Source organism: Sphaerodactylus townsendi, linkage group LG15 (assembly GCF_021028975.2).
Source record: "Sphaerodactylus townsendi isolate TG3544 linkage group LG15, MPM_Stown_v2.3, whole genome shotgun sequence".
In the NCBI taxonomy this organism is placed as follows: Eukaryota; Metazoa; Chordata; class Lepidosauria; order Squamata; family Sphaerodactylidae; genus Sphaerodactylus; species Sphaerodactylus townsendi.
In genome coordinates, this window is record NC_059439.1 from 23011754 (window position 1) to 23083686 (window position 71933).

A 71933-nucleotide genomic window follows, 5' to 3' on the forward strand; every position below is an offset into this window, starting at 1 on the left:
TGGATTTAACTAAAATACATGGACATGGTTGCATCCCCTTGCCACTCACATACTCTGCAAGCTTTTGTGTGCAGCTACATGGTGCATGGGCTGGGAGGGTGGTTCAGGGGGTGGGACTTGTGTGTCATTTCAGGGGGGTCACTGGGATGAAAGGGGAGTGATGGTAGCAAAGAGCTCTAGTGTATGGTGCAGGTGATTTGGAAAAGGGCATGCCTACCAAAATTCAATCCTGGTATGTCTGCAGCCCATCCTTTCCAGGTGGAAATAAACCCAGGAGCCGTGGTTCCAGCACCTTTCTATGGGATTCCTTACAATGGTGATATCAGAGCTTCAATGGAATGACAAATGCCCAAAGGCATTCCTCCTTTGCAAGTATCTGGTTGATCCACTGGTTAGGGCTCTTTTTTTTTTTAGGATGAGGTGGGAGTGAGATCAAACCAAGCCTCTTACTTGTGTTTTATTAGCAATGGCACTATGATATGAATATTTCTCTGTGCAGTCTGAAGGGAGGGGTATGGCATTTAGAAACTGTGGCCACGTTGCCAGACACTGATTGACTGGACCTGTCTTTGTAGCTTGTAGACTCTTTATTAATTGCAACCACATACAACTGTAGGGGTTGACTGCTGGAATTAAGGGACGTTTCCCCACTCAGCATGATCCCCCCTATGCCACGCGCTGCTCACAGCGCGCGGCATCCCTAGCACACTCCTGGGCGTCCCCATGACCTCATGCTGTGTGTGGGGTCATCAAAAGGCACCCATTGCAAGAGCGCCAGGGATGACATGCACTGAGGGGGCGCAACAGCGGAAACGTCGGGACGGCAGCGCTGTCACTGCCCCTCTCATGGTGAGTGCCAGGGGACCCCACGCTACTCTTCTCAAGTACCGTAGGGCTTAAGGTAAGTGGGGAAAGGCCCATAGTTGAAACCTTCAAATTTTGGGTCTGCTTTGTTTTCATACAGACTCATATAGTTTATCTCAGCTTGCAATAGGGGGCTTCAGCGCTCAAATTGGTGTCTTCATACTGAAGCCAAAGTCCTTTCTCTGGGTTTTAACTGGGAGTCTTTACTAATGCTTACTGCTCCTGGTTATTTCACCAACTTAAAGCTAGACTATTTGAACCGGAATACCAATTTCTTTAAGTAAAGCACAAAGCTTTCCATTATTTTTTGGAATTACTTCCCAGAAATTCGACCCCGCTACTTACCTGGACCAACTGGTAAATTATAAACTTAGATGGCTAACAACCTAAGCAAGATGTAACTCCTTTTCCCTCAGTTTTACTCCAAGGTTGTTTTTCTAATATCGCTCATCTTGAGCGACGCTGCCAGTTATGTCTCCATATACCAGATTCACTTGCTCATGTCTTTCTTCCCTGCCATAAACATAACAATCTTAGATCTGACCTGGTTGCATTCTTTCCTACAGGATTGGCATCTCTTCCAGACAAAATAAAAATAATTAAGTTACTGGATAATCCTGAGGTAAAAATATCGGAAGCTTTAGCAACATTCTTAATACGTGTTTTGCATGCTTTGTAATAACGCTCTTTTACTGTAACTTTATTTAGTTTTTACTGTTTTTGCGTTTTTTTCTAATGCCTATTAAAGGTTTTTGAAATCTAATTGCAACCCCATAAAACTGTAGCGGTGGACGGTATATTCAAAAGAAAATAATAGAAGAGCCTTTTACATCAAACACTCAGAACAATATAACTCAACAAAGAAATTTTTCTGGAACAGATTTATCATAATTCATATAGATACAGCCATCAATAGCTATCGTTAATATAGATATATAAATTCTGTTACAATTATATTACATGTGGTAGAAATATCATGCCAATGAGAATACATCAGTAGCCATAACAGCACTATGCACCTATTTACACTCGTATCAACTGGGTTCAGTTCAGTGGGAAGTTTAGCAAATCTTCAGGCAAAATCCAGACCGTTTCTTTAACATTTTCTGCATGGCTACCTGGATTTCTTTGTTTTTCAGACTATAAATAATGGGATTCAGGAGTGGTGGCAAAATGGTGTACAGTACAGCAGCCGTCAGGTCTACTGGTGCAGAAGACATGGATTTTGGTCTCATATACGAAAACATAGAAGTAGAGAGAAACAAGGAAAGCACAGTCAAGTGTGGGATGCAGGTGGAAAAGGCTTTAGACCTGGCCTTGGCTGATTTAATTTTTAGCACGTTTTGCAAAATGAACCCATAAGAAGTTAATATACCGGAAAAGCAAAATGAGCAAATAACAGCTCCTTCAACAACAAGAACCACCGCATTGGCAGTTGTATCAGTGCAAGAAATCATTAATAATTGGGGGATATCACAAAAATATTGTTCAATCTTAGAGATGCAAAAATGTAACCTGAATGTGTTTGCAGTATTCATAGCAGCGTAGATTATGCTGCTGATCCAAGGTGCTGCGGCCATTTGGATGCAAGTATTCCAGTTCATCAACACTGTGTATTGTAGAGGATGACAAATTGCTACATAGCGGTCGTAAGCCATCACAGTGAGAAAGGTCAGCTCAACACCTGCACCAGTCACCACTAAGAACACTTGCGCGACACATCCAGGGAGAGAAATCAGTTTGTTGTTCGTCCAGGAAATCGCCATGGATTTGGGGACAGTGGCAGAGATATAGCAAGCATCTGATAAAGAAAGGTTGGCTAGGAAGAAATACATGGGATTGTGAAGGGACTGATTCTGGACTACAGTCAGTATCAAAAGGAAGTTCCCCACCAAGGCTGCTGAATAAATGGAAAGGAATGTCACAAAGTGTAAAATCTGGAGCTCTGGGAGATCAGAAAATCCCAAGAGGGAGAAGGCTGTGACAGTTTGATTCCCCCTTCCTTCAGTGAGACGAACCCTTGTAGAAAGAAAAGGAAACAGGTTAATGAGAAATAAAACTAATGGAAGAAATAAGTCTGGGCTTTGGAGCAAAAGCCTAGGGACTGAGGCCCCTTCCACTCACACAAAATAATGTATTTCAAACCACCTTCACAACTGTTTGCAAGTGGATTTTGCTATTCCGCACAGCTTCAAAGAGCACTGAAAGCAGTTTGAAAGTGCGTTATTCTGCATGTGCGGAATGAGCCATAGATATAAAGCAGGGTCTCTCACAATTGAAGCACATGTTTCCATCAGTACCATTGAGACCAGAGTCTAAAATTAACTGGTGGTGGTGGTGGTGGTGGTGGTGGTGGTGGTGGTGGTGGAAAGATTTATCAACATATAGCTGTTTTAAGGGTTTTCAGGACAAGAGACTAGCAGAGGTGGTTTGCCATTACCTGCCACTGCATAGCCACTTTGAACTTCCTTGTTGGTCTCCCATCTCAAAGACTTGTTGGCATTTCTCTCCCTGTTAAGAGATACCTCTGCATTACAGCAGAGTGCACAGAGGCAAAACATGGCAGAGCTTAACCAGGAATGTGTGTGTGTGTGTGTGTGTGTGTGTGTGTGTGTGTGTGTGTGTGTGTAAAACAAAAGAAGCTCAGAGACTATTCATAGCTTCTATCTAATAAGAGGAACCTTTATTAGTGAACACCATTTTCGATAGAAAAATGGAGTGATAGGTCCTCCATTCTAATCTAACTAGCTGGATGGTGAGGGATGGGAGATCCAACCCCTACATGGGAGATCCATATACGATGAGACAGTGTAACTATTACTTTTACATACAATTGTGCTCCCATTTGAATTTCAACTTATTTAGGCTTTCTTGCCACCAACATGCTCTGTTCCCTTGATAAGTTTGGTGACTTTTTGATTCCCTTCCCAGCAGCAATCCAAGTATTTAAAATAAAGGTACTTTTTCAAAGTTTATGTTGCACCCCAGTCTGGAGTACTGCTTTAAACAAGGCTGTTGAATGTGCGCAAGCGTCTTTCTTTAGACCTACCTTAGAAGTCAAAAATGTGTCCCTTACTTGGCCATGCGTGCTGAACTAGGTCAAAGTCATGTTGAAGTCATGGCTTGGATTGCCACTTTTAAATACTGGATCAAAACACATTTTAGAAATGATATCACAAGCCTACTGGATTTCCTAAAGAGCGATTCTTACTGTTCCAAATATTCTCATGCAGTTATGCTAAAATTAACACAGATTGGAATTGCTTTTGATTCATAATTACTTTTTGATGGAAGAAATATATTTACATCTATTAAACAGAGAATATTGGACCAGGAGCATCAACAATTCTTTCCTGCTCAGCCATTTGTGTGTTCTCCTGCTTTTATTGGCATTCAGAACCAACTGTTTCTTATAAAACAGCTACACACTTGCACTAGCTGCAGAATAAGAGCCGCAACAAAAGGACCGCTCACAGAAAATATCATCACAACCAGAGGGGTCAAACAAGGCTGTACATTGGCCCCCACTTTGTTCAATATATTCCTTAGTGATCTAGTGCCAACCCTCCAGAAGGCCAATGGGCATGTTCCCAAACTAAGCACTAAACACGTGCCCGCGTTACTGTATGCTGACGACTTACCGTTCTTCTTTCCCACACTAAAGAAGTTGGTCTCTACCTCGTCCTCTTTAAATTGCTGTGCTGAATATTGTAAGAGGAACGAACTGGTAATTAACTATGAAAAAACCAAAATAATGGTCTTCGCTAGAAGACCCCCTAGTCATACATGGACCATCAATAACAGACCCATAGAACAAGTTAACCAGTTCAAATATTTGGGCATAACTCTTACTAGCAACCTTAATTGGGCAGTACATAGGAAATTAGCACTTTCGCTGCAGCTAACAACGCCAGTGCCCTAGCAATTCGAAAGCGTTTCTTTTTTCACTGTGGGCCACCAGGTATATACCATCCGCATTGAAGGTGTTCAATGCTAAATGCCGCTCTCAGCTCCTCTATGGAGCACCTATTTGGATCGGAGCTATAAACAAAATATAAACACAGCCCAGCCCGTTTCTTCCACAAAATTATGGGCTTACCAAATTGTGCTTCATATGCAGCCCTATGTTTAGAACTCGGGCAAATATCATATGCCACGATGGCCTGGCTGAGAACTGTCAGATACTGGCTACGTATCCACTATTTGCAGGATCACTCCAGTTTGTTACACCTCATGCTTTCCGACTATGCAAATTCTGGGTGGCTGAAACTAGTTGAGGGAAAAATCAACACTCTTGGCTTTTCATTAGAGTCGTTAGTCCCTCTTTCCCTATCAGAAGCATATAGCTGCTTGAAAACTAAGCTATTAGAACAAGACTATCGGGATATGATAACAGCTGCGAGGAAAACGTGTTCCCCCCTGACCCTGCTTATTCCAATTGAACAAGGACACATGGCCAATTATTTACAGTGGATCACCAACCCTAAATTAAGAAGAGCTTTAACACTGGCCAGATTCAATCTAATGCCTTCTATGCTGCTCTATGGCAGATATCAACACATTGATAAACAGAGGAGGCTATGTCCATGCAATATGGGTCAGGTGGAGACACTCGATCATACCCTCTTTCATTGTGTAAGGTTTGCAAAAATCAGAATGTCACAATCTGCACTTATCCCATTTCTGTATAACAATCTAACTGATGCTCTTAAGATACCTATGCTTTTGAACAATATGGATCCCACAGTGTGTGAGAATGTAGCAAAATTTCTGCTAATAATAGGCGTGGGGAGTCTAGATGAATACCAACCAATGTCTATGTATTATGACCACATGTAGCCAGCAGTAGTTTTTCTAGCTTCTGTCAGTATCCGATGACGTTTAAGTGAGTTAACTTAGCTGAAGGAATGTCCTATAGTTACAGAAGGACCATGTATATATTTTAGTATTTAGTATTTTAGTACCAGTGTCTATAATTGTGAGCAATAATGGGCAAATTTTGTATGCTGATTTTGTATGTTTATTTTATGCCAATAAAGGCTTGTGACTGACTACTCCGGAATCTCAAACCGAGGTCGCCAGGAAATGGAGATTATTGGACCAGGAGCATCAACAATTCTTTCCTGCTCAGCCATTTGTGTGTTCTCCTGCTTTTATTGGCATCCAGAACCAACTGGGTCATATGAGCCAATATTTTTATTTCCTTGAAGTTCTCGCCTAAAGAAGGGCTTTTACTTTAGCATGCATGAATGCTTTTCCTTTCAGCGTTCTCTCTGGCAGATATCTACATATCCCCTATCATGAGAGACTATGTCCATGTGGGGCTGGGACGCCTGATTCATTCATTCACATTATTCTAGAATGCCACTTATTTGCTGAGCCTCGTAGAATATTTCTTTCACCTACATTACGGAGAAAAATTCAGTAATGCTCAGAACTTTCTGTTCCTATTGTCAGGCTCTAATAAGGCGATATCCATTTTAGTAACTAATTTTTTTTATTAACAATGTTAACCTTAGATAAATAAGGGTTTTATTTGCATTTCAGTCAAATGGATGAGCTGATTATGTGCTATTTTAATTGACTTAGTAATTTTATCTGTGTTGGATTTTAATATTTGAATTAGCATTTTCTTTTACAATATGGAATACCTTAACTAGATGTTACTTATAGGGATCATTTAGTTGTTCACTGCAAATGTTAAACTCATTTTATGTACTTGAATTATGCCTATTAAAGGTATTAAGAATAAAAATTATTAAAGGTATTAAGAATAAAAATAAAGGATTCCCTTCCCACCATTTTGAGATGATCATACTATAAAATTTCAGTAGCAATTATTTAAGTACTTTGAATATCTTATTTAAGTACCTTGCATCACTGTTGGATTCTGAGTCAACCATTGCTCTGTGTTCCATACCAGAAGGATGATTCCTCTGTCCTTCTGCTTGAAATGCTGTTGTGCAATTACAAACAAAACACTCAAACAATTGCAAGCCTTCAGGAAATAACAATGTAAAGTTCCTTGCTGCTTTTCCCTTTGAGATGCTGAGCTGTTCCGGGAAGGAGGAAGAATGGGAGACCTCAAGGAGCTTGATCCATGGTTGTCCTAATGTATCTAGCAGGTGCTCCCTGGAGTCTTTTGTAACCCAGCAGCATAAATTAAAAGTAACGAAGTAAAACTATTTCCTGGCATACAGACTTCTTTGGTTTTACGAAATTATGGAAAAGACCATTAAGCAGACTTTCTCTGTTGCTTAGTGAAGAACTGATGCATTCTGGGGGCTGGATCCAGCCTGCTGCCAATGTAATATTGCGGAAAATTTCTTCAGTCAGGAAAAAGACAGGACTGTCAGTGTACATCTTACCAGACTCCACTTCTCTTAAAGACTTGAAGAATGCTTTTTCTGTCTTTTACACCATCCTAACATTTCTGGTCAACACTCATATATATATATGTGAAACAAAGATATTAAAGACTCTCTTCAGAGATTTGAAATTATACTATTTGGCAGAGTTCAGGCATTGAAATAAAAAAGTAAGATGGCATTGTGCTTAAAACAGGAACCCAGAGAATTCTTGAAATAGTCAAAAACCAAGATCACAATTCAGAACACATTCACTAAGGATTAAACCTCATTTTGTTTTGTGGAACTAATATCAGAGCAAACATACTTAACAATGTCCTGTGTGTTTGCCTTTACTACTTTTTGGTTTCTATAAGGAATGAATCAGATCCTAACAACTTTTCTGCTCAATATGTTATTATTGATTCTTACCATTTAATCATAGAATCATAAAGTTGGAAGAGACTCCAAGGGCCATCAAGTCCAACCCCCTGCAATACAGGTACACTTAATCAAAGCCCTCCCGACAGATGGCCATCCAGCCTCTCTTTAAAAACCTCCAAAGAAGGAGACTCCACCATACTCCTAGGTTGTGCATTCCACTGTCGAACAGCCCTTACTGTCAGGAAGTTTTTCCTGCTGTTTAGGTGGTATCTCTTTCCCTTCACCTGGTCCTGGCAGAAAACATGCAGCTCCCTCACCAACATGGCATCCCTTCAAATATCTAAACAGGGCAATCATGTTACCTCTTAAGCTTCTGTACACCAAATTAAACATACCCAGCTCCCTAAATTACTCCTTGTAGGGCATGGATTCCAGACGGTTTGCCATGTTGCCCTCTTCTGGACCCGTTCCAGCTTGTCAATATCCTTCTTGAACTGTGGTGCCCAGAACTGTACACAATATTCCAGTTGAGGTCTATCTAATGCTGAATAGAGAGGTACAATTACATCCCTTGATCCAGACACTATATTCCTACTGATACAGCCCAGAATCACATTAGCTTTCTTGGCTGCCCCATAACACTGCTGACTCATGTTCAGTTTGTGGTCTACTAAGACTCCCAGATCCCTTTCGCATGTAGTGTTGTTACCCAGCTTTCACAGGTTGTGAACTTATTTTTAAGGAATCTCCACCAGATGCTAAGAGTGTAGTCAAGCCAAGTGTCACCCATCCTATATCTGTGCATTTCATTTGTTCTGCCAAAGTATCTTACATATATCTCTGCTGACATTAATTTGTTTATTTTGGTCTCTAATCTCTGTCTCTAACCTCTCTAATAAACCAGGTCATTTTGAATTCTGACTCTGTCTTCTGGGGTATTAGCTGCCCCACCTATTTTGGTGTCATCTGCTAATTTGATTAGTATGCCTTCTATTCCATCATCCCAGTTGTTGATAAAAATATTGAATAGCACTGGGCCCGGGATAGAACCCTGTGGACACTACTAGTCACTTCTCTCCAGGATGAAGATGAGCCATTGATGAGCACCCTTTGAGTTTGGTCCATCAACCAATTACAAATCCATCTAATAGTATCATTGTCTAGTCCACATTTCACTAGGGCCGTTTCCACACGGCGGCGGAACATAGCTTCGGCTTCTTGGCGCCGACCGGAAGCAGGGACCGTCCGCCGTGACGGTCCGGGAAGAGGCGGGCAGCCGGCGCCACGGAGTGCCGGCGCCAGCACGACCCGGCTTGTCCCTGGGCCTCTGGCATGTCGCCGAGGCCTGGGGACACGCCCTGACCCTGTCGGCCTGCTCGGCGAGCAGCAGGGCGAGGCGGTCCCCAGGCCTCAGTGACGCGCCGGAGGCCCAGGGACAAGGTGAGTGCCGGGTCGGGGAGGCGCGGTGAAGCGGCGTATTCAAAAAAGAACGCTTCTTAGCATTCTCAGAATACGCCGGCTGCGCCGCCCGTGCGAATGGCAGCCTGGAGACGGCGTTTTTACCGTCTCCAGGCCGTCATTTTCCGCCCGTGCGGAAACGGCCTAGGTTACTTGCGAGAATATTATGGGGTACGTTGTCAAAAGCTTTACTAAAATGATGGTATGCTATGTCCACAGAATTCCCTTCATCTACCAAGCTTGTCACTCTATCCAAAAAAAAGAGAGATAAGATTAGTCTGGCATGTTGTTTTTTAGAAACCCATGCTGACGTTTTATGATCACGGTATTCTGTCCTAAGTTGGCAAATATTAAAATTAAAATATTCTAATATGTTTTCTCTGGTTCCTGATGAAATGGATGCTTCATGCAGACTCCTTTTTTTAACTGGATAATTCTGATCTCACAACTTGTAAAATGGTAGCAAAATTTTAATTGGAAGTGATGTATAACCAGTAGCCTACACTCATGCCAGATATTTTGTATTTGAATACTGCTCTTATTATAAATTCTGTATTTTTGATATGATCTTATTTTAATTGTTTTATGCCAAATAAAGACTAAAGAAAAAAACCAATGTTAAATAAAATTGCAATAAAACGCAGCCCTGGAATTACCCAGGGCTACTATTGCGGCAGTGAACAGGAGACCAAGAAAAGACTGGCTGCAAAGCAGCAGGACTGCCAGGCCAGTGGTCACATGACTGGGGCCGGTCATGTGCCAGGGGAGCCTGGGCGCACCTATATAACGTTGTGCCCGGCTGGCCACAGCCTCTTTCAAGGCCATCAGAGCCAGCAGACCCACCCTCCCTCCCTGTGTTATGAGTTGGATTGGGGGTATTTATTGTTGAGTGTTAATTTGTTTTTGTCACAGCTTGGATGGTTTTGGGCATAGGAGCACATCCTTTATGGGGAGGCCGAGCTTGTGTGCTGGACCTCCCCCCAGCTGGGGGCCTCAATAAGAGGTCTGGGGTGGGGTGGGCTCATGGTGCAGGCCATGGAGCCTTGCAAATGAGCCTGCTAACCCCAGCAGGAAGGGTTGTCACATAATGGGTATGCGCTAAGGTGGCACCTAGTAACTTTCTGTCTCATCCCCCAGTAAGGATTGGGGATAATGCCGGGTTCAGCAGGCCGTACGCTTGCTGTCCACGGTCTGGGTTCAGCATTGGTGCTGCCCAGCTTTCTACACTGGTTTTAATAAACAGGCTGTGGCCAAAATTTATTCCAATGAAAACAGTGTCTGTCATCTTTGGAAGCGACCCTCTGCACATCAGCATGCAATTCAATAACAAAATGAATCCAAAGACTGCACTTGTAACAGCACCAAAACATCAGTTCGATTGCTTGTAGCTTTTATTATGGATTGATTTGATGTGTTTTGGTCAGATAGGTCTTCTTCAGAGGTTTAAATACATAGACACAAACACAAACAGTAGTTAAGAACGAGCAAAAACAAAGGACACAAAGAATATGGTAGAAAAGTTGACTATGAATCTCTAGTCATGTGTAGGTCATATAATTACTGGCAGATAACAGTCGCTATACATTTAGGAACTCATATTATGAATGGTAACCAACTATTCTTAACTGGGTACAAATTCACAGAATGTGTGCCAGTGGAAATCTAAAAAAAAGAGTGCTAAATTCTGAGCGGGGGGATGGGGGGGGGTACCTGACCTTAATTTCCAATTCCTAGGCTAGCCTAGTCAATTCCTAGGCTAGCCTAGTCAATTAAGCTAAGCAGGGTTGGTCCTGCTCAGTATTTGTATGGTAGACCTCTAAGGAATATCGGGTCACAATACTGGGACCTCTAAGGAATACCGGGTCACAATACTGGGGCAATTGGTTTTCCTCCTGCTAGAAAGTGACCTACATGAAATCTACTTACTTGTCTCTAGTCTTGAAAACCCTGCTGAGTTTCCATAAGTCAGCTGTGAGTTGGCTGGGATAAACAGAAGAAAAAAAGGGGTTTTTGAAGCCACATACCAGGAAGTCAGTCAGAGATAACTCGGATTCAGACTGACCAAAGCTGAAAACTGGGACAACTAAGCAGCTATGCTTAGTGCAACCTCTATCCAAACACCCATGGCACCTATTATCTCACAGCACTGACTAAGCAGCATCTGAGAATGGAGAAGAGCAACTCCAAACAGTGGAAGTCCATGTGATGAGTGCTCTGAAAGGGTATCTCAGCGGATGAAACCATCCCCCCCCATGTCTATGTCTCAGTTTACCAACAATTGCTGTGACAGCCCAAGAGATTGAGCTCCCCCCCCCCAAAAAAAAACTTTGAAAGATACATTAATCAAAACCAAAGAGTCTAAAGGAAGGGAATGCTGAAATATTAATACTGTGATTTCTTTGTGAGTCATTCTACTTCTGCAACAAAATCACAGAATTACTCTTTATAAATTGTAACCACACAAACTGTAGGGGTAGACTGTATATTCAAAAGAAAATAATAGAAGAGCCTTATTCATCCAACACTCAGAACAATATTACCCAACATACAAATTTTTCTGGTACAGGAGATTTATCATGATTCATATAGATATAGCCATTGATAGCCATTGTCTGCATATATAAATTAGGTTAGAATTATATTATATGAGGTAAAAATATCATGCCAATTAGAATACATCAGTATCCAAAACAGCACAATGCAGCTATTTACACTAGTATCAACTGGGCTTAGTTCACTGGGAAGTTTATCAAATGATCACGCAAAATCCAAACCGTTTCTTTAACATTTTCTGCATGGCTACATGGATTTCTTTGTTTTTCAGACTATAAATAATGGGATTCAGGAGTGGTGGCAAAATGGTGTACAATACAGCAGCCGTCAGGTCTACTGGTGCAGAAGACATGGATTTTGGTTTCATATAAGAAAACAAAGCAGTAGAGAGAAACAAGGAAAGCACAGTCAAGTGTGGGATGCAAGTGGAAAAGGCTTTAGACCTGGCCTTGGCTGATTTAATTTTTAGCACGTTTTGCAAGATAAATGCATAAGAAGTTACAATACCGAAAAAGCAAAATGAGCAAATAACCACTGCTTCAATAACAAGAACCACCATATTGGCAGTTGTATCAGTGCAAGAAATCATTAATAATTGGGGGATGTCACAGAAATATTGTTCAATCTTAGAGCTGGAAAAATGTAACCTGAATGTGTTTGCAGTATTCATAGAAGCACTGATTATGCTGCTGATCCAAGACGCTGCTGCCATTTGGATGCAAGTATTCCAGTTCATCAACATTGTGTATTGTAGAGGATGACAAATTGCTACATAGCGGTCATAAGCCATCACAGCCAGAAAGGTCAGCTCGACACCTGCACAAGTCAACACTAAGAACACTTGCGCGACACATCCAGGGAAAGAAATCAGTTTGTTGTTTGTCCAGGAAATCGCCATGGATTTGGGGACAGTGGCAGAGATATAGCAAGCATCTGATAAAGAGAGGTTGGCTAGGAAGAAATACATGGGATTGTGAAGAGACTGATTCTGGACTACAGTCAGCATCAGAAGGAAGTTCCCCACCAAGGCCGCTGAGTAAATGGAAAGGAATGTCACAAAGTGTAAAATCTGGAGCTCTGGGAGATCAGAAAATCCCAGGAGGGAGAAGGCTGGGACAGTTTGATTCCCCCTTCCTTCAGTGAGACGAACCCTTGTAGAAAGAAAAGGAAACATGTCATTGAGGAATAAAACTAAGGAAGGAACCATGTCTGGAGTTTAGAGCAAAGATATATGGACATAGATACAAATTAGGGTCTCTTACATTTGAAGTACATCTTCCTATCTGTACCATAAAGACCACAGTCTAAAATTAACTGATGATGGTGGTGGTGGAAAGTGTCATCAACCTGTAGCTGATTTAAGGGTTTTTAGGACAAGAGATGAGCAGAGGTGTCGTTACTTGCCTCTGTAAAGCAACTTTGGACTTCCTTGTTGGTCTCTCATCTCAAATACTTGCTGGTATTTGTCTCCCTGTTAAGAGATACCTTTGCATTACAGCAGAGTGCACAGAGGCAAAACATGTCAGAGCTTAGCCAGGAATGTGTGTGTATGGAAAACAAAAGAAGCTCGGAGGCAATTCATAGTTTCTATTTAATAAGAGGAGCCTTAATGAACTCCATTCTTGATAGAACAATGGAGAGATAGGTCCACTTTCCTAATCTAACTAGCTGGATGGTGAGGGATGCCATCTGCATCTCCCTGCACATACAGTGCAAGATGGAGGAATGTGTGCAAGAATGGTGATTTGTGTGTGAAAAAGAAGCAGGAAGGAAGGGAGTTCCCTGAGGGTAGCAATCTACACATCAAAGGGATAACGTTAGAGCAGTGGAGAAAGGGTTCTTTCTCAGTGTCTTGACCTCCTCTGGCTATTTGATTTACTAATCAGTTCCCCCACCCCCATCACTGAGGCAGAAGACAGTGCACAGTCCTTCACTTCCAACAATACTGACCAGGGCCAACCCTGCTTTCATTTATGGTTATTATAGGTTTTCCAACAAAACACAGCTTCCTGTGGTTTTCAAAATAATGTGTGCCAAACCATTACAAGACTGACTGTTCAAAGAAGCTTGAAAATTTAAAAAAATGTATGCCAATTGTACTGAGATTTATATCCAACCATGATCCAATTTTTATTGTACAATGGGTCTACTCTGTGTGTTTTGGAAATATGATCAATGGTCTAAGGATATACCGTGATAAGTATCCAAAAATCAGGCGTGGAAAATTTTCTTTCCCTATTATTTGGACTTCTGGAATTTAGATGATACATATTGTAAGTGTCTGCCATAGGTTATTGATGCCAGACATTGATGCCAGACATTGTAAGTGTCTGCCATAGGTTATAACTGTTGATAGAATTAGCCTCTGTGATTGTAACTAATCATGAAGAAATCTACAGCTGGTAGGGAAATCTATATACTATGAGACAGTATAACTATTGCTTAAAAATACAATTGTGCTCCCATTCTAATTTCAAGTTATTTACGCTTTCTTTCCACTTAAGTGCCCTGTTCCCCTGATAAGTCAGGTGACTTTTGATTCCCTTCCCACCGTTTTGAGATGATGATACCATTATTGAAACAATAAAATCTCAGCAGCAATTTTTTAAAATTATCTTGAATATCTTATTTAAGTACCTTGCATCACTGGTGCATTCTGAGTCAACCATTGCTCTGTGTTCAATGTCAGAAGGACGATTTTTCCGCCCTTCTGCTTGAAATGCTGTTGTACAGTTACAAACACAACACTCAGACAATTGCAAGCCTCCAAGAAGCAATGTAAAATGTCTTGCTTCTTTTTTTCCTGTGAGATGCTGCACTGTTCCTGGAAGGAAGAAGAATGGGAGACCTCAAGGAGCTTGATCCATGGTTGTCTTAATGAATTGAGCAAATGCTCCCTGGAGTCTTTTGTAACCCAGTAGCATAAATTAAAAGTAACAAAGTAAAACTATTTCCTGGTATGCAGGCTTCTTTGGTTTTATGGAGAACACAATTAAGCAGTCTTTTGCTGTTGCTCAGTGGAGAACTGATGCATTCTGTATGCTGGATCCAGCCTGCTGTTCTTCTGAGGAAAAATAGCAACGGTCCTCTTTAGTCAGGAAAATGACAGGACTGTTACAAGATGGCTCTTTTTGCCCTGGCGGCTAGGAAAATGCGAGCAGAGTATTTAAAGCACTCTTTGAACTGATGATTCAATGAGCTTGTGGTCCACTTAGTTTAGTATGAAGAAGTTGTTAAAACACCTGACATGGAAAGTATTTGATGGGGCAATTTAATTTGGATATAGTGAATATAAATAATTTATATTTTAACCGAAAGATAAATTTAGTATTTTAATCTGAATGTTTTAACTGTATGTATTTTTGGATGTTATAGCCAATGGCTCAAACAATAAATACTACTTGACTTGACAGGACAGTCAAAAACCAAAATCATATAATTCAGAACACATTCACTTAGAATTAAGCCTCATTTTGCTTTGTGGAGCTAATATATCATTGCCAACATTCTTAGGAATGCACTGCGTACATTTTGGTTTCTAAAAGCAATGAATCAAATCCTAACAGCCTTTCTTCTCAATATTTTATTATTGATTCTTACGATTTAATCTAATTTACCTGCCTATAGCACACATAAAAATGGGAATAGGTGGCAGAGATTAATTTTTCATCAAGCTCTTTGGAGAAATAGGGTAATTCTGTAAAAAAAGTGGGCTAATTAATAATTTGAATTAGCCATGTTAATTTGTTGCAGCAAAAAAGAACAATAACTTTAATTAAGCTTTTCTAAGCTAGAATCCCCTTTGTCAGAAAAGTGAAGTGTCCTAAGACTCCTTTCTTCTTGTTATAATATGTTGATCAAATCCTGGCCAGGATTTGTTTTAATCGAGATGAACTGGACTATACATCCCAGGGATGCTCCATCCTCCACACAACCCAGCGGTGGGTTAAAATCGAAGCCAAACTTAATGAGTTAGGCATTTCCTTGGATGACCTGCTAATGCTAACAGAGCAGGAGGTCTATGGGGCTAACAAGAAGAGGTTTTTTGACAGAGAGTTTCAACAGATGCTAGAGAGGAACCTGTACTCTCCTGGTTCGGGCCGGTGGCGTAGAGCAATCACATATGGCTAGGTGTAAATGCCTGCGCTTCTTCCTTTAGCCTTGGACAAGGCCACCTTGCAGAATCCCACATAAAAGAAGAGGAAATGCCCGTGTGGCATGGGTTCTCAATCAAACAAGTATCTCATATGCTGTTGAATTGTCCTTTTGAGATAGGTAGGAAGAAGCGCATAATCCCCTTCCTGCATGGAAGTTGAAGGGCATTACAGATACCAAGCAGAAGGTTCATATCCATCTTTTAAACAGCCACAACTACGAGCTGTTGGAAGCAGTGGCTAAATATTTAAATGGTGTTATTTTAACTCGTCAGAAGTTGTAAAGTTGTAAAGGCTGTTATTATCTTGCTAAGTTAATCTTAAACTATTTATATGCCATTAAAGGTATTCGAAATCGAAATCGAATATGTTGATCAATCATAAAACAAAAACCCCATTCAACTTAGAAATTTTGTTAGAACATGTTGCTTTCATTTTAAAATTCTCAGGAGTTTTACTCAAGCAAACATGCTTCCTAATAGTTCTCGGATGGTTTCTTAAGGATGTGTGAAAAATTGGACTTTTAGTTTGGCCGTAGCTTCAGAAGGACGTAGTTAACTCACAGAGACTTCAATCCCCAAACATCTTCTGATCCTAAATGTTTGCATCACTATTTTGACCCCATACCGGGGGGGGGGGGAGGGAACAGAATAGAAAGCAGAGAAGACAAAACCCCACCCTTATGTCTTGCTTCCCTGCCATAAACATAATAATCTTAAATCTGACCTGGTTGCCTTATTTCTTACAGGACTGGCATCTCTTCCAGACAAAATAAAAACGATTAAGTTACTAGATAATCCTGAGGTAGAAATATCTGAAGCTGTAGCAACATTCTTAATACGTGTTTTGCATGCTTTGTAATAATGTTCTTTCGTGGGCGGATGGGGAGAGCTTGCTCCTGGGCCAAAGATAACACACACACATACAATTGTGGAATAAAATTGGGCTGCAGCCCGTTTTATTGCAAATCAGAAGCTAGGGTGAGCAGAAGGGATCACATCAGAGCTGTGGGCTAGCACCTTTGCTGGCCCACAAAAAACCATCCCCAATCCCTATTGAGGCATGGGACAGGGAGTTAGTGGGTGCCACCTGGGCGCAAGCCCTATTCGAGACACCCCCTTCCTGCTGGGGGTAGCAGGCTCGATTGCATAGCCTTCACGGCTTGTGCCATGAGACCCACCCCACCCCAAGCCTCTTACAGAGGCTCCCAACCGTGGAGAAATCCGGCTCGCAGGCTCGGTTTTCTCCCCAAAGGATGTGATTCCCTGTCCTAAACCTGCCAACGAGCTGACCTATCAGCTCCCACCCCCCTCAAGCCTCCTGCCAGCCCAGTAGTGCATGCCTCACTGCATGGAGCCACAGATCCATTCCCCAATCTGACAGATGAACCCCGTCTGACTGAAAGAGGGCCAGCTGTAGGTGGGAGATGTCCGGATGCGTGATGACGTCCCCGCCAAGTTCCAGCACAACCCGGGAAGCTGCTTTCTCCACTTTGCCCCATGCCTGGTTAACTTTGCCCGGATGTTCAGCACCCCTTCACAACAGCAGCTGCAGCAGGCGACACCAGAAAAGTTTTGTCGTGGGCAGACGATGATGCAACTCACGAAGGTCAGCGGCCATCCCTAAAGACAGCTCCACACTCTTCAGAGCCGGCAAATCATTTTTGCCCAAACCCAACTTACAAATTTTTCTGGTACAGGAGATTCATCATAATTCATATAGATATAGCCATTTATAGCCATCGTTAACGTAGATATATAAATTATGTTACAATTACATTATACATGGTAGATATATGATGCCAATGAGAATACATCAGTAGCCTTAAGAACACAATGAAGCTATTTATTTAACCCTGAGGCAGAAATATCTGAAGCTGTAGAAACATTCTTAATACGTGTTTTGCATGCTTTGTAATAACGTCCTTTTACTGTAACTTTATTTAGTTTTAACTGTTTCTGGTTTTTTTCTAATGCTTATTAAAGGTTTCTGAAATTTAATTGCAACCACATACAACGTTAGGAGTGGACAGTATATTCAAAAGAAAATGTTAGAAGAGCCTTATACATCAAACACTCAGAACAATATTACCCAACATACAAATTTTTCTGGTACAGGAGATTTATCGTAATTCATATAGATATAACCATTTATAGCCATCGTTAACATAGATATATAAATTCTGTTACAATTATATTATACATGGTGGAAATATGATGCCAATGAGAATACATCAGTAGCCATAAGAACACAATGCAGCTATTTACACTAGTATCAACTGGGTTCAGTTCAGTGGGAAGTTTATCAAATCTTCAGGCAAAATCCAGACCATTTCTTTAACATTTTCTGCATGGCTACATGGATTTCTTTGTTTTTCAGGGGCTACTAAAACCAATAGTGGATTCAGGGACATTTGTGGCAAAATGGTTAATAGCCAATACAACGGCCCGTCAGGGTCTACCGATACTAGGCGACATGGAGTTTTGGGTCCCTCATATAACAAAACTATACCAGAAGTACTTAAGAGAGAGAAACAAGAGGAAAGCTACAGTAGTCAGGAGTGTGGGATGCAGGTTGGAAAAAGGGAAACTTTGACCTGGCCTTAGCTGATTTAATTTTTAGCACGTTTTGCAAGATGAACCCGTAAGAAGTTAATATACTGAAAAAGAAAAATGAGCAAACAACAACTGTTTCAATAACAAGACCCACTACTATGGCAGTTGTATCAGTGCAAGAAATCATTAATAATTGGGGGATGTCACAAAAATATTGATCAATCTTAGAGCTGCAAAAATGTAACCTGAATGTGTTTGCAGTGTGCATGGCAGCATGGATCATGCTGCTGATCCAAGACGCTGCTGCCATTTTGATGCAAGTATTCCCGTTCATCAACACCGTGTATTGTAGAGGATGACAAATTGCTACATAGCGGTCATAAGCCATCACAGTCAGAAAGGTCAGTTCAACATCTGCACCTGTCATCACTAGGAACACTTGCGCGACACATCCAGGGAAAGAAATCAGTTTGTTGTTTGTCCAGGAAATCGCCATGGATTTAGGGACAGTGGCAGAGATATAGCAAGCATCTGATAAAGAAAGATTGGCTAGGAAGAAATACATGGGATTGTGAAGGGACTGATTCTGGACTACAGTCAGCATCAGAAGGAAGTTCCCCACCAAGGCCGCTGAGTAAATGGAAAGGAATGTCACGAAGTGTAAAATCTGGAGCTCTGGGAGATCAGAAAATCCCAAGAGGGAGAAGGCTGTGACAGTTTGATTCCCCCTTCCTTCAGTGAGACGAACCCTTGTAGAAAGAGAAGAAAACATATCATTGAGGAATAAAACTAATGGCTGGACTATGTCTGGGCTTTGGAACAAAAGCCTAGGGACATAGATACAAAGCAGGGTCTGTCACAATTGAAGCACATGTTCCCATCAGTACCATTGAGACCAGCATCTAAAAGTAACTGATGTTGTGGGTGGTGGAAAGTATCATCAACCTGTAACTGATTTAAGGGTTTTCAGGACAAGAGACTAGCAGGGGTGGTTTGCCATTACCTGCCATTGCAAAGCAACTTGGGACTTCCCTGTTGGTCTGTCATCTCAATTGGTATTTTTCTCCCTGTTAAGAGGCACCTTTGCATTACAGCAGAGTGCGCAGAGGCAAAACACAGCAGAGCTTACCCAGGAATGTTTGTGTGTGTGTGAAAAACAAAAGAAGCTAAGAGACAATTCATAGCTTCTGTCTAAGAAGAGGAGCCTTTATTAGTGAACTCCTTTCTCGATAGAACAGTGGAGAGACAGGTCCTCTATTCTAATGTAGTTAGCTAGATGATGAGGGACGCTGTCTGCATCTCTCCTCACACATAGTGCAAGATGGAGGAGTGTGTGCAACAATGGTGATGTGTGTGAAGGAAAAGCAGGAAGAAAGGAAGGAAGTTCCCTGACAGTAGCAATCTACACATCAGAGGGATAATGTTAGAGCAGTAGAGAAAGTGTTCTCAGTGTCTTGACCTTCTAGCTACCTGACTGACTGATCAGTCCCACCCCACCCCACCCCACTGAGACAGAAGACTTCCAATAATAGTGACCAGGGCCAACCCTGCTTTGTTTTAAGGTTATTATAGGATTTCCAACAAAACACACTTTCCTACGTCTGCTTTTCAGAATAATGCATGACAAGCCATTATATAACTGTCTATCTGTTCAAAGAAGCTTAAAAATAAAGAATAATGTATGGCAATTGTACTGAGATTTTTATCCAACCATGATTCAATTTTTATTGTACAGTGTGTGTTTTGGGAATGTGATCAATGGTCATTAAGGATATGTATAACCTGATAAAAGTAACCAAAAATTAGGTGTGGAAAATTTTCTTTCCCTATTGTTTTGGCTTCTGGAATTTAGATACATATTGGAAGTGCCTACCATAGGTTACAGCTGTTGATAGAATTAGCCTCTGTGATTGTATAGGGAAATCTGTATACTATGGAGACAAGATTAGTAGCCAACATGTGGCTTAAAAACTTTTCTAATTGTGTTCCCCAGTATCTAATTTCAGGATTATTGGCACAGGAAGCTTTCTTTCCAGCTAACTGCCCTGTTCCTCTAATAAGTTTGGTGACTTTTGATTCCCTTCCCACCATTTTGAGATAATGATACCATTATTGAAACACAATAAAATTTCAGTAGCAATTATTTAAGTATCTTGATTATCTTATTTAAGTACCTTGCATCCCTGGTGGATTCTGATTCAACCATTGCTCTGTGTTAAATACCAGAATGATGATTTTTCTGCCCTTCTGCTTGAAATGCTGTTGTACAGTTACAAACAAAAGACTCAAACAATTGCAAGCCTTCAAGAAGCAATGTAAAATTTCTTGCTGCTTTTTCCTTTGAGATGCTGGGCTGTACCTGGAAGGAAGAAGAATAGGAGACCTCGAGGACTTTGATCTATGGTTCTCCTAATGTATTTAGCAAGTGCTCCCTGGAGTCTTTTGTATCCCAGCAGCCTAAATTAAAAATAACAAAGTAAAACTGTTTCCTGGTATACAGGCTTCTTGGGTCTTATGAAATTATGGAGGAGACAATTAAGCAGGCTTTTGCTGTTGCTTGGTGAAGAACTGATGCATTCTGGGGGTTGAATCCAGCCTGCTGTTCTGCTGGCGAAAAATGGCAGGAGTTTTCTTTAGCTGGCAAAAAGACAGTGCTGTCAGTGGTAGTAAAAGTAACATTAGGCTGAGCAAGTGAATAAAAAAGTATGAATGCCCTTTGTAATGTTAGCTGTGCTCTTATGTCATTTTGGCATTGTGAAGAGCTACTCTATGTCATTTCCAGGTCTTCTCTGTTTTCTTTTTTCCTTTTGTGCCATCAAATCACAGCTGATTCATGGCAACCCTGGATGGCAACCCATCATTCTGGCAGGGGATGATGGGAACTGTAGTCCATAACATCTGGAAGGCCGCAAGTTTGACACCTATGCTGTAGGGTTTTCAAGATGAGATATGTTCAGAGGTGATTTGCTATTGTCTATCTCTGTGTCATGACTTTGGTGTTCCTTGGAGGTTGATCCTCCAAATACTAACTAGAGCTGACCCTGATTAGATTCTGAGATCTTATGAGATTAGACTACCTTGTTATATTTCAGGTATATTCAGGATCTTACATATTCTTACTTGTTTAATCCTTCTAGAAAAGAAGCATATAGGAAGGGTTGCCTTGTTTTTTTAATAGATAAAAAGCACTGCATCGTGGCTGAACCGTTATGAAATTGTATCCTCAGCCCAAGCTGGGAATCTAACTGCCCTGTAGACATGCTGCTGTGTGGCCCTCTTACCAATGATGCTGGGTAGTTTCTTCTCTGGACATAAAATTATATCAGTTTGTGGTTAACTTGCAGCATTATTTCTTTTGTAGCCATTTAATATTATCTCTTATCTGATGTTCCATGATTGCGGTTTGCCAATATATAAAACCATACATGGTCACTGATGATAGGCAATTAATGTTTCTTGATAGTAATTGGGTCTTAGGTCAATATTTTCTTGCTGGATGCTCTTCTGATGTCCAAGTTAGATGGGGGGGCATTTATTTTGTGGCATTTTCAATCAGCCAAACTCAGGTGGTATCATCAGGGCAGTCTCTGGATGATGCCCTGAAATCATGGTGCCGCTAGCTTTAAAAATGCACTCCCTTCAGGCTGAAAAAAACACCAAAAATACGCCCCCCCCAAACCCAAATACTTTGCATTCACATTTGGTAATTTTGGGGCAGGACATAATCAGACAATTTTTGTCTGAATGTGCCCAAATTTGTCCAGATTCCAGCCGAATCTGCTATTTGTTTCATCTGAATCTCCAACCCTCAAAAGTGATGCTGTTTCAGGGTGGGGGAGAATCCACCCCCAAACAGCATCACTTTCAATTTTGTTTTAACCGGGGACCCCAGATTCTCCCTTTAAGGTAGATTTAAAAGAAGAATCTGAGCTCCCTAGTTTAAACACCAATGAAAGTGGATTCCACTGGAGGTGTTTTGTGAGAGATGATGCTGACATTTGTTTGGTAAATGTTTTGCTGGGGGTGATTTGTGAGAGATTTACATGCTTAATACCCACTTGCACTAGCTTGGAATTGTTTCTCAGGCTAACAACCTACCTCACAGGGTCGTTGTGATTAGGAAATTAGGAAAAGAGTTGGTGGGTAGAGAGCCATGTATGTTTTGATGGGAGTGGGAGGTGATTTGTGAGCTGGTACAAAAAATCATTGTTTGGTCATGTTGGGGGAGGGTGGCCGCCCATACACCGGGCCGGGGAGGGGGGGGCGCCAAACTCAGGTTTTGTCCCCGGGCGCCAGTTTGCCTAGGTACGCCCCTGGATTCCCAGGAATAATTTGGAAGGAACTGGATGTTTGAAGTGGGATGGAGGAATTGACAAACTTCTTTCTATGGAAATTATAAACAGGACCTGACCCAATGCATTTAAGCATTTCGATGAAAGGCCAAGTTGTCTCTTCATATCAGCTTTACAAGATACCTTTTTAGAATTATAAGATTTTTTGCATAATCATCCATAGGATCAGACTGAACCTTGTGTCCAATTTCATCCTTTTGGCATGATTTAGCTTAATTTAATCAGCCTACTATTTTCAATCTTAGCTTGGTTCAGACCCATTCAGTTTTGGAATAAATTTCAAAGAGCATGAAGTCCAAAGAGAATATATAGAAAACATGAAGTCCAAAGAGAATATGATGTCCAAAGAGAATATATAGAAATCCAACAGAGTGCTTTGGTGCAGTCTTCTTAACATGTATCCAAAGGGGATTTGGTCCCTTAACTGCAGAAAGACATTAAATAATGTTTTCCTCAAATCATCAGCTATAGTTTATTTGCCACATCCAAGCTCCATTACCCAGGAGTCTGTGATGAACTACAATGAAGCATCCAACATCACAGTCTTAAAGGTAAGATATTTTGTGGAGTTATGTATAGTTTATAAATTTTAGCAATGATAGCGAGTTCTCCTGAACTCGTGACAGCAGAAATATTATGCTGAGTATGTATTAAAAAGATGATATAGTCCTCATTTCTGAAGACAGACCATTTCTTTCATCACTGAAATATTGCTTCTAAAGTAATGAGTAATGGGGAGTATCATAACATTGCCAGTTGTTACAGGAATGATTGTGGAATGAATGTATATTAATACTTAGGGATGCCTCTGTTCTACCGTGTTCAAAAGTAATCTTACCCCTGCCCTCTAAATGAATTTTCAATCTCTTTTTGAATATGAATGGGCTTATTTGGCAGCAGTTCCTTTAATGAGACCATCATCGCAGGTTTACTTTCTGATTTGTGACCACTAAGAAAAGTAAACCTTCCTCGTTTCTCCGCAGATGCAACTGAATGCGAACGGACAATGGAGAAACCAAACGGTTGTCACCATATTCATCCTCCTGGGATTTGGAGACCTCCCGCAGCTTCAAATTCTTTTCTTTCTAGTGTTTCTGGTCATCTACCTGATGACCATGACTGAAAACATCCTCATTGTTTTGCTTATCATTGGCGATCATCGCCTTCACACTCCCATGTACTTCTATCTAGGAAACTTGTCATTCATGGAGATCTGTTATGCATCTACTGTTATTCCTCGGATTTTGGCCAGCCTTCAGACTGGGGACAAAACCATTTCCGTAATTGGATGTCTGGCTCAGTTGTACAGCTTTGGCACCTTGGCGGCCACTGAATGTTATCTATTGGCCGTGATGTCATACGATCGATATATAGCAATATGCAAACCACTTTATTATTCCGTTCTCATGAATGCCAGAATTTCCATCCAGCTAGCTATATATTGCTGGGGAAGTGGCCTCCTCGGCAGCACTGTTGTTATTGCATTGATATCTAACTGGTCTTTTTGCAAAGCCAATGAAATTGACCATTTCTTCTGTGATTTCCCTCCGCTGAGAAAGCTCGCTTGCAGTGATACAAGTCTTGCAGAGATAGCACTAACGGTGGTTACTAGCATTATATCAGTATTCCCCACTACCTTAACTCTAACGTCTTACATTTGTATCATCAACGCTATCCTGAGAATCCCAACTAATACAGGGAAACAAAAGGCCTTTTCTACCTGCTCTTCCCATCTAATAATAGTGACTATATTTTATGGAAGTCTCTTTGCTGTGTACTTGGTTCCTTCTTCAACGAACTTGAACAAAATTGTCTCAGTCTTCTATTCTCTTCTGATACCATTATTCAATCCACTCATTTACACACTAAGAAATAAAGAAGTAAAGCGAGCCTTGGGAAGATATGTCGGTAAATTAGTCTTTTCTACGTGATTACATATGGGTGGAAAGTATTCATATGATGAAGACTATATTGTGCCCATTTCTCTAATTATAAAAGGAGTGGGTACTGACAGTTCCTGAGTCTTCAAAAGCAAGACAGAAAAGTCATCTCCTGTAATTGTATTTAAAATTTCACATGGTAGGTAAAAATTTTGTTGCAAGCATCCTGCTTCCATTATGTGATAATTCTTCATCCTGATATTATGTTTATCTGTTTTGGAATAAGCACTGTACCTATTTTGTAAGATTTGCCCATCTGCATTGGCTAGTATTCTATACCTTCTTGGTCCATAAATGCAAGCTGAGTTTATATATGTACTTTTATATACTTAAAAAGCAGAACAATTCCACCACCACTATCACTCCAGTGCTCACAATTATTTTTTAGTATGTATGGGGTGGGTGGGGTGGTACATGGGATAATTACCTATGTATACCAGGATAGTCCTGGGTAAAATCTCTCAAATGAGCAGACAGTTGTATACATGAAATTAGTTTATTAAAGAATAAAAATAGTAAAACAAGAAATATATTTTATCATACACACAGGAAACATACAAGAGCTGGCATTATACCCCTCTTCCTCCCAAGGACTGTTTTTTTCCTGAAACCTTGTCTTTCCAGGCCAAATCTGCAGGACTTTCTCAACCTAGAGTTAGCAAAGCTAGGGTTTACAACAGCCTTTCTCCATTCTATAAACTACTGGGATAAAAGCTTAGATTTTTATATAGAATTCAGCCAGATAAAATTATCTGAAAGTCTGAAAGTCAAATATCTGTCAACCAGAACAAATCATCCTTGTTCATGATTTATAGAATTACCTCCCCGCCTTCCTGTATCATGTCAGGTTGGGTGGATAATATTTTCTTTGTTGATCATCATTCACAGTGTCTCAATAATCCCCATATTGGAAGATGAGATGGATTATAACTGGTAGCAATTAACAGGAAAAGAGATTCTGAGGTTCTGACAAAAGTTTTCTACAATTCTTAACATTTTTCAACATTAAAAATGGACACTAAAAATGGTGCAACCTATTTTCATGAACCTGAAGACCATAGTCCAAAAAGCCAAAACATTCCTGGCAGCACCACCTGCAGAACCAATTTTTCACCTCCACTATTCTTTTCCTTCCTGGGCCCTGACCTTCAACCGGGAGTAGAGATGAAATGACAACCTGTGCATCCAGATCCTTCAGCTTCCTTCCCAGAGCCTCAAAATCCCTTGTGATGTCTAAGGTTGCCTGTCAATAGACATTAACCAGACTCTGATATTGATAATGATAGTCTTTATTGAAGTTCTATGCAAAGCAATTACCCATACTATTTCTTAACCAGATCTGATGAACATGGGAAAGCCAAGGGAAGATATAGCTTGAACAACACCTGCCCTTCCCCCCTTGCAGCTGGGAAAGGCAGGGAGAGTCAGGATGTTTATGCCTAGCTAGGTGACACAGCATAGCTTCATTATCACTGGTTGCCCAGCACTGCTGTATTTAGGAATGTGAGGGCTGAGCAAGCATGAAGCCTGAGATCTTGGGAAGAAAAGCCAGGCACGGATTAGAGTCAAGCACCTGGGAACCTAAGTAATGTAATTCTGACCTGATCAGACTCTTGGGTCCCAAGCTCCCAACAGGCAGCAGCAATAAGTGGCCAGCAGCTGTAAAAGGAGCTGTAAAAGGAATTAGGTGAGAATGGGACTCTGACAGATCTTTCAAAGCTATGTCTTACAATGTCATTTGTTCTCGCATGGATCAAGAGGAAGGGAAATTTGTCAGTGGGTTTGACAAGTCTTGTTAGCCTCTCTGTGACATCACAGATATTTTCCCCCCCAGGGAGACAGCACAACTCTCAAAACATCTTGTCAGGCCTTCAAATCACTGCTTCAGTTCCACCACACGTCTCCTCTGGGGTTTTGCAAGGGCCATTTCATGGACTGAACCTTCTGTGACTTCCACATTCTCCAAGGGGTGATTCTTTTTCTTGTGTGCCTGTTTCTTACCCTCACTGACAACAGAGAGAACTTTACATCAATTCTGTAGCTCCAAACTCCCAGAATGATAAAATTATATAATTGCGTGCAGATGGTGAGACCCTTCTCCGGCAAATAAAAACACTACAACGACAGGCTTGGAAAATGGATTGGGCCGCAGCCCAATTTATTAATATATAATAATATAACTATTTACAGAGAAGCTGGGCAGCAAACGGGTCGCAACATCAAACGATCCCCAATCTCCATTGCGGCCACCTGCAGGAAGCGGGAGCCCCAGGGGCGAATCCCCGGCTTCAACCCTTCCTGCTGTTGCTGAGGAGGCAGGCACCGGCTAAGCCTACTGGTCGCCTACCGGCCCGCCATCCTCCCCAAGCTTGCTGGGGTGTCAGGCACCGGCTAAGCCTACCGGCTGCCTACCGTCCCGACCCAACACCACTCCATGGGGTGTCGGGCACCGGCTAAGCCTACCAGCTTGCCACCAGCCCGCCACACACCCCGGCCCTTCCACAGGGCACAAGCATGGTAGAACCAGACGGGTGGCTCGGTTTCTCCCCAGATGTTGCGACTCCCGTTGCCAACCTGCCGGGCTGCGACAATTAAGCAAAACAACAATTTCTTATAACATAGGGAGGGTGGGCCACGCCATTCCAAGTCTCGCCGCCAAGAAGGCCGAGCTCTGGGTGTGGCTTCCCTTTATACCCGGGCTCTTCCCGCCTTTTAAGGCTTAGAGCCAATCAATGCAACCCTCCTTGCAGCGTGCTGGCCAGCATTGCTTTGCAAGCAACCCTTTTTTGCCTCCTTTGCTCATCACAGCCACAATGGCTACCCCCGTGATTTGGTTGCTGCTATTTGTTTTTACGATACATGCCATTGAATAAATATAACTCTCTTGTTAACTTTGAAGATTTCTCTTACCCCCACCCTTCAATGAGTGATTTAAAAAACAATAATTCACTTGAGAAGCAGAGGTTTGATTCCCGCCCCCTTCCCCCGAGGCTACAAAACTACACAAAGCATCTTGCGACATATCCAATGTAAGGAATTCCATAGAAGCAGAAATAAAAGGCTTTTATGTGTAAAAGACCGTTTATTCAGACATCCTAGAAAGCTCACGTACACGCCGTGGCAGGAATAACATTTCCCGCCAGAAGCACAGGTTATAACTCTGTCCATCCCATCCCCCTCCCGGCTTCCCATGGGAACGTAGGTCTCATCTCCCTACATGGCGATAAGATCTCCGCCTTGAAACTGTTATCGCCCGGGTTGTGGAATGCGTCAAGGCTGGCAGGCGGCAGGCCAGCTCATCGGCACCACTGAATCGCTACACTCTCTGCCTCCCATAAAAAAGGCTTCTCCCCCCCCAGGTTTGTCGCGGAAAGGTGCGATCTGGAAAGCAGAGAATGAAGGCGGAGAGCGTCAATATTTTCGGAATAAACCCATTGATTGCCTTGGAGGTATACCCCACCCAAGAGACTAAATATTGTAAGCGTTTGCGATTAAAGCGAGAGCCCAGGATGGCGTCAATTTCGTAATGCTTGTGGCCATCAATAATAGTCGGTGGGGGTCTCTCCGGCAGGTCGTGCCAGGCATCGAGGAAATAGGGAGCCTCCTTGAGTAAACTGGAATGGAAGACAGGATGGATATTACTAAGAGAATTAGGCAAGTCCAATAGGACATTGACATCATTAATCACTTTAATGTCTGAAAAGATTACACGAATCTTTTGCCGAGGGCTGAAAATTTATGTACGTCTCTGAGATTTTGGTTGTTGAACAAATACACCCAAAGCCCACGCAGAGAGGAAAATCAGAGCGGTGCCTTATCAACAAAGTTTAGAGTCACAGCCTGCTGTAAGGCTGTCTGGACCATTTTCCACCCCTACGACCCAGAGATGAAATCCACTGCTGAAACTCCGGTGGATCCAATACTTCCGCAGGTATTGGTGCGGCGCGGAGAGAGGAAAGAGCGACGAGACACAATCTCGAAGGGTTCTTTTTTGTACTGCTATGAACACATTATTATAAGCGTATTCTGCGAAAGCGGAATTAGCTTCGCGCTGAAACTGTGCCGGGCGGTAATTGGTGCCAACAACGTAAATACTGCTCCAGAGGTTCTGTTGATTCTCTCGGACTCACCGTCACTTTGAGCGTGGTATGGGGCGGCAACCGCCGGGGCGGCCCCCAACAAACCTAGAAAGAGCTCTCCAGAACTTTGAAATGAGTTGGGGTCATGGTTGGAGACCACCTTAACGGGGGCGGAGTGTAGGCGATAAATATGCTGAATGAACAGGCAGCATACTAACCGGAGCGGAGGGGATGGAAGCACATGGGATGAAATGGGCTTGTTTAGAAAATAAGTCCACCACCACCCACAGAACCGTGTTGCCATGACTTTCGGGCAAATCTGTAATAAAAATCCATGGAGATGACTTTGAGGCGGGAGGCTACCGGGAGAGATTTCAACAGACCATGGGGTTTTCCCGGAGCGATCTTGGCTTCCGCTGAAACAGAGCAACCTTTAATATATGCCTCAATGTCGCTGGCGCATCAGCGCCACCAAAATTGACGGCCGGGCCAAATGCAGAGTTTTTTGGAAGCCGTGCGCTCCAGCTGAGCGAATCATGACAGGCCTCTCCGAGAACACCAACACACGGAGGGGGGGACGCACGTACCAACAATCTTACCGCCGCCAAACCCACCATTCTCCGGCAATTGGTAGAGACCTTGCGCTATCAGTGGCTCGCGCAGCATCGCCTCCTCGAGTTCCCATGGAAAAGGAGAGACCAGCGGCTAAGAATGAAGCGGGAGAAAAGGAAGAGTGGACGTCTGAGAATCGGAGTGACGGCCAGCTGCCCAATTGGGAGGTAGAGAACAGTGCTGGAATAAGATCCCGCAAGGCAGCTCCACCCTACCCGGGGCGAAGGCGGCGAGAAGAGGCGCATCAGCCAGCGTTTATTGGTTTTTCCGGGGGAAAAATGGACCGATATGAAAGAGAAATTCGAGAAAAGAAATCGGCCGCAACGAAGTTGTTTCAGCGGACATCTTGAGGGGGGTGGAGAGAGCTGCCAAGTTCTGCATGATCCTAATCGCTGAAAACTTGAAAGGGGTGTTTAGCCCCTTCCAGCCAGTGGCGCCAAGTGGAGAGTGCTACCTTGATGGCGCGCAGTCTCTTTATCCCCTACCCCCCAGTCCAGTTGGAAGGCCTTGTGCACCGCAGAAGTTTCTTTGATAAATAAGCACCACGGAACCAGCCTATCATCTTTATTTCTCTGCAACAGGGCTGCCCTTAAGCTGCTTTGTCCGAGGCATCCACGTGAACCACAAACGGGAGATCTGGGTCAGGGTGCTTCAGGATAGGTTCGGTAGTAAAAGCAGATTTTAAAAGCTGAAAGGCTGTCTTACATTCTTTAGACCAGGAGAAAGGGGGGCCCCGGGCTTGGCAGTCAGTGGATCTTTACCCTTAGTGCGTAAGAGGTCTGTGAGTGGGAGAGTCAGTTCAGCCGGTAATTCGGGGTATAAAGTCACGATAGAAGTTAGCAAAACCCAGCAAAGATTGGAGCTCCTTTCGGTTGGTAGGGGCAAGGTACCATTGGAGGACTGCATCAATTTTAGCAGGGATCCATTTTTAGAGCCCTCGGGTGAGATCCGGTAACTCCAAATAGTCCAATTTCAGAGGTTTGGTGGAAACAGCATTTTGAAAGTTTGGCAAAGAGGGAGTTGTTGAGCAAACTTTTCAATACTTCCCGAACTAACGCGGCATGGCTCCTCCACTGGTTTGCTTAACAAATTAAAACATCATCTAAGTTACACCACTACTCCCTTGTACAATAAATCATGGAGAACTTCTCAAGGTGATAGAGACCGCATAAAGCTCGGGGCCCCACTTTAACCCGAATGGCATTATTACATTCAAACTGTCCAAAACCTATTGGCTTTCGTGTTAAATGCAGTCAAGTCGTTCATAGCGCTTCCGCACCTCTGACCCTGTAGTAATGGCTTCTCTCAAGTCCAACTAGTAAAGATGCGGCCCCTGCCCAATAGCGCCTAAAGGGTCCTTGATTAATGGCAGCGAGGGTATTTATTGGACAGGGAGACTGCATTGCCCAGATCCTCGGTAATTCTGTGCAGAAGTCGTAGAAGACCCATCTTTCTTTTTACAAACAATACAGGAGCAGCATGTTATTGTGTGTTTCAGTAGCTCACTTTATGAACCCGCTGAAACAAGGGTTCTTTGTCTAAAGCACGGGGTTCCTTCTCCTCGGTATTGGGACTCATGCGGTAGATTCTACCTTTGGGCAGTTGCGCCCCTGGCTGTATTACCAATGGCATTTTACAGTCAGTGTCTCTATGCTGGGTGGCAACTGATCGCGATTCTTGCTCCTGAAATACTCTGGCTAGAAATCTTGGTAAGCCGGTGGAATGTCGGTCTTTAGAATCAGGAGCAATTAGAGCCGAGCATCGCTGATGCGAAAGCCAGGGGGGGTGTGTGTCCCAGGAGAAGCCGAAGATTTCCCCCCAATTCATGTGGTCACACGCGAGGGAGGGTCAGTGAATTCTAAGATCCTTTCTTTTCCAAAATGAATTTTGGTTGTCATGCAACAACAACCATGGCATGCCCCAGAATCTATGGAGTGTTTGGCCACTGGCACCAGAATAAAACTAAACTTTTCTCCCAATGGTCGGGCGCATGGCCGAGGAGAACCAGACTGCGTTTTGAATCTAGGCGGGTCCTTTTCAGTCCTCGAGAGGACTGCACCCAGTCCATTTGGAGTGAATGGTATGATAGCCAGGGGGACCCCAGTCTGAACCTAGTTCCTCACCGGCCACCCAAATAGAGACACATTAAGCAAATGGGAGCACCACAGAATCTACAAGGAACTGAGGCTATAATGCGAGTATGCTTAGCGGGGTTGGCCAGAAACGCTTGGCAGGGTTAGCCAATGGGAGCGCTGCCTTCACTCACCCGCTGTCTGGAGTCGAACCACATGTCTATGGGGGGAGTTGAAGAAAGGCAAACAGCTGCTTCCCCCCCTCTCACTGGGTGTAGCCTTCGGTAACTTTTACCTTGTGGGACCCAGCAGCCTGTTTAGAGGCGGCCCGGATTTGCGAGGTGACTTATGCTTGGCAGATGGGGTGCGCAAGCGGCAGGAGCGATTTGCGGCATTTTGCGGGCAGTTGGCGGCCATAAGGACCTGGTCTCCGCGGTAAAGACACACAATCACCAGTCAGGCGACGGCGCTCGGAGGTGGTCTCGGTAGGGGCGGCTGGAGCTTGGCTTGGTGGTCGCTTGGCGGTGGGTCGTAAGTCGGCGGGTTTGGGAAGTGCCCTCGGCACGCAGCCGTGCTCCAAACGAGATGCCACCTGGGATCCCAATTCGATCCAATCAGGCAATAGATGCGCGGGATCCGAATTAAAAACACCGTTTCACGCAGCTTGCCAGGCGACATTGTGCGCATCCGAGAAGTATTCCATGATTGCTGGCGAAACTCCAGGCTACTCAGGAGGGAGTCGCAGCAGCCGCCGCACGAAAGTTACCGGGCAAATTCAGCAAACGAAATGTTGCGCTTTGCTGAATAGATTTGATGGATGCGGGATAAAGCTTCATTTCCAGCACCAGGATGCTTTGGAAGCGAGCCCCATAGGCTTGGAGGAACGGGCAATCGTCACGAAAGTATCTTCATCTTGCAGGTTCAAAAGAGTCACAAACCAGTCGGCTGCCGCCCCATCCAGGACTGTTTCGATGTCCCGTGATTTTTTCGCGCACAGCTCAGACCGCGTATAAATCAGACTATAGTCCTCCATAGCTGGGCATCGAGAAGCGTAGGATGAAGTAGGGAGAGTTTGGAAGCGGTCCCATCGGAAACGGGCAGGTATTGTGAGGTCTGTAATATCCCTCCATCGCTCCTTTATCAGAGGGCGCCGGCGCGGCGCATTTAGAGGGCTGAGGCAGCGGCGCAAAATGGGCGAGAATTCCAGTGGAGGTGGAGGGTACCAACGGCGGTACAGCTGGCGTTCCGGTGGGAGCCGGTCCTTTGAAGGTGTAGCAGGACCTAAAGCAAAAGCGTCAGCCGCCTCTGGCACCGGGCTGTAGCCTGAAAGTGACAGCGTAGAACTCCAACTTGGGTTGTCCTGTTCTGCTGCTTCTTCAGTTCCTCCAAGGCAGCCAGCTCTTCCTTGCGAACACGCGCCCTGGTGCGCATGCAAAGCTTCGCTTTCTCGCGTTCCGACTTTAGCCAAGCCCGCCTCGCTGAACAGCTGCAGTTAGGATTCACTTTATGTACGCGAAGGCCTGAAACGCTTCAGCGCTGACGCCGTGAAGATCCAGTTTGGATGGCGTTCCGCAGGACTTTATCATGGACTGATAGATTCTGCGCGATATTGCCGCTTGCGTTAGCGCCGATCTTCGGCACGGTCCAATTCGAAGTTGATTTCTTTATGCCGTTGCTATTTCCCGGCCTCTTTGCAGGTTTTCACGCTCTTGCTGCAGCTGCTGCCTCGCTCCCTCTTCCCATAGCTGGCGTTCTCGGACCCATGCTTCTGGGCATCTCGCAGTCGGCCGCACTTCCTCATCCCAGCTCTCTTTCGATGGAGAGAGGGAATAGATCCGGATGGGAGTGCAGGCTTTCTCCGGACTATCTTCATCTGAACGCAGGACGCCGTGGCTCCACCGGTGGCTCCATCGGGGCATCTCCAGGTGCCAGCACGCTGGTCCGGGATCTGGGGGTTCCGATCGGAATGACGGGTACGGATAATTCTCCTCAATCCCCGATATAGTCCCAGTTTCAACGGTGGTCTTCGGACGGGCCCCTGTGTTATGCCACGGTGTAAGATCCTTGCGGAGCATCACCAAAATACGAAGTCCAGGAATACGCTCGAATGGACTCCGCTATAATGGCACGCATTTAAAGGTGCGTCAATTTGCCCGCCTCCTCGCGACAGGTTGCATCTGAGGTTTTGTAATCCATACGTAAACGGTAGATATCCGATCCGTCAGGCGCTCGATCCATAGACAGCGCCCCTTTAAAAGCGACTCATAAGTCCTCATGGTCGCCTTCGCCCCTCATTCCAACGGAGTAAAGGAAGAACTCGTGCTGATACGAGGGCGGGAAAGAATGCTGGCGGGAATTGCGTTCACCCGCCGGTTCCGTCCGTCCAGAAGGGAGAGTTCGGAACCCTCTTTGGGGGCTACCGAACCTTCCACGGGCGTATTCAACCTCTCCATGCGGAATTTTGGTCCACTGCACTAGGAAGATAGATGGCGTTCGATTCCTGCCGATATATAAAGGAATTCCATAGAAGCAGAAAAAAAAGGGCTTTTGGGTGTATAAGGCCGTTTGTTCAGACATCCTAGAAATTTCGCGTACATTTCGCCGTGGCAGGAATAACGCTGGCTACCGCTGGCGGCACCGGTTATAACTCTGTCCATCCCAACCATCATACCGCCAAACCCACGCAGGAACGACCGGTCCTCACCTTCCTCGCTGATCGATAAGGTCTCCGCCGCAGAAGCTGGCCCATCGCCCGGGTTGTGGAATGTAGTCAAGGCCAGGCGGCTGACCCGCTCATCAACACCACTGAATCCTTTACATCCAAAGGGGAGTTGCTGTCTTAACCATGGAAAGGCTTGCCTCAAAACAACCAGCTTAAAAGACTGCAACTTATTTGAGATATACAGGCTTCATTACTAATCAGCTTATGACAATGGGGTTGATCACACACATTGAAGTATCTAGCATCACAGCCTGAACTATAGTGCCTTCAATTGACTTACATATGCATTTACAATCAGAATGAGATTCTTCAAACTGAGAAGCATTCACAGTTAAGGACCTACCAAGACACTGTGGCTGATTCTGCATGGGCCAAAAACAGTGGTGTGAAAACGGTGTGAAAACAGTATAAACCCTTTTACACCATTTTAAACCCCTTTATACCATTTTCACACCGTTTTCAAACTGCTGTTTTTGGCCCATGCGGAAACAGCCTATTTTTAAAAGGTACAGTAACTTGCTTATAGCATAGTGGTTAAGAGCAGTTGACTCTAATTTGGGTTTGATTCCGCACTCCTCCACAGACTCTTATTGGGTGAATTTGGGTTGACGCTTTAACACATGGAAGCCTTCTGGGTGACCATGGACTGATCGCCGTTCGCTGGGAACTATCCCAATATCATCTACGGGTATCTGCTTGTAGGGAGAAAAAGGGAAAGGAGTTTGTATGTTGCCTCGAGTCTCCTTACAAAAAAGAAATGTGGGGTATAAATTCAAACTCTTCTCTTTCTCTTGTGATTACATTACACATTTTTGAATCACCAAGAAATGTCTCCAAAGTGGTAGGTTTATGTTTTGTTCTAATGTTACATTGACTTTTGATAATGAAAGAAATGTGCATTCTATACTCTATTAAACTATGTTCACCTCTCTACATTATGGTTGTATGTCTTCACTCTAAATCGGTTTTTAATCTTCTTATAAATGCATTGATCTTCATTGTGTAATCAGCCTTTCGTATCAGTAAGAATGTCAGACTATGACACTTTTCTGCACAAACACTTTAAAACATTTTTAGGCAGGAAATAAAACATTTCCTCCATGGAGTTGCACACTGTTTCCCCCACTTTGGTTCTGAAAATGTTTTATTTCCACCCTGGAAATGTTTTATCTGAGGCTCATTCCGCACATGCAGAATAATGCACTTTCAAACTGCTTTCAGGCATGGCCAATTGTGGCCATGCTGACAGAAACTGATGGTGTAGTTCCTAACATCTGGAGCCGCAGGCCTACTATCATGTACTCAACTGCTGCAAAAGATCACCCAGACTGAGTTCAAATGAGGCCCTTTCCACACAGCAGCAGGGCTTCTCCATGCGGCATAATTTGTATCCCATCCCCTAGCCAGAGGCGGCTCTGCACAGAGCAGCCTCTCGTCGCCCTCCCCACTCACCTGCCTCTCAGCGTCATTCTGGAGGCTGCGAGGACCTGCTTACGCTGCCCACCCGACCCCTGGAGGTCAGAAGGCAGCATGGGCGGGGCCCTGCAGTCCTCCAGAATGGCGCTGGAGAGGCAGAGTAGTAACGAGTAAAGGCTTCCTGTGGTGCAGTTTGCGCAGCGCCCGGCTGAGCCGCCTCAACAACCTAGATCGTGGGGAGGTGGGAAAATGGCGGCTTCATGCGCTGGGGCTTGAGGGCGGCTGCTGTGATGCAGCAGTGCCTCCTATGCGAACAACTCCTAGGGATGGTGTTTTACTGTCCCTAGGATGCTGTTTTTTTAACCCGATCGCGGAAGGGCCAGAAGAAACAAATGTGTTTTCAGCTCCTTGGTGATTTTTTTCAGATTTGGGCCCCAGAATCTTGGGGATCCAGCCATTACAAAGAAGAACATTGGGCCTGCAAAAGGCAAGCAGAAGTTAATCTCTTGGTACTGATCATAATGCACTGATTCAGCAATCCTGCATCCACTTTGAATATGCAGGATGTAATGACATAGGCTTAAATAAAACCACAAAACGAAAAAAGCAAAAAAACCTGCTGGGATCTGGCTGCGATGGGACCCGGCATAGCTGGATTTTTCTGGAAAATAGTCTTTATAAAGAAGTGCAACTTGGAAACCAATTTCGTTTAGTTGATTTTTTTAGAAAAGAATAATGAGGGCAGGTCAGAGCGTCATATAGCGTGGGCAACTTTCCCATCAATAGTTTTTAACTGAATAAGGGTGACTTTGCTGTAGCGACAGGAGTTGCCTGGGCAACTGAGTTGTTCTTCTGGTGCTTTTGGAGGGTTGCTATTCAGATTTGTGTCCATTTATTTATTTTTTTGTACAGAGACTCACCTATAGAAAGGGCATTCCTAAATAGATGATGTCATACACATCACATTGAAAGATGGGTAGCTTACTGTGCCCTTGATGGCAGGTCCTTTAGGATTGCCTGAGTGAAAATAGGACAAGAGCTCACATTCCTGTCACGGTGCTCAAAATGGATCAAAACTACAAGAGTAATGGCACCAGAAGCTCCACCCCAGGTGTGGCATGGGAGGATGAACCATCCAGAAACAAGACCTGGGAAACTTGGAAGATGCCAAGATTTAAACTCATACACACTAACCAGGATGACCTTGCTTTGCTTCGACTGATGAAATCAGGCTATCAAGTTAAAGACCACACTATAATGACATCTTTGAATTTCAAACAGCTATTATACATTGATGGATATGGACATATAGACCCAGTGTACCTATAGTAGGGCAGCCAGGATGCAAGCCCTGGATTCCCACTTGAGAAGGCCACCAAGCCCTCTCCTCACCAAGAACTCCCACTTCAGGGGTCGCCGGAGGTTGAGTCCAGCAGTAAGCGGTCTAGCCACGCTTTGCAGGTGAGGGAAAAGAGGATTTCAGTGCTTACCACAGGTGCTGTTTTCCATAGATATGCCCCTGTATATAGATATAAATATATATGGATATTAATAGATAGATAGACAGACAGACAGACAGACAGACAGACAGACAGACAGACAGACAGACAGACAGACAGACAGACAGACAGACAGACAGACAGACGAAAGACAGACAGACAACAGACAGATAGAAAGACAGACAGACAGATAGATACATAGATAGATAGATAGATAGATAGATAGATAGATAGATAGATAGATGGAGAAATAGATAGATAGTAAATATAGATAGATAGAGAGGATGGATAGATGGATGGATGAATCAGATGAATGAATGAATGGATGAATGAATGAATGAATAGATGAATGAATAGATAGATGAATAGATAGATAGATAGATAGATGAATGGATGAATATTGATAATGATGATGATATTAATGATGATGATGAATGGTGAACGAATTCTAAGACTTAGTATTACAGTGTGGTCCCTGACCTGAAAAGTGGATCTCATCAAATCTCAGAAAGCAAAAGCAAGTATTTGGATGAGAACCACCATAAGAATACTAAGGGTCCCTATGCAGAGACAGGCTATGACAAACCACCTCTGAATATCTTCTGCCTTGCAAACCCCTTACAAAGAATCAACATAGAGTTGGCACAACTTGATGCTACTTCACACATGCTTTGTAGGAATCTAAAGGGTGCCCCGGAAGAGAGTCAAGTCCTTGTTTCTTCACGTGCAGTTCCAGCTAGCAGCATGACAGCCAATCAGGGCGAAAAGGAAGAGCGCTGACGGGTAAACTTGATTGCGCAGCAGTAGGGATTACTGCACTGTTTGGCAGCGATTGAGATGGATATTACTCATCACACATGCAGCGGTGGGGAGGGTGATATACTCTCGATGAAACTTGGTTGTGTCTGTATTTAATTTTCAGCGGGATTCAGTCAAAGACAGCTGAAGACAGCCAGGGAGCAGCGAGGATTCAGCCGAACACGGCCGCCTCCCAAAAAGAGGCATGCAGTAGGAACGATGCGGCAAAGAAAATAGTGAAATAGCCCTGAAGCTCTCCTATCAGCCCAATAGGCACATGGTGATGTAAGTCTGGCGGCAGCAAGGGGTATTCCCTGGGTGAGAAAGGCCTGAGGCGTTAAAGACGGCTGTGAATCACCCACGACTCACGGTTCCCTCTACAGAAGTGGGATGCGGTGGAGCCAAAGCGACCTTCTGCATGCAGCAGTGAGCGAAGCCGAACCACATGTTGGGCAGAGCGCTGACATCACCAGGAGGAGGCGGATTGACCCTTTAAAGCCGCCCGCTTTGTTCACAACCATGTGCTGGCCAGCCCGGCGTTACCACCTCCCCTGGGTTTTATTCCGGTTGTGCATATTTCTGTAGCTGTTGGCGGTGGCGCATGGGTAATGAGCAGAATTGCCAACGGTGGCAAAGGCAGCTCGTCCTGCCGAACACCAGCAAATCCGGGATCATGTCTTGCTAGGGCGTCTGCCCGGCAGAGCCCTTCAGCGGGAAGCGAAGTCAATACAGGGCATCCGCCCGTTGGAGCTTCGCTATGAAGGCCAGATCCAAGACCCAGCTGCGCCTCACGCTTCTGTTTTGGTTGGCTAATAAAATGGCTATGGCCAAAATGTTTATCCCAGCAAAGAGTCCAGTGTGGTTGTGGAGAGAGGATTCACGGGTGGTTCCCTCCCCTCAGATTCACCCAGGTGGTTCCCTCCCTCAAAGAAACGCTAAGGTGGCTCCACCCCAGGGATGCACCCCATCGAGTGCCAGCATGGGCCAGTTAACTTACCCAGTTGAGTCGGTGCTGCTGAAAGCACCCCTGCAGTGGCATAGGTGCGTTTATGCACGATGGGTGCTTTGCCCTGTGGCACAGGGGTTATACCAGTTTCATAGCTCTTTCATCCCCACCCCAGTGGATTGCACACTGTTCTCACCTGCAGTGTTGTTGTACATAATGACAAATTGACCCGGTGATATGTCTCCAGGGCAAAAAAAAAAAGGCTGATTATAATTCCTTGTTTTTCCAGCTCAATTTAAACAGGTTATCCGTGCAGATTTATAGGGAGGGAATACCTGCAGAAGAGGGGAGTAGCGATTCCACATCAGTTGTTTGGTGTTCCACTCGCTAGCAAGCTGAGATAGCGGACGGTTTCTTTTGCGCTCAGGTGAGAGGTATGGTGCGTGTCAACGGCCCAGTGCAAAAGGTCTTGTGCAAATTTCTGGGGGTGCCTGCAGGGGGTGCATTTGTAGATGTATCGGTACCAATATTTCAGTGTATCATCAGGAGACTGTCCTGATTATACCCTCCAAGTTTGGTGCAGTTTGGTTCAGGGGGGCCAAAGTTATGGACCCTCAAAAGGGTAGCCCTCATCTCCTTAGTTCCCATTGGAAAGAATGGGAGATAGGGACACCCCTTTTGGGGGTCCATAACTTTGGCCCCCCTAAACCAAACCTCACCAAACTTGGAGGGTATCATAAGGACAGTCTCCTGATGATACCCTGAAATTTTGGTGCTGATATGTTTAAAAATGCGCCCCCTGCAGGCCGAAACGTGAAAAAAACCCCAAAAAATAAAAACGCAATTTGGCTGGTGATCCGAATCCCATGGATTCGGATCTGTTAGGATTCGGACAGTTCAGATTCGGCCCCTCCTCGTCCGAATCCGTCCGAATCAGTGCAGATTCGGTAAAAATTCGGATTTGGACTGGCTGAATCTCCAACCCTAGTGATAAGATTGCTCTGGCATGACTTGTTTTTCAGAGAGACATGCTGATTTTGGTGATCACAGTATCTCCTCCTAAGTGCTGGCAGACTGTCTTTCTAATGATCTGTTCCAGAATTTTCCCTAGTATTGATGTCAGGATAAATGGATGGCAATTATTAGGGTCCTCCTTTTTCCCCTTTTTGGAGATGGCAATAACATTAGCCCTCCTTCAGTCCATTGGGATTTCTCCTGTTCTGCAGGAGTTCTCAAAGATTAGAAAGTGGTTCTGAGATTACTTCTGCAAGTTCTTTTAATATCCTGGGATGCAGTTCATCAGGCCCTGAGATCTGAAATCATTTAAAGTAGCCAGGTATAAATGCATCAGATGTTTTTCTTTGACTAAATAATAGCGAATTTGTAATCCCAGTTAGCATCCTATGTTTTTTCTTTATTTTTGGTGCTCTTTTTTATATCAGTACTAACTACTTACCTAGTTAGGTATCAAACACAGTTTTAAAATGTAAATGAAATACTTACAACCTATCCATATTATTATCATATGATGCTGACAGTTAATTTATGGATGAATTAAAAAAAACATTTTGGAAGATGCTGGATTTTTCCTTTGCTCTTACTCCATTCCATTATACTTCTTTTACAAAAGCTCCAAGAAAGTACAGAAATTCTTCCACACTATATATTTTATTCCACCACTTTAATCTTACTTTATATCTCCAACAAATCATTTGCCAGTGTGATATAGTGATTAAGAGCAGCAGACTCTAATCTGAAGAGCCAGGTTTGATTCCCCACTCCTTCCCATGAAACCTACTCAGTGACCTTTGGCCAGTAACAGTTTGCTGAGACCAATTACGCATAAGGCATCTGTTTTGGGATGTGGATGAATGTACATTGCTGCAAGATTTCATGTATGAACATCTATACTCAAGCCCCGCTTTCACTTTCATTCTCCCTGCAGTAAGCAAGAACACTTCCAACACTAATTTAATTTTGCTTTATGGCCAGAGCAGTCAGAGTTGCCAGTGAACACAGTATTACCCCAGACCTCTTCCCACCACCCACAGCCAGCCTGCCTAGTTTCACTTCCCCCACACTCCCTTTCACTGATTTACACACACTTCCCCCTCTGCCTGTCTAAATGCTACTATCAATACATATATAGAAATAACACAAGCAGGGTCTCCTTCTGGCTCCATCCCACCTCCCCTGATCTGCTTCTGCTCTCTCTGATGATCAGGAGGGCTTTTTAAAATTTCTTTCAGACAAACTTCTGTTTTTAAAAAACAAGCCTTTCTTTTTGGCTTTTGCAAAGGAGCAAAACAAGCAGGGTCTGTTTTTGTCTTCACCTCATCTCCCCGACTCCCTGACTCTGCTTCTGCCCTCCCTGCTGATTGGGAGGGCTTTTTACAACTTTATTTCAAACAATACCGTATTTTAAAACAATTTTTCCAGCTGCAGTAGTGGCAGAGAGAGAGAGAGAGAGAGAGAGAGAGAGAGAGAGAGAGAGAGAGAGAGAGAGAGAGAAGGGAGTGGCTTCCTATTTCAGCAGCGTGTGATCCAGGAAATGACCTTGGTTTTTTTTAGGGGGGTGTTGGGAAACAGGCTACAATACCTGCTATCACAGATATGTTGATATAAATGCAATTTAAAGGGTTTTAACAAAGCCCTTTATCTTGTAATATGGATATAATTAAATCTGTGCCTTTAAGAAAAGTTGATAGGCAGAGTTAAGAAAACCAGGAAAATCTGCAGAAGCCCTTTGAGACTAACAAGCTAGCTTTCCAGCAGCTCCTCGTGTTTAAATAGAAAAATGTGAGGAGACTCCACTGCAAGCCCATTGCGCACTAAAGAGCCCATAAAGAGCCCCATTCTATTCGTAATGAGTCTGAGAACTCTCTCACTCCATGTACTTGACAATATGTTTGTTGTGGGGAGGGGAAGAGAAGGTGATTTTAAGTCCCTTAGAGAATCCTTTAGGGCACAGAAAACCAGGTATAAATACCAACTGTTCTTTATCAACATTTCATAGAAATCCCACATTTTTTTACAACTCTTCTTAAAGCTTTTTTAACTTCTTTGTTTTTTAGGCTATAGATAAGGGGATTAATTAGAGGAGTTAATATTGTGTAGAAGACTGAGAATATCTTGTCTACTTCATTCAGAGCTTCTTTTTTTGGTAGCACATATACAAATATCAATGAACCATAAAATATAGAAACTACAATCAGGTGGGAAGAACAGGTGGAAAAGGCTTTTTTCCTCCCATTTGAAGATGGGATTTGTACAATGGCAGCAATTATGCACATGTAAGAAAGCAAAGTCAGAAGACACGGTGGAACCGTATCTATGACAGAGACTGTGAGTCCCACCAATGTCACCAGAGTTGTGTCACTGCATGCAAGGTTAATTACTGGGGCTAGTTCACAAAAGAAATGATTAATTTCATGGGGACCACAAAATTTCAGTTGTGACATCAAACTCACTACTAAAGTCATAACTGCTATCCCCCAAAGCCAAGATGCAGCTGACAACACAAAGCAGAGTCTTCTGCTCATGAGGGTTGCATACTGGAGGGGCTTGCATATTGCCAAACACCGATCATATGCCATTGACGCCAGTAGATATATTTCTGCGATCAGGAGCATACCAAAACAATAAAACTGTATGAAGCAGCCCCCAACAGAAATGCTTCTGTCCCCTGTCAAAAAGCTGGCCAACATCCTGGGCAGAAGTGTTGAACTATAGAAGGTCTCCAAACAGGACAAGTTTCCAAGGAAGAAGTACATGGGGATGTGAAGGTGATGATCCAGTATTACTAACACAATGATGATGATGTTTCCAGCTAGGGTCACAATGAAGATTATTAGGAAAAGCAAGAAGAGAGGAGTCTGAAGCTCAGGGGTGTTCCCAAATCCCAGAAGAATAAATGCGTCTATTGTTGTTTCATTGAAGTTCTCAATATGTTTCATATTTTCATTGACTGAAAGACAGTTTGAAAAACCATAAAGTCTTCAAGTGAAAGATCAAAGCATGGAAGTTATTACATGTTTGCATATAACTGGACAGCTTCCATCCCACAATCAACGTTCAGATTCATAAAATGCTACCACGTGTTTTACATGGGCATTGGGAAAGTACCTCGAGGGCCTTTTTGCCATTATGAAGTTAATTGTGCACCTGTTACCTCATCTAACAGGCAATTCCATTATTACTTGATGACAACATTAAATAAGGATTATGCAATCCATTTTTGGGGCTGAGCAATAAGATGGTTAACTGACACTGTTCATATATTTATTTATTATTCTTCATTGGGCTTACATCCCTTCCTTCTCTTTCATTTTATCCTAATAGCAGCCTTGTGTGGCAGGTTATGACAGCGTGGCTGATTTTGTCCAAGCAGTTTCCTAGTCTGTAAGAATTTCCTAAACCTAGGAATCCCCGTGATCTACAATCCTATTATCCTTTTGAGGAAAACAGCTGTCTTCTGCTTCAATAGAGCATGATGCTCATTCCAATTGGTCGTGGAAAATTTCTGAATAGTAACTGAGTAACTAAATACTCATTTACATATGATGACACAAGCTAAATGGCAGTTGAGAGTACAAGCGCTGGGTTGGATCCAGACTGCATTGGCAATTGCCACCAGATCTACCTTCCCCTTCCATGTCCTTCTTATGCCATTCCTTCGGTCCCTTGGGCTGATTCTGCATGGGCCAAAGACAGCAGTGTGAAAATGGTGTGAAAGGGTTTAAAATGGTATAAAAGGGTTTATGCTGTTTTCACACCGTTTTCACACCACTGTTTTTGGCCCATGCGGAATCAGCCTTATTCTCCAGGAGCAACATTTCATGGAGATTTCTGGCCTAAAGTTGGAGATATGAGGCAGAAGCTTTCAGTCGTGGATCCGACCCATCATTGCTTCACCAGTAGGATGCATCCAACTTTTCATTCCACTTCAGATGGTTGCCTATTTCAGGCCCATGACTCAAAAATGCAACCAATGCAGGTCCGATGATTTCTTTATGTACTCTGTTCAGGTAGCCCCTGCTGCCCCCTTTCTTCTCTGCCCCCCTCATCTCGATCCCCTGGGAACAAGCAGCTGGGCCAGGAGACCAGGCGGCCCCCCGCACCATGCCAGGCAGCAGGGCAGAGGGCATAAAGTATGTATTCTTTTTGATGATCAAAGGGGAGTTTTCTTCCCTTTTCTAGCAGCAAAAAATGGATCTAGCCCCATGTGAAAAATGTCAGGGCCATGTGGAATTTCTAAGTTAGTTTACAAACTAGGGATAGAATGGAAACTCACTCAAATGTTATCTCCTCTCAAAGGTAGCAGATGGTCTTCAAAATAATCCCTTTGTTTTGTTTCTTGCATGTGCTGGTACCAGGCAAGTAATGGTTCTTAAACACACACACACACACACACACACCACACACACACACACACACACACACACACACACACACACACACACACACACTGCAACTATTATAATACATTGCCCTTCCGCACAAACACACACATTTTGAAGCTAAAGGTTTCATAAGAAAGTTCAATTAGGATTATTCAATAATGTCTACTTTTGAGTGAATTTGGGCATGAATTGGAAAGTGGGTCATCACACAGACTTTGGGTCCAGTTTAGGGTACAAGTGATTAGCATGGTAGCAATCACTTTTTATGGATAACTGAAGGTTTTTTTTCTTTGGAGGAAGTCCCATTCTGCCAACTGGAAGACTCAGTTTGGTGGAATACTTTTCACAATATAAGGCCACTGGAGCCAGCTGTATATATTTCCCCAGAAGAACTCTTTGTGAATCACACAATCTTTAAGCGGAAACAATAAGGCATTCAATAAAATGATTGCTGTGTCATCAGAATTATATCTTGTTCTATATATTACATATATCTAGATCTGAGGAGGGTTTATCGGATGCCTTTTCTTGTATTAATTGCTGTTTTTAATGGAATTTTAGTAAGTCTTAATGATTATTTAAATGGATGGAGCCTATGTATTTTGTTGTTGTGGATTTGTATGGTTTGCTCCCCTATTTAATATTGTATTGATTTTATGTTGTACGCCGCCCGGAGCGGGCTGTATAGAAATATAAATAAATGAATGAATGAATGAATGAATGAATGAATGAATGAATGAATGAATGAATGAATGAATGAATGAATGAATGAATGAATAATATAGCTATAGATATATAGATATATTTTAAAAACAAGAAAACAAAAACCTTTTACCATGAATCATCAGGTGACATCACTGAAGAATAGTGGAGAGGTAGATTCATATAACTGCTGCACACTTGCCTAGCTATTACGCAGAACGTCTAAGATTTCCTTATGGAGTCAGTCAAATGTTGCCAATTCACAAGGTTCTCTGCATCACACAAAAGAAGCTTTATAAAGGGGAGCAACAGACTGTCTACAAAGAGCAACCTCTTGATACATTAAAGAGGGAATTTTAGAACAATTAGCAAAATTCCCCATCTGAAACATGTGATGCAATGCTCACAGAGGCTTCAAAACAGCCCTGTTTGTTATTTGGAACCTTTATACAGAAAACCTATGTGCCACCTCCCCAGAGACCTCGTTGAGTGAGCTGTAGCAAGTGAATTGCCTTGATTACAGGGAGATTCATATTTTTTTCAAGTACAATTAAAATGTTCTTTTTCTTCTTCTGATTAAAAAAAGTACCACCAAAGGCAACAGTTCCTAGTGCAAAAAAACCCATGAAGGAAATATAACACAATGGTGGTATCTGCACAGCACACTAATAACATGGGTAACATATTATCAATGAACTCAGTTTCCCAAGTTTGCCTTCAGTGGAAGGCCCATTCCGCACACACAGAATAATGCATTTTCAAACCACTTTCACAACTGATTTTGCTATTCCACACAGCTTCAAAGGGCATTGAAAGCAGTTTGAAAGTGCATTATTCTGCATGTGCGGAAGGAGCCGAAGTTTCACCTCTCCAGGAAATGATTGCAAACAGTCTGGGTTGCTGTGGCCCCTTTGGTTTCTCCAAAGAATGCTCGATTAATGATTTTTGAAAAACTCAGGTTGTGGGAAATGTAACAAGCTGAATCCATTTTGGGGAAGAGCCCTGTTCAAAGTTCTTCCCCAAAAGGGGATAAATAGCTTCCTCACCACACTATATCTGGGCTGTGCTGAAACCACCTATGTGAATGATGAAGTCTCTAAGGTGGTCTCTAAGGTGATACTGGATGTCAATCAATCACACAGCTACCCTCATGAAAGTATGCTAATGAGTATGATGTTCAGTTTTTTAAAAGATATCAGCACAGTATTACCACAACCAATAATAGTGTTATGTAGTAGTTAAGAGTGATGGACTCTATCTGGAGAACAGGGTTTGATTCCCCACTCCTCTTCATGAGTGGTGAACTCTATACTGGAGATCCAGGTTTGATTCTGTGCTCTTCCACATGAAGTCTGCTGGCTGACCTTGGGCCAGGACCAAAAAGTTAAAATAGATAAAAGCCACTAAATTAAAAACTGTTGTATAGCAAAAACACTTTTGCATTTGTTCAAATTAAAATGATCCCATCGTAGCGGATGGCCCATGATAGCATTCCTTATATGTATAAAGTCACAATGAATTAACACAAAAAGATCTTATGCCCTACTTTATTACCTGAAACCTAATGTGTTTCGGCCCACTGGCTTTCTTCAGTGTGATAATACAATATGTATGCTACCCGACTATAAGTACAAATGTATCATTTAAATGACTGAGATCAAGCAGTTGCACACCATTGGCACCGAGCTCTTCAACATGAAGCCAATGTCTACTCAAAAGGTATAATACAGTGTGTCAATCATGCTAGTCATACCAAGTTCTGTTATGGCAGTATCTTTTAATATCTCAGTCAGAGGAAATGATGGAACAAACTCTCAGGATGGTGTGTCTGGTATCCTCATTCATTTTCAGAGCATAGTTGAAGACAGTTTTATTTAGGATTACACTTGATTTATTGATTTTTTTAAAAAAAACTGACAGCCCTAGTTTTTAAATTGTTGTCTTTTAATGATTTTATATATGTATATATGTTTTATAGGGTTTTTTGCAACAATGTTTTATTTATATTGGAAACTGTCTTGTGTTCTGTAAAAGAGAAAGGCAGCAAATATGGTAAATGCTTTACATGAAATACACAGATAACATTTACAGTGAGTGTTTTTTACTTGAGTCTACAATTATAGCCTGGGAGAGCCATGGAGGTATGCTGAGTGTCCTTGAGCTAGCCTTGCTCTTTTACCCTAATTCATTTCACAGGGCTGTTATTTTGAATATAAATATGGAGGGAATATTCAGATGAGACTGTTTTCATTAGGACAGAGGAGCTGCCACCTGCTCTTTCCCCCTGCTTAACTAAATGTTACAGTCCAGGCTCTCTGGAATCAACTCTCTTCCCCCATAGCCAAAAGAAGCTTTAGGAACTGTCTGCTTAAAATTTAAGAGGAGCCCAATTGAGCTGAATCACTCTTCCATCATGGGAAGAAGCCCTAATGCCTTTCTTTACACACTACAAACAGAGGCCACTTCTGCACGGCCATGCTGGAGGTTGGGTTGGCATACATGACACCGACCCAACCCCCCCGGGACCATTCGCACGAATGGTCCCAGTTACAACAGGGAAGACGGTGCTGTGCTGCACTGTCACCCGATCGACTTACCTTCCCTGCGACCTTCCGGTGCATCACCGAGGCCAGGGGAAATGCCCCCCCTGCCCAGCGCGACCGCTCCGGAGTCGCAGGGCAGGGGGGCATGTCCCCAGGCCTCGGTGACGCGCCGGAAGGTCGCAGGGAAGGTAAGTCAATCGGGAAAGGGGGGATAGTGCCTTCCAGCCGCTGCTGTTCACACGGCAGCAGCTGGAAGCCGCCATTTTCCAAAAACCTCGCCATGCGAACATCTCCCTAGGGATGGCGTTTTTGCCGTCCCGAGGTCGCTGTAAATGGCCCGTGCAGAAAGGGCCAGAGTGAGTGGGTAATTCCCCTCTTCTTAACTGCTCCATGTGCATAGAATAATATCCTGTGATAAATACACAATTTTGCAGTAGAATAATTAATTCTCAAAGGAAAACATGAATGCAGGAAATAAATCTTTATGTAATGGCGTGGGTAGAGAATGTTCCCTGTTGGCTACAATTGTTGATAAGTATTTAGAGGTTTGGGGGCATCTTCACTATTCATACAAGCACAATGTTTACAATAAAAGTAAGCATCAGCTATTTTTCTCTTTGAGCAAATAATAAAGTATTTGCTGTCCCAGTTACCATTTCGTGACTGTTGTCTATTGGATATATGGTCTATATTTCAAAACCACTAATGAATATTTGTCTGATGAATGTCAAATATTGTTTCAAAAAGTAACTAAAATACACACAACATATTCCTATTAATATGGTGTTTGCAGTTGTTTTATCTATTCGTGGATGAATCAACAGCAGTATAAAAAGGATTTTGGAAGAAGTTGGATTTTTCTATTGCTCTTGATGCAATTCATAACGCCTCCAGCTGAATACTAAATGATGCAAATAGAATGGAGATAATTACAGAACTATTACAAGGACAAGAAATTGCTCTATTCTGTAGATTTTATTATCAAATAGTTTGATTTAATTAGGCTACCTCTCTAACAAATCACTTAGAATTCCTATATTTATTTACAAGTCTCCTTAAAGCTTTTTTAATCTCTTTGTTTCTTAGACTATAGATAAGGGGATTGATTAGAGGGGTTAAGACTGTATAGAAGACTGAGAAGAACTTGTCAACATCTCTCAGAACATCTTTTTTTGGTAATGCATATACAAATATCAGTGAACCATAAAATATGGAAACTACAGTAAGGTGAGAAGAACAGGTGGAAAAGGCCTTTTTTCTCCCATCAGAAGAAGGGATTTGTACAATGGCAGCAATTATACACACATAAGACAGCAAGGTCAGAAGAAAAGGGGGAATAGTGTCGATGACAGAGGCTGTGAATGCCACCAGTGTCACCAGAGTTGTGTCACTGCATGATAGATTAATCACTGGTGCAAGATCACAAAGGAAATGGTCAATTTCATGGGGACCACAATATTTCAGCCGGGACATCAGACCCGTTACTAAAGTCATAACTGCTATCCCACAAAGCCAAGATGCAGCTGACATCACAAAGCAGAGTCTTCTGCTCATTAGAATTGTATATTGGAGGGGCTTGCATATTGCCAAGTACCGATCATATGACATTGATGCCAGAAGGTAGATTTCTACAAGCAGAAATGTACCAAAACAATAAAACTGTATGAAGCAGCCCCCAACTGAAATAGTTCTGTCCCCTGTCAGGAAGCTGGCCAACATCCTGGGCAGAAATGTTGAACTATAGAAGGTCTCCACACAGGACAGGTTTCCAAGGAAGAAGTACATAGGGATGTGAAGGTGATGATCCAGGGTTACTAACACAATGATGGTGATGTTTCCAGCCAGGGACATGCCGTAGATTATTACGAAAACCAAGAAGAGAGGAATCTGAAGCTCAGGGGCATTTCCAAATCCCAGAAGAATAAATGTAGTTATTGTTGTTTCATTGATTGTCTGGACATGTTCCATATTTTCAATCACTGAAAAAGAATTTCAAAAACCATGAGGTCTACAAGTGAAAGATCCAAAGCCTAAAAGTATTGGACACTTGAATATAATTTGGCCACCTCTTTCCCCTAATAAATACTCAGATTTATAAAATGGTATCGTGCTTTATCTGGGCATGGGGATTCTACTTCAAAGACCTTTTTCTCTTATGAAGTTTATTATGCACATATTACATCATCTACATTATGGTTATTTGATGACAACATCAATCTATTCTTAGGACTGAACCACAAGTTGGCTAGCAGGCACCATTCTTTTCTCTCTTTTTAAAAACTTCATTGGGCATATATTGTTTGCTTTATTTTATCCCTGTGTGGTGTGTTAAGCTGATGTTTTGTGACTGATTTTTGCAAGCAAATTCCCAGTCTGGAAGTGTTTTCTAGAGGAGTGGAGTCAAAGACTAAGACATCCTCTGATTCACACTTCTACAGCTGTGCTGCCGCTGTTTCCTCTATTCTGTCTCAAGCATTACATAATACTCACCCCCAACTGGTCATGGAAATAATCTGAATAGAAAAGAATGTCTGAATACACAAGCTAAATGATTTGTAAGAGTAGGAGTAGTAGATTGGATCCAGACTAGATTGGCCATTACATTATATTTTCCTCTTCAACACACCCTTCATCCCATTCCTTACAATCTTTATCCTTTAGGAAAAGCATTTCATGGAGATTGGTGACCTATAGTGAAAGACAGAAAAGTTCTAGTCTGCTGTTGGAAAACGTAGTCTGGCATCCACCAATCATTGTTTCATAAGCGGGATGCATCCAACTTTTCATTCAACCAATACAAATACATAAACCTTTATTGGCATTTAAAAGGGATTTGGAAAGAGTTCAGAACTACAAAATCACAATGTGCCATCTGTATTTAACACTTAAAATGGTGCTATATAGGCTTCATTAATTTCCTTTGCTCACTGCAGGAACGTAGCAACTAAATCTATTATATCCCTGTCCTGAGCAGCTTTGTCTGATTGCCACTCCTTGCCAATACGAAATTGATATGCTTGGATCAAAGTATCTAATAAAAGGGGTAGTACAGAAGGTCATGCATAACCTACATACTTCTGGCCACAAAGGCATAATCTAGCTACAAGTGGTATTTTCTGTGTGTGGAAACTTATATATGGCAATCAAGCCGTCAGCTGTGTAGAAAAATCGTAAGTCCTCGCTAATATGTATGCATGCCTTTAAGGGAATACAAAATCGTAATATTACTCTTGTAGGTCAAATTATCAAATAAAAGGTGTAGTGCAGAAGGTCATGCATAACCAATTCTACATAGTTCTAGTCACAAAGGCATAATCTAGCTACAAGTGGTATTTTCTGGTATCTCCCATATACAATTGCCTTCAGTAGCACATTGAGTCTTGCTATCATGTACACCCTGTGTTGTTGTGGGTCAATGAGGTGGGAGAGATAGTCACCTGTGGTTGTGTACCCTCCCTAGACTCACACAGATGCTATTCTTGCCTGGACTGCTAAATTCATGAAGTTCGTGGTCTAGCAATCTGCATTTAATTATGCCAAACACCAATTTTTCAATAGAGAGAGTCTAATGAGATTCCCATTTGTTTAATTCTGTATTCAATCCTTCTTAACCATCCTAATGATTGACAATTAACTAGAATAACTTCTCCACACAAACACCCACATCCTGGAATGAAGTCTCAGGTTTCCTAAGGTTATTAAATCTTAGAATTATTAAATAACATCTACTTTTGTGTGAATTTGGGATTGAATTGGAAAGTGGGCCCTTTTTGCAGGGTACAATCTACACCACAAATGATTAACATGGTAATAATCCCTGTTCATAGATAAATGTGGCTTTCTTTCTGACATAGCCCCCTTTCCTCCAAATGGAAGACTCTTAATTTGGTGTAATATTTTTTTCTCACAATATATGTGCATCGTTGAATAGAACTGTATGTATTTTTCCCCAGAAGTACTTTTTAAGAATCACACCATCTTAAGCTAGGGGAAAAGCACATCAAATAAGATGTATGAATAGTAATTAAAATATATTACCTTTACTCATCAGGTGGCATCGACAAAGAATGCTTTAGAGTTATATCCACATAACTGCTGCACACTTGCCCAGCTACTGTGTGGAATGAATAACATTTCCTTTGGAGACAAATGTTGCCACTTCACAAGGCCTCCCCTATTACAAGAAGGGGATTTATATAGGGAAGCGAGAGACTGCATACAGAAAGAAACCTCTTGATACTTTAAAGAATTTTTAGAACAATTAGCAAATTCCCCATCTAAAACATGTGATGAAATACTAATTAAGGATTGAAAATACTTTTATCTATTATTTGGAACCTTTACCTAGAAATTTTAGGTCCCTTCTCTCCAGATACCTCTTTTAGTTAACTTTAGCAAGTGATTTTTTTACTGATAAGGAGATACAGAATTTTTTGATAAAAAACAACAAGTGAGTATTCAAAGGAAACAGCTAATCATGAAAACAGAAATTAAGCTGATGGAAATACAACTGTAAGGCTCATTCCGCACATGCAGAATAATGCACTTTCAAACTGCTTTCAGTGCTCTTTGAAGCTGTGCGGAATGGCAAAATCCACTTGCAAACAGTTGTGAAAGTGGTTTGAAAATGCATTATTTTGATTGTGCGGAAGGGGCCGATACTAATTTTGAAGTGAGCTCTAACTCGTGAGAACTAATACCCCAGAAATCTTTTTACAACCCAATGCAGAGCAGGCTGGTGATGTGTGGGGATGGTTCCACTCTGGCACTGCCCCACCCATTCAAAAGGGCAGGGCAATTTACTCACCTTCCAGAGAATTCTTACGAACTTGGGACCTGATCTGTTGATTGATAATTATTTGATGTGGCCACCTTATGCCATAAATTAATCTCATCAGAGTTAGCAGCCATCTTTCTTTTCTTTTTGTATATTTCACCTCTGCTTTGCTTGAAGAACTCTTCTTTGCGCTGAGGATTACTATCATATCTTCTAGTCAGTATTTCTTTTAATAAGTAAGTGTACTTTGTTATTTTATTGTGTTTCTGGAAATGAACCTTGTGATGATGTGTTTACTGCCTGTTCTTTAGTTTTATTTTTTTATTTATTATTTAAATTTATAGACCACCCCATCCCCAAGGGGCTCTGGGCTCTATTATTTTACAATCTTTCTTTTCAATAAATAATAATAATAATAATAAATTGTTTTGTGTTTGAGTACTGGTTCAGAACCAAGAGCCTGACATTGCAACCACACCAAAGGCCTTGATGGGACTTTGATACCAGTACCAGATACCAGTACAGTGAGTTACCATTACAGTGTGTTAATGAGTTATCCAATTAAGCACAAACTGGAAAAGTTTCTTGTAACAGAAATGAAGAAATTCTCAATTTCAGTTAATTAAGGAAACTTGAGCAGTAGAGCCATGGGTGAGGGTCAGGCAGGTAAGCACAAAATGCACAGTGGTACTGGAAGACACGCTGGAGCAGTTCTCACAAAAGGAGGTGAAGAAATGTTCCTTGAAAGGTCATAAATTATTTTACCCAACCTGGTCCCTTATCTAAACTCTAGCCTTGAGTTAAGGCTAAGTAGACAAGTTCACATCTATCTACTCAAAGGTAGAAGGGGTTGGATTGGGCAGGCTTCTATAATGCTACATATCACAATGACAAACCTCACTACACAGGCAACAAATGACAGCCAGCTGCCCCCAAAAAGAAGGCAAAGATGATGGTTTAGTTTCTTGCTACTCTCTTGCAGTAACCAGTACTACAGACTTATTTGAATAAGTGTCAAATATTGATTGAAAAAGCAACTGAAATACAATATATCCTTATTACTATCCTATGGTGTTTACAGTACTTTCATGGATGAATCAACAGCAGCAAAAAAACATTTTTTGAATAAATTAGATTTTTTTTCTTTTGCCCATATTCGATTCCATTATACATTCACTAGACCAACTGAAAATCCAAGTATGTAAACAGAACTGAAAACATTACAGGAACAGAAATTGTTCCATACTGTAGATTTTATTCCAGACAAGTTTAATATAATTACTGTATATCACCAACAAATTGTTTAGAAATGCCACATTTGTTCACAAGTCTCCTTAAAGCTTTTTTTTTAACCACTTCATTTCTTACACTAATAGATAAGGGGATTAATTAGTGTTAACTCCACTAGATAACTAGATAAGAACTAGATAAGATATTTTCAGTTGTCTATACAGTCTTTGTATAGACAACTGAAAATATCTTATCTAGTTCTTTCAGAGCTTCCTTTTTTGGCAGGGCATATACAAATATTAATAAACAATGAAATATGGAAACTACAATGAGGTGGGAAGAACAGGTTGAAAAGGCCTTTCTTCTCCCATCTGAAGATGGAATTTGTGCAATGGCACCAGTTATAAACATTTAAGGCAGCAAAGACAGAAGACAAGAAGCAACAGCATCTATTACAGAGACTGTGAGTCCCAATAGTGTCACCAGAGTTGCGTCACTGCATAATAGGTTAATCACTGGTGTGAGGTCACAAAAGAACTGCTCAATTTCATGGGGACCACAGTATTTCAGCTCTGACATCAAACTCAATAGTAAAGTAAAGTAAAGTAAATAGTAAAGTAAAACCTTCGGGGGACCGTGATTACCCCTATATGTCTTGAAGTCGACTCCTCTGCGCCTTCGCGCAGAGGCCAATTTTACTGGAGATCCCTCTTGGCCCCTCAATGCTGTGGCTGGTTTCCACTCGGGCTTTCATAGGGCCTTTTACGGCTCTGGCTCCCCTGCCTGGTGGAACACTCTACCACCATTAGCTGTCCTGGAATTTGCAAGGGACCTTGAGAGTTCCATAGAGGGCCTTGCAAGACTGAATTGTTCCACTCCCTGGCCTCTCGAGAGACTTCAGCCGCTGAGGGGTGCCCTGCTTTTCATCCCTCCCCCTGCTGTATAGGGTCCCTAACATCATCGGGACCCATCATTCTTCTTGGGAGGGTTGCATATGGATTCGTGGGATACTGTTTTAGAATGAAAATTTTAAACTTTTATATGTTTATGTTTATATATGCTTTTATATTGTTCACCGCCCTGAGCCCTTTGGGGATAGGGCGGTATATTAAATCAAATAATAAATAAATAAATAAATAAAGTCATAACTGCAATCCCACAAATCCACATTGGAGGAGCTTGCATCAGTTATTTTTTTTTCTCTTTGAGCAGATATTAACATGTTTGCAGTCCCAGTTAGCATTCTGTGACTCTTGCTTATTGGATATAATATGTTCTATATTTCCAAACCACTAATACATATTTGTCTTATAAATGTCAAATATTGCATTAAAAATTAACTGAAATACACACAACATATTCCTGTTAATATCATATGGTGTTTACAGTTGTTTCATGTATTCGTGGATGAATCAACAGCAGTATAAAAAGCGCCCCAGGAATCAGCCTGCGGTGTGGTTGCGGCAGGGAAGGAATGAATGACTGCCCTCCTCCCTGCTGCCAATCAGCACAAGGCACGTGACAGGGGACCGGGTGTGTCTATAAAAGGCAGTGCCTGATCAGCTCGGCCTCTTTCCAAGGCTAGCCAGCTTCCTATGGTGGTTATGTGGGCTGCAGCCGATTCCTATTCCAACTAAATAATGTGTCAGTGATCAATGGAGTGAACTGCCGCACATCTGCCTGCAAAAAGGTTTTTGGAAGAACATGGATTTTTTTTATTGCTCTTGATGCAATTCATAATGCCTCCAGCTGAACACTAAATGATGTAAAAGGAATGGAGACAATTACAGGACTTTTACAAGAACAAGAAACTGTTCTATCCTGTAGATTTTATTATCAACTAGTGTGATTTAATTAGGCTACCTCTCTAACAAATCACTCAAAAATCCTATAGTTATTTACAAGTCTCCTTAAAGCTTTTTTAATCTCTTTGTTTCTTAGACTATAGATAAGGGGATTGATTAGAGGGGTTAAGACTGTATAGAAGACAGAGAAGAACTTGTCAACATCTCTGAGAACATCTTTTTTTGGTAATGCATATACAAATATCAATGAACCATAAAATATGGAAACTACAGTAAGGTGAGAAGAACAAGTGGAAAAGGCCTTTTTTCTCCCATCAGAAGAAGGGATTTGTACAATGGCAGCAATTATACACACATAAGACAGCAAGGTCAGAAGAAAAGGGGGGAAACTGTCAATGACAGAGGCTGTGAATGCCACCAGTGTCACCAGAGTTGTGTCACTGCATGATAGATTAATCACTGGTGCAAGGTCACAAAGGAAATGGTCAATTTCATGGGGACCACAGTATTTCAGCCGGGACATCAGACCCGTTACTAAAGTCATAACTGCTATCCCACAAAGCCAAGATGCAGCTGACATCACAAAGCAGAGTCTTCTGCTCATGAGGGTTGCATACTGGAGGGGCTTGCATATTGCCAAGTACCGATCATATGACATTGATGCCAGCAGGTAGATTTCTACAAGCAGAAATGTACCAAAACAATAAAACTGGACGAAGCACCCCCCAACAGAAATGCTTCTGTCCCCTGTCAAAAAGCTGGCCAACATCCTGGGCAGAAATGTTGAACTATAGAAGGTCTCCACACAGGACAGGTTTCCAAGGAAGAAGTACATGGGAATGTGGAGGTGATGATCTAGGGTTACTAACACAATGATGGTGATGTTTCCAGCCAGGGACACACTGTAGATTATTAGGAAAACCAAGAATAGAGGAATCTGAAGCTGAGGAGCATTTCCAAATCCCAGAAGAATAAATGTAGTTATTGTTGTTTCATTAATTGTCTTGACATGTTCCATATTTTCAATCACTGAAAAAGAATTTCAACAACCATAAGGTCTACTAGTGAGAGTTCCAAAGCCTAAAGGTATTGTACACTTGAATAGAATTTGGCTACCTCCTTCCCATTATTAGTGCAGAAGATCATGTATATTTAGTGCTCAGATTTATAAAATGGTATCATGCTTTTTGGGGCACAGGAATACTACTTCAAATGCCCTTTTCTCTTATTAAGTTTATTATGTGCATATTTCATCATCTACTACGCTTGGTTACTTGATGACAATATTAGATTAGGAGATTGCAATCCATTCTAGGACTGGGCTGCAAGATAGGTAACAGGCACCATTCTTTTCTTTTTCTAAACATTTTACTTCATTGGGCTTTCATCAGTTTCTTCCCCATTTTATCCTGAATAATAGCCCTTTGTGGTAGGCTGGTAGGCTGATTTTTCACTAGCAAATTCTCAATCTGGAAGGGTTTTCTAGAGGAGTTGAATCAAAGCCTAGGAAATCATCTGACCTGTAGTTCTACAGCTGTGCTGCCACTATTTCCTCTATTCTGTCTCAAGCATTACCTGATACTCACCCCCAGCTGGTCATGGAAATAATCTGAATAGAAAAGAATATCTGAATACACAAGCTAAATGATTTGTAAGAGAAGAAGTAGTAGATTGGACCGGACTATATTGGCAATTATGTTATATTTTCCTTCATGCCATTCATGCCACACAGCCTTCATGCCATTCCTTACAATCCTTTTTCCTCCAGGTGCAGCATTTCATGGAGATTGGTGACCTACAGTGGAAGATAGAAAAGTTCTCGTCTGCTGTTGAAAAATGTAGTCTGGTTTCAACCCATCATAAGTAGGATGCCTCCAACTTTCCATTCTAAAAGTACAAATATAAAAACCTTTGCTGGCATATAAAAGGGGTTCTGAAAGAGTGCAAAACTATAAAATCACACTGAAACATCTGTATTTAACACTTAAAATGGCTTCATTAATTTTCTTTGCTCACTGCAGGAACTTCGCATCTAAATCAGTTATATAGCTATCCTGAGCAGTTTTGTCTGATTGCCATTCCTCGCTAATACGAAACTAATATGCCTGGATCAAATTATCTAATAAGAGGGGTAGTACAGAAGGTCATGCATAATCAATTTTACATAGTGACTTTACTACATAGTGACCTTCAGATCCTCTGAAGATGCCAGCCACAGATGCAGGCGAAACGTCAGGAGAAAATGCTGCTAGAACACAGCCATACAGCCCGGAATCCACACGGCACCCAAGTGATTCCGGCCGTGAAAGCCTTTGACGATACAATTTTACATAGTTCTGGCCACAAAGCCATAATCTAGCTACAAGTGGTATTTTCTGTGTGTGGAATCTTCCACATGCAATTGCCGTCAGTAGCACATCGAGTCTCGCTAACATGTACACCCTGTGTTGCTGTGGGTCAGTGAGGTGGTTGTCTACATCGTGCACTCCCTAGACTCACACAAACACTCTTCTTGGCTGAAGTTCATGGTCTAGCAATCTGTATTAAATTATGCCAAACACTGATTTTTCAATATGGAGAGGCTAATGAGATTCCCATTTGTTTAATTTGGATTCAATACTTCTTGACCATCCTAACGATTGATAATAAACCAGTATGGCTGCAATAAGACTATGAGGTCCAAATCTGAAGTGCAACTAAAGCCAAAATGTGAATGTTAACAACCACAGTTTTGTACCTAAAAGTCTTTGACTTGTTTCTAGATAAAGAGCAGCTTGGGGGGACACAATTTGATATGCCAAGAAGTTTGCAATCAGTTTTTAAACTTTTCATTCCATCTCAGCCTATTCCCTTTTTTATTGTAGTCCCCACAACACAAACATTCTGCCAATTCAGGTCCCATGTAACCTTTTTGGTGAAAAAAGGATCTTTCCTCCATTTTCCGCCAGCAAAAAAAAAAAATTATTGGTGCTAACCACAAGAGAAAAACATTAGGGCCTTGTGCAGGATGAATATTTATTAATAGGGTTTCTCAGTTAGTTTTAAAAATAAGGATGGAGTGAAAACTCACTAAAATGTCACTCCCCTTGAGGTAACATTATTTACCTCCTCAAAATAAATCTATTTTTTGTTTTTTGCATGATCTTGTGCCAGACAAGAAATAGTTCTTAAACACACACACGACACACACACGACATACACAATGCAGGAATTATATTATATAGCTTCTCCTCACAAACACATCCTGGAATGAAGTCTCAGGTTTCCTAAGATTATTAAATCTTGGAATTATTAAATTACTTTTATGTAAATTTGGGCTTGAATTGGAAAGTGGGTCATATTTGCAGGGTACAGTCTACACCACAAATGATTAATCACTGTTAATAGATAAATGAGGCTTTCTTTCAGACATACCTCCTTCCTCCAAATGGAAGATTCTTAATTCGGTGGAATATTTTTTTTTTCACAATGTACGGGCATCATTCAATACAGCTGTATGCATTTTTCCTAGAAGTACTTTTTTTCAAAATCACACCATCTTAAACTAGGAAAAAAGGGTGTCAAGACGTAGCAATAATAATTAAAATGTATTACCTTTAATCATCAGGTGGCATCGACAAAGAATGCTTTAAAGTTTGATCCATATAACTGCTGCACACTTGCCCAGCTATTGTGTGGGATGAAAACCATCTCCTTTGGAGACAAATGTTGCCACTTCACAGAGTCTCTCATATACCAAGAAGGGGCTATAAATAGGGAATTGACAGACTGTACACAGAAAGAAATCTCTTGATACGTTAAAGAAGGAAATTTAGAACAATTAGCAAATTCCCTATCTAAAATATGTGATGGCTAATTAAGGCTTAAAATACTTTTATCTGTTATTTGGAACCTTTATCCAGAAATCTTATGTCCCTTCTCTCCAGATACCTGTGTGAGTTCACTTTAGCAAATGAATTGTCTTGAGGATAAGGAGATACAGAATTTTTTCAAAGATTTTTAAGTCATTTATTTTTATGCCTCTGATAAAAAAAAAACAATTGAGTATCCAAACAGAACAGCTAATAATGAAAACATAAAATAATTAAGTTGAAGGAAATATAACGGTAAGTTAATTTTGAAGTGACTTTTAACTTTTGAGACCTAACACACCAGAAATCTTTTTACAGCCCAATGCAGAGCAGGCTGGTGGGTGGGGATGATGCCACTCTGGCACTGCACCGCCCTTTCCAAAGGGCTTTCCCACAGCACAAGAAGCCCCAAAATACAAAAAACTCTCCCAGAATACCCCATAGGGAATAACAGAGATTTGCCACAAAAAGCATGCCATATCTCCAACCCCGACTCTGCTGGTATATGGCAGGGATGGAAAACCTTTTTGAGACCGTGCCCAAATTGCAACCCAAACCCCACTTATTTATTGCAAAGTGCCAACCCAACAATTTAACCTGAATGTTGAGGTTTTAGTTTAGCGAAAAAATGGCTGGCTCCCTCTTCCTCCACCCCACCTGCTCAAGGAAAGGCCAGCCTGCTCTAGCCTCCAGCAAGTCCCGCGCACACCACTCTATGCCTCTCTAGCATCTTTGCCTCCTCTGCGCCCCCCCTCGGGCAGCAGCCACCTGGAGCACAGGCACCAAGCCCACCAGCCGAGTCTTCCTTGATCACCGTGATGTGCACACATTGTGCTCAGTGGCCCAGGCCAGCCTAGATGTGTGTGTGTGGGGGGGGGGTGATTTTCCGCCCCCCACATGACAAACCCTATGTGTGTGTGCCCACAGAGAGGGCTCCGAGTGCCACCTCTGGCACCTGTGCCATAGGTTTGCCATCACTGGTATATGGGAACTGGATTAACAGCGGAAGCCAACCAAAGTTAGCTTCACTGCCTGCCCATCCCATGGAATGCCCCTGTCCATGTCTGCACAACTTTTTGCACCAACAGGCCTAGGTAAAGGTGTTGGCTTCTGGGTTGAACACTGCAAAGGTCCATGGTGTCCAACTGCCGGAGTAAGTAACAGTTGCCCTTGTACCCATGCTGGGACAGGGCTGGGAAAGTTCCCAAAAAGTGTCCCCGTGCCCTCTTTTAAGATAATAATGGAAGCCAATCTAGATCTTCGTCTGAAGGCCACGTAGTACACTCCTGAAAGTATTTAATGAGTAGGAAGTCAGCCTGTTTACAGACGAATATTATCCCAAGCCACACCTATGGTTTTTCACTGTGAAAGTGGCCAACACAGGTCCCATGCACCCATGCCATGACTAACAGCCCCATTCAAAGGGGAGGCGAGTTTGCTGGTGGAAGCAGCATGGAGCCACACTGGCAGATTTGTCTCCAAGGAACTTGCTCCAGTGGAGGGTCAAATCTGCTGATGAGTTGCCGCCATAGCCCTCCCTGGCGATGGGATGTCATGCTGAGTTCATGCCAGCATCCCTGCAGCCCTCTTTTTTTTAAAATTGGAGAGTTAAAAGGAGTGTTATACAGAGTTCTAGCAAACAACATAGAATGTCATGTACACAATATTTTCTATATTGGTCCAAGGTCTTAAGGCTCTGTTGTTTGGGAAAAGGAAGTTAAGGAAAGGGGGAAGAAAGGACTAAGAGTGAGAGAATTTACATAAAATCATAACATCTCGCAAAAGCCTAAAGAAAGAAGAGAGATAGGGAAGATTAGGATGGAATAAGGGAAAGAAGAAAAAGAGAGTTGTTGTTCCATTGACCATCTCATTATGTTTCATATTTTCAAGTACTGAAAGTGAATTTAAAAATCATAAGATCTCCAATTGGCTACCAATCTTGATCCTCCTTGATCTCAGATTGCAAATGCCTTAGCAGACCAGGTGCTCAGGAGCAGCAGCAGCAGCAGCAGAAGGCCATTGCTTTCACCTCCTGCAGGTGAGCTCCCAAAGGTACCTGGTGGGCCACTGCGAGTAGCAGAATGCTGGACTAGATGGACTCTGGTCTGATCCAGCAGGCTAGTTCTTATGTTCTTATGTTCTTAGAGTTTAATACAAATTAATATTAGTAACTAAAATCCAAGATAAATAAAAAAAAGTTAAGCTAAGCTTAACTGTTAAAAACATAAAATTCACGGGTTGCGTTTTAACCAGATAATTAATTCCAGCTTGGCTTCCTGGTCTTTGCGAGATTTACATTTTTTTCTTGTGTTCACCATTTTCATATTAAGTCTATGGACTTAACTTAACCGTCCGTATACTATTGCGTCACCTTTTAAATCAGGATGACATTTGGTGTAATACCCAGTAAGTTTGCATAAGGGTTGCTGCAGAACTTAGGTTCGGCAACCGTTTAACATATGGTTCTAACAATACAATTTAAATAGCTTATAAAGTTCTGACATAGTGTCTAATGGTCCAATCCCTGCAGCCCTCTTGCTGGTATAATAGGAGTGGTCCAGGGACCTGGCTGAGGGTGGAGCTGATATTAGTCAGCTTCCTCCCAGTTGTTGACCCTGTTGTGCCAGCAGCCAGGAGGTTATGTTGGTTATTATTGGTTATATGTTTTGTTTTCATACCAGTAATAAATATTTATCTGATAAGTATCAAATATGGATTTGGAAAAAAAAGTAGCCAAAATAAAACATGTCCCTATTACTATCATGTGATATTGACAGTCGATTTGTGGATTTATGGACGAATCAGCAACATAAAGAGGATTTTGGAAGAAACTGGATTTTTCTTGTGTACTTATTCCAGTCCATTATGCATCCACTACTAAAGATGAAAATCCAAGCATGTAAATAGAATGGAAAACATTACAAAAATGTAGAAGAAATTGTTCCAACCTGTATATTTTATTCCAGACCAGCTTAATCTAAATACTCAACATCTATAAATGTATCTACTGTTGTTTCATTGACCATCTCATTATATTTCATATTTTCAAGCACTGAAAGTGAATTTAAAAATCATAAGATCTCCAATTGAAAGACCAAAATCTAAAAGTCATTCTCCACTAAAACATAATTTGGCACCCTCTTTCCCACAATTAATGTTCAGATTTATAAAATGTTATCTTATGTTTTATATGGGCATTGGAAAACCACCTCAAAGGGCTTTTTTCTGTGGTTAATTGTTCAGCTATTATCTCATTTAATAGCCAATCTCATTGTTACTGGATGACAACAGTAAATGAAGAGATTGCAATCCATTGTTAGTGATGGTCCACAAGATGGCTAGCAGGCACCATTTGTTTAGTTATTTGTTTTTCCTCATATGGCTTACAATTGCCATTAAACCTTTACCTTTCACATACCCCTCAAGCCATTCCTTAAAATCCCTAATTGCCCAGGATCAGTATTTCATGGAGATTGGTGGGTTAAACTGGGAAAATCCAATCCTGCTGTTGGGAATTGTAGTCTGGATACAGCCCATCATTAAGGTTGATATGTGTCTCTTGTTTTTCCCCGAATAGGCAGGGCTCTTCTTTGACTTTGGAGGTTAAGGGTCACTCAGCATAACCCTGAGGGTCTCTTTTTTCCCTAGAAGAACCCCTCTTTCCCAATAGCCATTGTTCAATATTGCTGGACACCTCTTTGTGATATTGTTTCACAGTGTGTTGTTCTTCCAGAGCAAAGCACGAGTCACTCAGTTCTGTTCATCAGATCATTCTGTTCCAAGATCAGGTGACTATAACTCTTACTTCCCCAATTCCCTGCTGCATTCAAGACCTAGTGATTCACAATCATTTAAATCCTAGGACTGTGTGCTGCTGCTTTGATTATTATGTACCCCCGTTATCCCTAAATAAAAATTGTTAAACTTCATTTGGTCTCCTGTGGAGTTTTCTTGCATAAGCTGACTTCCATATAAGATAGGTAAACGAGGTCTTGAGCTTGCCCAACCTTTTGCTGACCAAGAGTCTGCTATTGCTAATTCCCCATTCTAAAAGGGAGAGAGTTCCCCCTCCACTTTGGGTAACAAGGTCCCATATTCTCAAGTGTAACCTCTTTGGGGATAAAGGGGGACTATTTCTCCCTTTTCCCCCAGCAAAAAAAAAAGGGATCTAGCACCATGGGTAATATATCACAACTCTTGACAAGATGAATCTATATCAGGGTAAGTTTCTAAGTCAGTTTACAAACAAGGAATGGAGTGGAAGTTACTAAAATATTATCTCTTCTCAAAGATGGCAGTATTGTTCTCCTCCAAGTAAACATTTTTTGTATCTTGCATTAGCTGGTGCCAGAGAAGAAATAGTTCTTTAAACGTGCAACCATTATAATAGAATGACCTCCTCCCCCACCTCACATCCTGAAATCCTGAAATCGAGTCTCAAGTTCCATAAAAGTGTTCAATTAGGATTGTTAAATGACATATACTTAGGGGTAAATTTGGACTTGAATTGGAAAGATGGCCATATCCAGATAGACCTTGGGTATTATCAAGGGTATAAGTGATTTACACGCTAGCAATCTTTTGGACCAATGTGGCATTCTCTTGAAGGAAGCCCTTTCTACCAATTGGAAGACCCTTCCCCCCAAATTAGGCAGATTATTTTTCACAATGTATGAGCATCATTAGATCCAACTGCATATATTTTCCTGTAAGTACTTTCTAAGAATCACACATCTTGAAGTAGAAAAAATAAAGCAATAAATGGTCATAATAATTAAAAGAACCTTTTTACCATTTATCGTCAAGGGGCATCAATGGAGAACGGTTGAGAGTCGATTCATACAACTGCTGCACACTTGCTTAGCTACCATGTGGAATGGCAACATATCCTTATGGAGACTGTCAAATGTAGCCACTTCACAAGGCCTTGTATGTTACACAAAAGAGGCTTTATACAAGGGAAAAACAGACTGTCGATGGAGAACAACCTCTTGACAATTTAAAGAGTTTCAGAACAGTCTGCTAAGTCCCATAAAATGTATGATGCAACACTCATTAAGGCTTCAAAATAACCTTGTTTGTTATTTGGAGCCATTATTTAGAAAACCTATATATCATCTCTTCAGAGACATGCTTGAGTGAGCCACAGCAAGTAAATTGTCTTGATAATAGGGGAATTCATAATTTTTTTCAAGGGTAAGTTAAAAAATCATTGTTCTATTTTTTCATGCCTCTCTGATTAAAAAAACAACAAGAAAAACTCTGAGTACAAAAGGCAACAGATAATAATGCACAAAGAAACGTATTGACAAAATGAAGTAAATATAACACTACTTTAATGATGAAGTGAGCGCTAACTCCTGAAATCTTATACCTCAAAAATCTTGTAGTTCTCTAAGGGGGTACTGGATGGAAATCTAGATCTTGTACTGGAGACCACACAGCTGCTCTTGAAAATACAGATCTTGTACTGGAGACCACACAGCTCTTGACAGTACAGAAACTGAGGTAGCCTTCCATGGCAGTTACAATCTCAGTCCATGTGACAGGTTAGGATCAATAATCACAGAAAAATTACAGAGATGGCATCAGTTGCCCACTGGATGAATAGGCAACCTATCGGCAGACAAATGAAGACGTGAACTTTCTGCATGAAGCAAAACTCTTGAACCTGTGGGAGAATAGATTAAGAAATATAAAGCAGCCAGTATTGGGCTGCTTTCAAGCTGAAATAATTGAGTTAAAACAAGGAATATTTGCGAGTTGCTGAACATCAAGCTAAGCATCCTTTCAGGTTAACATATAACAAACATGATTAGGGGAGAAAACCAAGGGCATAAAAATATCCAACTGGGAAGAGAATAATCGTTTTGCTTGTGTATTGCTATAGTTGGAAATGCTTATTAAAATCTTGTTTCTGTTTCTCTTGCATTTCATATAACTTAGAAGCAGGTGTTTATAGATAGAGACTACCAAGGGCAGATTTCTTATTAAGGACCAGGAATCATCTCCAGTTATTTGCTACTGAATCTAACTGGTCAGCTAAAGCCCTAATTGAAGGTTTCAAAAGGGCAAGGTAATTTACCCACCTTCCAGAGAATTCTTGTGAACTTGATACCTGATCGGTTGATTGATAATTATTTGATGTGTCTACCTTATGCCATAAATTAATCACATCAGAATTAGCAGCCATCTTTCTTTTGTCTATTTCACTTTACTTTGCTATGCATTGAGGAGTACTATCATACCTTCTAGCCAGTATTTATTTTAGTAAGTAAGTGTATTGTGTTATATTATTGTGTATCTGGAAATACACATTAGAATTTTGTGTTTACTGCCTGTTTTTTAAACTATGGCTGTTTCCGCACAGCCCAACAACAGCGCCCTAGGGATTGTAAAAACACTGTCCCTGGGGCACTTTTCACACAGCTTATGAACACTGCTTTTGAACATCACTCAGGGGGCAAGGTTTTTCAAAAGTTGAGTCTTCCACGCACTACCATGCGAATGGCAGCGAGTGGAAGGCAGCGTTGTTCCCGCGCTGGCCCCAAATGCCTGCTTATCTCCTCCCGGTTTCTGTCGCTCTGTGGAGGCCAGGGGACATGTCTCCTGGCCTCCACCCCTGCAGTGGTCGCTCTGGGCATGTCTCCTTGCTGCTACAGAGCGAAGGAAACCAGGAGAAGGTAAGGAGGTTTTTGGGATGCTGCGTGGCTTTGCAGAACCCACTCTGCCAGATGCACAGTCAGTGGGGCCATTTGTGAGAACAGCCCCGGGGCTTGCATCAGTATGCTTCATGCCAATGCAGCCCCTCTACTCTGGCTGTACAGAAACAGCCTATTATTTTACAACCTTTTTTAAATTTAAAAAATTGCTTTGTGGTTATTGGTTCAGAATGAAGAGCCTGGTATTGCAACCACCCCAAAGGCCTCAATGGGTCTTTGATACCTGTACAATGTGTTAACTGTTTTTTTCTGTTCTCCAGTTGAGCAGAAACTAAAAAAGTTTCTTGTAACAGAAATGAAGAAACTCTCAATTTCAGTTAGTCAATTAAACTTCAGCAGTAGAGCCATTGGTGAGGGTCAGGCAGGTAACCACAAAATGCACACTGGTACTCAAAGAAACCCAGAGCAGTTCTTACAAAAAGAGGTGAACAAATCTTTCTTGAAAGGACATAAATTCTTTGACCTAATCTGGTCCCTTATCTACACAATAAACTCCAGCCTTCAATTAAGGATAATTTCACAAGTCCACATCTATCTACTCAATGAACTGGGCAGCAAAGAAGCCAGAAGGGGTTGGATTAGTCAGACTTCTATAATGCTACATATGAAAAGGACAAATGTGTCCAGGCAGGCAACAATACCAGCCAGCTGCCACCAAAACAGAGGGCAAATATGATGCTTTACAGTTTCTTCCCACTCTCCTGCAGTTCTCCAGTAATAGAGACTTATCTGATTAAGTATCAAATATTGTTTTAAAAAGTAACTGATATACTCATAATATATCCCTATTACTATCCTATGGTGTCTACAGTACTTTCATCGGTGAATCAACAGCAGCATAAAGAGGACTTTGAAAGAAGTTGGGTTTTCCTTTATTTCCATAATCTATTTCATTATACATTCACTAGAAAAGCTGAAAATTAAAGAATGCACATAGAACTGAAAACATGACAGAAAGAAACATTGTTCCATACTGTAGATTTTATTTGAGACAAGTTTAATATAATTATGGTGTATCTCCAACAAATGTCTTGGAAATCCCACATTTGTTTATAAGTTTCCTTAAAGCTTTTTTTAACCTCTTTGTTTCTTAGACTATAGATAAGGGGATTAACTAGAGGGGTGAAGACTGTATAGACAACTGAAAAGATCTTGTCTATTTCTTTCAGAGCTTCCTTTTTTGGTAGGGCATATACAAATATCAATGAACCATAAAATATGGAAACTACAATGAGGTGGGAAGAACAGGTGGAAAAAGCCTTTCTTCTCCCATTGGAAGATGGAATGTATATAATGGCACCAATTATACACACAAAAGACAGCAAGGTCAAAAGACAAGAAGGAACATATGCTCCTACTCGGCCTCTGCATTCGGCAGAGGCCAATTTGCTGGTGGTTCCTGGCCCCTCAATGATGCGGCTGGCCTCCACACGAGCCAGGACCTTTATGGCCCTGGCTCCGGCCTGGTGGAACACTCTCCCTCCAGCTGTCCGGGCCCTGCGGGACCTTGGCGAGTTCCGCAGGGCCTGTAAGACTGAGCTGTTCCACCGGGTCTTTGGAGTGTCCAGTCGCTGAAGTGCGCCCCCTCTCTCCCCGCCCCCCTCCTTTGCTTTGCTCCTTGGGCTTTTGCCCACTATTTTATAATCTATTTGTATATTCTTATTTTAAGGATGAGTTTGGCCGCTCCCTCCTTTTTGGGGGGCAGTTAAAGGAATTGGGCTATGGGACGCCATCACCATCGTTAATATTGTTATCGCTTCTGCCCACTGTTTAAATGGTTTTAATTGTTTTAATGGATTTTAGTGTATTTGGTCTTTATCGGGACCCTTGTTATATATTGCGTACATAGTGTTGTACACTGCCCAGAGCCCCTCGGGGATTGGGCGGTTTATAAATCCAAATAAATAAATAAATAAATAAATAAATAAATAAATAAATAAATAAATAAATAAATAAGTCCCAATAGCGTCACCAGAGTTGTGTCACTGCATGATCACTGGTGTGAGGTCACAAAAGAACTGCTCAATTTCATGGGGACCACAGTATTTCAGCTGTGACATTGAGCTCAATAGTAAAGTCATAACTGCAATCCCACAAATCCACATTGGAGGGGCTTGCATCAGTTATTATTTTCTCTTTGAGCAGATATTAACATGTTTGCAGACCCAGTTAGCATTTCGTGACTCTTGCTTATTGGATATAATATGTTCTATATTTCCAAACCGCTAATACATATTTGTCTTATAAATGTCAAATATTGCATTAAAAATTAACTAAAATACACACAACATATTCCTGTTAATATCATATGGTGTTTACAGTTGTTTCATGTATTCGTGGATGAATCAACAGCAGTATAAAAAGCGCCCCAGGAATCAGCCTGCGGTGTGGTTGCGGCAGGGGAGGAATGAATGACTGCCCTCCTCCCTGCTGCCAATCAGCACAAGGCACGTGACAGGGGACCGGGTGTGTCTATAAAAGGCAGTGCCTGATCAGCTCGGCCTCTTTCCAAGGCTAGCCAGCTTCCTATGGTGGTTATGTGGTTATTAATAAACGGGCTGCAGCCGATTCCTATTCCAACTAAATAATGTGTCAGTGATCAATGGAGTGAACCGTCGCACATCTGAACGCAAAAAGGATTTTGGAAGAACATGGATTTTTCTATTGCTCTTGATGCAATTCATTATGTCACCAGCTGAACACTAAATGATGTAAATAGAATGGAGACAATTACAGGACTTTTACAAGAACGAGAAATTGTTCTATCCTGTAGATTTTATTATCGACTAGTTTGGTTTAATTAGGCTACCTCTCTAACAAATTACTCAAAAATCCTATAGTTATTTACAAGTCTCCTTAAAGCTTTTTTAATCTCTTTGTTTCTTAGACTATAGATAAGGGGATTGATTAGAGGGGTTAAGACTGTATAAAAGACTGAGAAGAACTTGTCAACATCTCTCAGAACATCTTTTTTTGGGGTCTTATCCACTTCCTCCAGAGCTTTTTGTTTTGGTAGGGCATATACAAATATCAACGAACCATAAAATATGGAAACTACAATGAGGTGGGAAGGACAGGTGGAAAAGGCCTTTTTTCTCCCATCAGAGGATGAAATTTGTGCAATGGAAGCAATTATACCTACGTAAGACAACAGGGTCAGAACAAAGGAAGGAACAATTTTGACTCCACTACTTAAGCCTATGATATACAGCCTGAGAAACTGGGAGATGAAGGAGGCCCTGAGAAAGTTTGTGAAGAAATGTGTCTAGCCCTTTAGACTCCAAAGAATTTGGCTGCGGAATAGGTGACTTTCTTGCTAGTTAGTGATTCTAGTGTGAGTGCTCCTCTGCGGCCATGCCTGCAAGGTAGTCCACCTTGTCCCCATAGGAACTTGGCTACTCTTGTGGAACAAACAAGAAGTGACTCTGGCATCTGTTCATCAGCTCCTTGCTTCCATCAGGGAGTTTACAGCAGTCCTGCAAACATGGAGCTATGCACCACACCAACCTCATCCCGCTTTCCCTGCCTGCCTTTTATCTGTCTCAGGAGTTTCCCACATTCTTAGAAACTCGCTGCTCCAGTCTGCTAGTTGCTGATGAGCTGTCTGTTGAGCCCTGCTGGCCTACAACTGGCTCTTCATCTTTCCTGGTTCTCCCCCTTGATTGTAGTCTGGCTGTGGTTGTGCCAGCCCTGCTCCACTGTCTAAGGCTGCTGAGGACTTATGATTGCAGCCGGGTTAGGACTGTGCTGCCTCCACCCTTTTATCTGGAACTGCTGAGGTCTACTGTTGCTGTTCAGGAACCCTCCTGCTATTTCTCTGCAGTTCGTCCCAGCTTCTGGCTTTCTGGAAGTCCCTGCTCCTTTTGGTAAGTCAGTTGTGGTAAGTAAGGGGTACCTAGGTTGGCATTTGTGACGGGTTGCTGGGTAACTCTTGTCTTCTCAGACTGGTAACTCTTGTCTTCTCATAATGTGACAAAAGTCTCAGTCTCAGTTCAGATTTTAGATTTTAGGCACAGTTCAGGCTTGAACTGATCTGTAACCCTTGTCTTTTTGGTGGTCCATGGTACCTACAGCATCCATTAAATTCTCCTCCTACTTTCTTCCTGCTGGTTTTCTTCAATGTCCAGGTTTATTCTTCAATATAAAGTTCAGAAAATAAAAATATGCCCTTCATCAGAGTCTTGTAAATATTGCCCGGAATTTTAGAGAGCGAACATTTATGGCTTGGAGTAGAAACTAAAGGTTTTTATTTATTTATTTATTTATTTATTTATTTATTTATTTATTTATTTATTTATTTATTTATTTATTTATTTATTTATTTATTTATTTACCTACTTACTTACTTACTTACTTACTTACTTATTTAACTTGGTATACCGCCCTATCCCCGAAGGGCTCAGAGCGGTGAACAACACAAAATCATACATAAAACATAAAATTTTTAAAACAAATATATTCTAAAATAGGGGCCCACGAGACCCATATACTGCCCTCTTCCTGAGAGAAATGAGGATGGGTCCCAATGATGTTAGGGGACCCTGCCAGCAGGGGGGGAAGACGGAGGCATTATCGGCAGCTGGACTCTCCAAAGGCCCGGCAGAACAATTTGGTCTTACAGGCCCTGCGGAATTCTCCAAGGTCCCGCAGTGCCCGGATAGCTGGTGGTAGTGTGTTCCTGGCTCGTGTGGAGGCCAGCCGCATCATCGAGGGGCCAGGGATCTTCAGCAAATTTGCCTCTGCTGAGCACAGAGGATGAACCGGGACATATGGGATAATGCGGTCCCGAAGGTACGAGGGTCCCAGGCCGCGCAAGGCCTTAAAGGTCAACACCCACACCTTGAACATGATTAGTCACCCATATTCGTTAGTCACCCATATTCGTTAATCTTTTGATGACATCTGTGTTGTGGCAATTTGAATCTGTGAATGAACCATTACTGTCAAATCAAAATTTATTGTATGTTCTCATCAAGCAATATGTGTCAGGTTTCTGCCAGCAAAAGAAGGACAAGTCATCTATTTCAACCACCCATAGGGTTGTGATGGGATCTACATGGATAAAAGCCTTGTAGGGAAAGTGTTCCAGAGAAGATGGGAATTGGCCAACATCTATAGAAAAACTGGAATGATCTAACGTAATGCTTTCCCAATACAACTGACGATAGGGTTGGTAAATGGGAAAAAAATTCAGCCCCAGTTCGGATTCGGGCCCAATTCGGATGTATGGGGTCGGATCCACCCATATCCGAGCCTGCCAGGCTCGGATACACCCGAATTTCCGAGATTCTCGGATGCTTTTTTATTTTTTTTGCTTTTTCCCCATTTTGGCCTGCAGGGGGAGCATTTTTAAAGTTAGCGGCATGAAAATTTCAGGGTATCTTTGTAATACTGTTCTGATCATGCACCCCAAGTTTGGTGCAGTTTGGTTCAGGGGGGCCTATGTTATGGACCCTCAAAGATATCCCAAATCACCCATTGTTTCCAATGGGAGCCAATGGAGATATAGGGGGCTTATCTTTGAGGGTCGCCATAGCAGCTACATGAACCAAACTGGACCTCAAACATGATCAAAACAGTTATTCTGAAGATATCCTGAAAACTCTCATGTGCCTTTTATACTCTTTAAAATGTCAGATCCCTACAAGGCACCCCAGGATTTTTGCACAAGATTCTGTGGTTTGCATTGAATTTTTTCAATTGCTTTCAATGGAGGAATTCCTGGGGTGCCTGCGGGGGTGCATTTTTAAAGGTAAGTGGGGTATCTTTTTTACTGGGGATTGGTTGGGAAACTGGGTGGCAAGGGTGGCATGGGTGGGTGGGTGCTTACACTTGTGTGTGTGTGTGTGTGCGTGCGCGGGTCAGGGCTTAGAAGTGGGGGCAACTTTGGAATGGGAAGGGGGTGCTAAGCTTGGCTGGGGGGGCTTGGACTTGTGTCACCCTCCCTTGCCATGCTTGCCACCTGCAGCCTAAGCCTGATCTGCACACACAAAGAAGTTGTGTGTGCGTGAGGATCAGGACTTGGAAGCCACAGGGGCGACTTTGGGAAAGGGGGTGTGTGTGCATGCGGATTGGTGCTCGGAGGGGCGACTTTGGGAAGGGGGGGTGTCAAGAGGGCCCAGGAAGGGTAGATGGTTGCTTGGACTTGAG

At 42.2% G+C, this 71933-nt stretch overlaps 6 protein-coding genes across 6 annotated transcripts; 1 reads left to right on the forward strand and 5 right to left on the reverse strand.

Annotated features, from left to right (window-relative positions):
* Positions 1 to 1925: 1925 nt before the first annotated feature.
* On the reverse strand, positions 1926 to 6767 carry LOC125444147 (olfactory receptor 14C36-like). The gene is made up of 2 exons (XM_048516584.1): positions 6736 to 6767; positions 1926 to 2883 (listed from the first exon to the last, which is right to left on the reverse strand). Exons 1-2 carry the CDS (start codon positions 6765 to 6767, stop codon positions 1926 to 1928), a joined length of 990 nt encoding a protein of 329 aa, XP_048372541.1.
* A 4993-nt stretch (positions 6768 to 11760) lies between these two features.
* LOC125444148 (olfactory receptor 14C36-like) lies at positions 11761 to 17502 on the reverse strand. The gene is made up of 4 exons (XM_048516585.1): positions 17443 to 17502; positions 15224 to 15227; positions 14244 to 14328; positions 11761 to 12757 (listed from the first exon to the last, which is right to left on the reverse strand). Exons 1-4 carry the CDS (start codon positions 17500 to 17502, stop codon positions 11803 to 11805), a joined length of 1104 nt encoding a protein of 367 aa, XP_048372542.1. The 3' UTR covers positions 11761 to 11802.
* A 6148-nt stretch (positions 17503 to 23650) lies between these two features.
* On the forward strand, positions 23651 to 24598 carry LOC125444149 (olfactory receptor 5V1-like). Its single transcript, XM_048516586.1, has one exon. The coding sequence runs from the start codon at positions 23651 to 23653 to the stop codon at positions 24596 to 24598; it is 948 nt and encodes a 315-aa protein (XP_048372543.1).
* A 17155-nt stretch (positions 24599 to 41753) lies between these two features.
* Positions 41754 to 42707, reverse strand: LOC125444150 (olfactory receptor 1020-like). Its single transcript, XM_048516587.1, has one exon. It carries the CDS (start codon positions 42705 to 42707, stop codon positions 41754 to 41756), a length of 954 nt encoding a protein of 317 aa, XP_048372544.1.
* A 5711-nt stretch (positions 42708 to 48418) lies between these two features.
* LOC125444151 (olfactory receptor 1020-like) lies at positions 48419 to 51555 on the reverse strand. Its single transcript, XM_048516589.1, has 2 exons — positions 51437 to 51555; positions 48419 to 49377 (listed from the first exon to the last, which is right to left on the reverse strand). Exons 1-2 carry the CDS (start codon positions 51444 to 51446, stop codon positions 48419 to 48421), a joined length of 969 nt encoding a protein of 322 aa, XP_048372546.1. The 5' UTR covers positions 51447 to 51555.
* Positions 51556 to 55280: 3725 nt separating this feature from the next.
* LOC125444153 (olfactory receptor 1020-like) lies at positions 55281 to 56228 on the reverse strand. Its single transcript, XM_048516590.1, has one exon. It carries the CDS (start codon positions 56226 to 56228, stop codon positions 55281 to 55283), a length of 948 nt encoding a protein of 315 aa, XP_048372547.1.
* Between the last annotated feature and the right edge of the window lie 15705 nt (positions 56229 to 71933).

Coding starts and splice junctions, on each gene's coding strand:
- LOC125444149 (XM_048516586.1), top strand. CDS start 23,651: ATGCAACTGAATGCGAACGGACAATGGAGAAACCAAACGGTTGTCACC.
- LOC125444150 (XM_048516587.1), bottom strand. CDS start 42,707: ATGAAACATATTGAGAACTTCAATGAAACAACAATAGACGCATTTATT.
- LOC125444153 (XM_048516590.1), bottom strand. CDS start 56,228: ATGGAACATGTCAAGACAATTAATGAAACAACAATAACTACATTTATT.
- LOC125444148 (XM_048516585.1), bottom strand. CDS start 17,502: ATGGCTATAAATGGCTATATCTATATGAATTATGATGAATCTCCTGTA. Junction 12,758..14,243: donor GAATGCACCAGTGATGCAAG/GTACTTAAATAA, acceptor TCTTTCTACAAG/GGTTCGTCTCACTGAAGGAA.
- LOC125444147 (XM_048516584.1), bottom strand. CDS start 6,767: ATGGTTGACTCAGAATCCAACAGTGATGCAAG. Junction 2,884..6,735: donor GAATCCAACAGTGATGCAAG/GTACTTAAATAA, acceptor TCTTTCTACAAG/GGTTCGTCTCACTGAAGGAA.